Source organism: Heptranchias perlo, chromosome 25 (assembly GCF_035084215.1).
Source record: "Heptranchias perlo isolate sHepPer1 chromosome 25, sHepPer1.hap1, whole genome shotgun sequence".
NCBI classification, from domain to species: domain Eukaryota; kingdom Metazoa; phylum Chordata; class Chondrichthyes; order Hexanchiformes; family Hexanchidae; genus Heptranchias; species Heptranchias perlo.
Window position 1 is genome coordinate 16,552,797 of NC_090349.1, and position 72,089 is coordinate 16,624,885.

Sequence of the window (72,089 nt, forward strand, 5' to 3'; positions counted from 1 at the left end):
TTAATCCCTTAATTTAAGAAACAGTTTTTTCCCCTCTACCTCCCCCTGAAAAAAATCAAACAATGTCAATTATTATCTTTATAACCACAATCCATCTTCTCCAGTTCATTTCTAAAACTCCCAATTGGTCCCAAATTAATTATCCTCCCTGGGAGTCTGTTCCATGTGGACAGTACCCCATGGGAAGAAAAAATATTTTTCTCCTCTAACCTTGCATGAGGCTGGTGAATTTTGTACTTGTGTTCCCCAGTTATATACTCATTGTTCAAGATAGATAACTTGCTCACATTAACCTTGTCTATGCTTTTAACTAAAAAGACCAGTATGATGCTTTCCTTTAGTCTTATTTTCAGTTGAGATGTTTGAGCTTTTCTTGATATCTTTGTCCTTAAGGTTTTGAATCATCTTGGCCACTCTTCTCTCAAATCTTTATAATGCATCTATTTTCAGCCACCGGTGAACAAGCAGAGTTCTCCTGGCCAACCATCAAAAACAGAATCATCTCGTTGCTGTTTGTAGAACCTTGCTGTCCAAGAACATTTGAGGTTTGGATGGACCAGCCCTTTCTTGAATTTTTAGTGGTACTCTCATTGATAAGGGAGACACCTGATTACTTATTCCTGTGGGATTGGGCTTCATCCAATTTCACAATCCACTAGCCGTTGCAAAATAGAATCCTTTCATGCTAGGCACATTTACTGTTCCCTATTCTTATAAGCATTACCCTATTATCGATATTAAAATCCATTTGCTATATCTCAAATCATCTACATAATTAGTTCAAGTCTACCTGAAGATGATAAATAATTTTTCTGTAAGTTATCTGCCTGCATAGCTTTGTGTCAACAATAAATTTAATACTACTACAAAGACATTTACAAAAATTGTGAATAGAAGGCGTCTCAGAACAAATGTGTAACATCACTGATAGTTGTGGGGCTAGCACCAGAAAAAGGTGTTGGATTGTCATAAAAACTCAACTGGTTCACTAATGTCTTTCAGGGATGGGAACCCAGCAAGGCCTACATGTGATTCCAGTCCCACACTATGTAGTTGACTCTTAATGCCCTCTTAGCCAACCAAGTCACTCGGTTGTAAACACAATCGCTGAAGGAGGCAGCCCACCATCACCCTCTCAGGGCAACAAGGAACGTGCAATAAATGTGGCCTTGCCGGCATCACCCATTACTGAGAGCTGGGATTTGTGTGAAAATGTGAACTAGGCTTGTACTTCCCATTCCACACAAGTGCATTTTCTGCTATGTAGAAGGTAGGTAGAACTCAGAGAATGGCTCTGTTGCAGAATCATGGAATGGTTACAGCACGGAAGGAGGACATTCTGCCCGTCGAGTTCATGCCAATTCTCTGCAAGAGCAATCCAGCTAGTCCCGCTCCCCCGCCCTTTCCCCGTACCTCTGCAAAATTTTTCCTTTCAAGTACTTATCCAATTTCCTTTTGAAAGCCACGATTGGATCTGTCTCCACCACCCATTCGGGTTATTTATTCTCTCTGCCTTATTCAGGGAATATTTCTCAGTATGTAGATCTTGTCCCTTTTGTGTTATAAAAACCGAACTACATTCTAGCAGTTGAATTAATCTCAAATAAGTCCATTATATAGGGCTGTATCTCAATATAAACTTCAAGATTTGTGTTGTTGAGCTTCTGTGCTAGTAATGCTTCATTTTGAAAATCTAAATGGTTTGCTCACCTTTACCCTATAACCTCTGCTTTTTGTCACCAATCCCTTTCTGATGAGATGTATGTAACATGTTCATTAAATCTGGTTCATGGTAACTGTATACACTAGCCATGAATTGCTTCTGTTTTGTTCTCATGACTACTCTGTAAATAGCTTAGTGGGATATGTATTCAAAAGATTGAAAAGTATTTAAGAAGAGTTACATAGAATTACATAGAATGTACAACACAGAAACAGGCCATTCAGCCCAACAGGTCCGTGCTGTGTTTATGCTCCATACGAGCCTCCTTCCTCCCTACTTCATCTAACCCTATCAGCATATTTTTCTATTCCTTTCTCCCTCATGCGTTTATCTAGCTTCCACTTAAATACATCAATTCTATTTGCCTCAACTACTCCTTGTGGTAGCGAGTTCCACATTCTTACCACACTCCTGGTAAAGAAGTTTCTCCTGAATTCCCTATTGGATTTATTAGTGACTATCTTTTATTTATGGCCCTTAGTTCTGGTCTCTCCTGCAAGTGGAAACATCTTCTTTATGTCTACCCTATCAAACCCTTTCATAATCTTAAAGACCTCTATCAGGTCACCCCTCAGTCTTCTCTTTCTGGAGAAAACAGCTCCAGCCTGCTCAATCTTTCCTGATAGGTATAAGCTCTCAGTTCTGGTATCATCCTAGTAAATCTTCTTTGCACCTTCTCCAGTGCCTCTATATCCTTTTTATAATATGGAGATCAGAACTGTTCACAGTACTCCAAGTGTGGTCTAACCAAGGTTCTGTGCAAGTTTAACATAACTTCTCTGCTTTTCAATTCTATCCTTCTAGAAATGAGCCCCAGTGCTTGGTTTGCTTTTTTTATAGCCTTATTAATCTGCGTCGCTACTTTTGATGATTTGTGAATCTGTACCCCTGGATCCCTCTACTCCCCTACCCCATTTAGACTTATTATCCAAGCAGTATGTGGCCCCCTTATTCTTCCTACCAAAATGTAATACCTCACACTTATCTATATTGAAATTAATTTGCCAATTACACACCAATTCAGCAAGTTTATTAACGTCTTCCTGTATTTTGTCGCAGTCCTCCTCAGTATTAACAATAACCTCCAATTTGGAGTCGTCCTCAAATTTTGAAATTGTACTTCTGATTTCTGAGTCCAAATCGTTTATGTAAATGGTGACAACAGTGGTCCCAGCACCAATCCTTGTGGAACACCACCTCCTGCCTTTTGCCAGTCCGAGTAACTACCTTTAACCCCTACTCTCCATTTTCTGTTTTGTAGCCAGCTTCCTTGTTCTATGATGAAGTCTATCACATAAAATACTGTACTGTTAATTATGTAAAGCACAGAAAATTTGGAGGTATGCACATATAAAACATTTCTGCTTGGTTAAATGGTTGAATAGTTAAGAATAGGGAACGGCTGTGAAGTGTCAATGATGTGATGAAGGCTGGCTTATCACACATGGACATGAAGGCTCTGTATTTGAACAGATGGTTTTTCATTATGTATAAGAGAATATCTGTATCATAAAGTGACCAGCCTGGTGGTGACTTTGACAGTACAACTAGGTATATAGCGTATGTATTAGTGTTTCATTAGTTACCGAGATATAAAAATGTTTAAAACCCGAGGGTTTCGTAAATGTACATTTAATTAATATTTATGAAACCCTTGGGAAAGGAGTACGAACTCCTAACTGGAAAGGCTGTTAAGAAGAATTGAGTGAAATCATGAAGATTTTGGCAACTTTGGAGAAAAGACCTGCAGGCCAATCTATAGCATAGCAGTCAGGAATAAAGAAAATACTTGCATTCATATAGCACCTTATCACATCCTCAGGGAGTCACATCCAATTAATTATTTTTTGAATTGTAGTCATTGCAGGCAAACACCGCAGCCAATTTTGTACACAGCTAGATACCACAAACAAGAATTGAGAAGAATAAACAATTAAACTATTTTTGGTGATGTTGGCCAGGAGAACTGGGAGAACTCAATGCTCTTCACAAAGTGCTGTGGGATTATTTGCATCCACTTGAACAGGCAGGTGAGGCCTCAATTTCACATTGAGATGTCTAAAGATGGCAACGTAACACTTCCTCAGTGGAAGAAAGAAAAGTTCTTATTCAGATAGTTCTTTTCACCATCCTGAACAAGTAAATGCAAGAAGAAAAAAGAGCTTTAATTATAAGGCACCAGATAACTCCTCATCAAAGAGTCATCTAGAGGTTTACATGCCTAGGGAATATCGGATGCCTTAATCACCCGAACCACCTTATGTCATAGCAGTCTAGATTACACCAACTGTTATACAAGCCATCTCCCTTTTTGTATACTAAGTACATTATTGAGTGAATGGGCTAAACATTTCTTACTAAATCAAAGAAGAAGCTAGACAATGGAATCATAAACTAACATTTTTATTAACACTTATGTTAACATGGCCTTAATACCAGTACTTGAGGGTATGTAAGGTACTTAAACAGACAGAATTGTATAGCTGACAAGTTAACATCTTTAAATACAACTTCAAATATCTGTGCACTAACATAGGCCTGGAATTTCCTTGGAGCTGCCACTCCCACCGTAACTTCGCCAGAAGTGCAGCAGAAACTCCAAGGAAACTTAAAGTTATAGTGTAGTCTACGTCAAGTGCAAAACATTTAATCTTGTCAAGGGGAAGACTTTTGTTATGAATACTCTGGTAGAAAGCCATGGGGCAAATTACCAAACATTTGTATTAAATACTATTGTGTCCTCTGGTTCAGTTACATCTCTCGAACTTCTTGTGCACAGCTGCTTCTAAAATGTCTTTAGTTTCATCATGAATTTCTGAATGTTTTTCTTTCCAAACAGCGCTTCAGTAGGGTCAAAATTGCTTCAGTCATTAACATTTTTGAGACAGAAATGGTTAACAAAGAGCTGACTCCAAATCCTGTACAAGACTGGTTAACTCTTTATCTAGTGGATAAATTGTTTTGCAGGTATATAGAGCAATATTCTATTTAAAACATTTTAAAATCTTATATATTGTACTTTAAATGGCAGATGATTATAGGCAATTTTTTGTAATACTTGCTTGGGGCTTTTTTTTTGGAGCTGCTCAAATACTGGTTAGATTGCTACAAAAGGGAGATTACCTGAAAATGTACTCGTATTTCTCAATCCATACTTGTTCAACATTTAATCATTTTAAGCAATGCTGCCTCACACTAGCAATTCTAAAAATCTGAACAGCAATTAGGATCAAATGAGAGCTATTAATTTACAAAGATTTAGGATGCATAAATCCAGTGGAAGGCATTATCCCGCAGTTGCCTGCTTTGTATACAGCAAGAGCTAGATAAAACCAATTTTTTAATGAATGTACATTAAGTCCAAAAAGTGGCTTGTCTGACTTGATAAAGAAAAATGCATGATACCAAAACCCAACATATTTCCTGCCACACACTTGATAATACAATTACTTGAGAGAATTCACATTTTAAGTTTAAGACTGCAGAGTAATTTTGTATTCAAACTAGTCCTCATCATTAAAAAAAACATTTAATAGGGCTTTAATCCTTGGATCATAAGAACTGAAACCATGCAGAACAATTTAATGATCAGAAGAAATTTGAATATGAAAACAACTTTCATAGCCACATATTTAAATTTTTCCATGATCTGTAATGCAAAAACAATTCAACATGTGACTATTTTCATATTATAATTAGTTCAATCAGTAATGTGGCATCTTTTCAAACACTCCAAAATGAATACCATTAATAATCAGGGCCAATTTGATTATGAAAATGGGTGGTATTATGGAACAGTGATAGTTGCAGATTCTCTGCAAAGTTAGTTGAGGATTTTTGGCTGAGGCCATCTCCTGAGAAAATGCATAATGACTCAATACATCTTCGTTCGACTGCATCATTGCCACTCCTCCTCCACAAACCAGCTGAGAGCAGCACAGGTTCAGAAACAGATCATGTATCTGTGCACCCTTCTGGCAGAGGAGTGATGGATGCGCATATTTTGGGTAAGAGGAGGAAATAATAAAGCTCAGATGAAATAAATAATTGAAATAGAAGGGAAGGACGGGAGAAGTCCAACTTAAGACGTTAGCCAAAAATATTTTTAAAGTAGCTTTGCAATTTCATACCACACATTATGTGGCTGAAGAATTTACTTCATTTGGATGTCACATGGCCCTAAACCAGACAGATTCATATGCATTTTAACAAAAGATATATCTCTCTATAATAACAAATTTACATCTGCCCATGCAAACTTGTCAAGCTGTAATTACACCCTGCCACCAGTGGTTTTGCACCTCCCACTCCTTTGCCTGAACTGCAGACTCCTAAAGCTCCAGCCAACTCTCCTCTGCTTTCCAAATTGCCTTAAGTTTTGATGTTTAGCTGTTAAATAATAATACAAAATCAAAGCATTATATGAAAATAAGGCCAGAATGTATGATTTTAAAATGCAGACTGAATTACGTCTAGTCCAATTATCCCCACCTTCTACCCTGCTTCACCTGAATTCTACACTTGGATTTGATTCCTCATGTGCAACACCACAGAAGACTGACTAGTGATGCATTAAAAATCCTTTTGCGCATAGCTTGCACTTCCTGTAACACCCCTATTATCTTGACTCATCAGGAGAAACACCATGGGACAGCTGCTAGTCCTTACAAAAATATATATAAACTACTTTTCAACGTGTTCTGATGGTTGGGGAGAGAGCCGGAGGAAGAGACTAATTCTCCTGACTTTAATCCCTTGGTAAACTCCCACTTGCTAGATATTTTACACAATTTACAAGTTCTTACTCCCATCACACTTCACTATGATATAAACTGTACGCATCAACATTCCCTATCCTCCTGAAAGCTTTCGGGAGTTCAAGAATTCTTGCTATATAACAGATTCAACTGAAATTGAAATTTTTCCTCTGAAGATGCAGCAAAGTTTTTTTTTTAAGACAAACCTTTAAATCACGGCTGTGGAAAAAGACTGGACATAACAGGTTCCTTTCTTTCTAAAATGTCACTATGAAGTAGTCCAAAAACATATTAGAACCAATTGACGGGTTGAACAGAAAAACAGACACGAGGTCGTTTTAAGATCTTCTTTGCACAACTTGAGATAAAAGGAATGCTTTTCAGAGGTAATAGTCTACATTTCCTGATGGATCAATAATATACTGTCTTTGCAGAATTTATAATTATATACTTAGAATTGCATTTCACCTTCACATTCCACAGCCAGACGAAACCATGTGGCAGCTACTTTAAACACATGGGAACTCGTATACTCACAAAACACCTCGAAGAACAGTCTGAAAGACAGTTAATCAGCAGGCACATTGATAATCTATAAACATAAAGGAAAGACAATTATGGTCTGTCTGTGTTTGGGCTGTTTCAAACATCCCAGTGACGTCTGGTTCAAAGCGTCATTAATTCTAATTACTTATTTTGAATTAGGACAAAAGCAATCTCTATGATTGGATTAGTGAGTTTTATTGTCATTTAAAATATTTGCATATTAACGATATTCTTGTTCCTTCAAAGGTTTACAGTTGACCTTTTTTCTATAGTCAATATGCTGGCTTTCGAATTAATTCAGAATTTTTATTTTGGGCATGATGTTTTAGAATAAAAGACACAATTAAGTAAAAAAAACACATCATGGACAAAATATTTTTGGTCACATTCCAACTGATTAAAAGTAATGTCTACTCTTATTTTCTGCAATCTTTCAAAATTATGAATAAGTTGTCAGCAAATTAGAATAATTACATAGTGGAAATGTTATGGTCAACCTCACTAGTGGATAATATTCATCAAAATCATTGCTGATTATGACATCAATGGTATCCCATTGAATGTGGAATTTTATTGAATCGTACAGCAGGGTGGCCATTTGGCCCAACACGTCTATGCTAGCCCTCTGAAAGCAGTATCCATTTTGTCTCATTCCCCTGCCCTTTTAAATGTTTCTTTTTCAAATATTTATCCATTTCCCTTTTAAAAGCTATTATGGATTCTGCTTCCATCATTGTTTCTGGTAGGGCATTCCACATCCTAACAACCCTTTGTGTAGAAATACTCCTAACCTTTTTATTCTTTTGGTGATCTTAAATGTATGCCCTCTAGTTAGAGTTTCACCAATCAGAAGAAATAGTTTTTCCCTATTTGCTTTATCAAAACCCTTCATAATTTTGAACACCTCTATTAGGTCTCCTTTTAATCTTCTCTGCTCTAATGAAAAGAACCCATTTCTCTAGTATCCAAAATTACCCTCCCATTGGATTGGAAGAGTTTCTGAATAACTCCTGAGCACTGTAGATGCAAAGGAATTGTATAGATACTGATCATGTTGGGGATAAATTCTGAATTCAAACTGTCTAACCTCCTATATACCATTAATAACCAGGAGGCATAGATTTAAAATCATTGTTGGGAGGATTAGAGGGGAGCGGAAGAAATTTTTTTTCACCCAGAGGGTGGTAGAGGTCTGGAACTCACTGCCTGAAAGGGTGGTAGAGGCAGAAACCCTCATCGCATTTAAAAGATGCTTGGATGTGCACTTGAAGTGCCGTGACCTACAAGGCTATGGTTCAAGAGCTGGAAAGTGGTAATAGGCTGGATAGCTCTTTTTTGGCCAGCACTGGCACAATGGGCCGAATGGCCTCTTTCTGTGCCGTAAATTTCTATGATTCTATTTATATATTTGTGCAATAGCAGACAGTATTCACCTTTCCTGAACTATAATTATACTCATGTAAATGAAACATCAACTTGACTTTATATAGCGTCTTTAATGTAGGAAAATTTGTGCTTCACAGGAGCATAATCAGACAAAAATTGATTCGAAGCCAAAGGAGGCGATATTAGGACAAGTGGCTAAAAGCTTGGTCAAAGAGGTAAGTTTTAAGGAGGGTCTGAAAGGAGGAGGGAGAGACGGAAAGGTTTAGGGAGGGAAGCTTAGGGCCTAAACAGCTGAAGGCACAGCCACAATGGTGGGGGATGCACCAGAGCTCAGAGATGGGCGAATGCACAGTTCTTGGTGGGTTTAAGGGCTGGAGGAGGTTCGGGAGATAGGCCATTCAGTTATTTAGGTGAGAATTTTAAAATTAATCAAAATGCAATTAGGAGTTAAAATTAGGAAGAGGTACAACCCACCTACCTTGTATCTATTGACTTGCCACAGAACTACTTTAAATTTCAGTTTCCTTTATGTTTCATTACTCCAGTAATTACAACATAAAAACATTTTCATTGGTACTGACTGCTGGTACCAGGAACACCCACACACCTTACCAGTTCTAGTAAATTACAAACACAAATCTAGACCAGCAGTACAATTAATATTTGGGGCATTTAATGATGTTGTTCTGGGGACTGATCGGGAGTGTAAAAAAATAAGCCTTAGAATCCACATCGGAACAAATTATGCTACGAGATCACAGCCAAAATTTATTAAATGGCATGTACAATAGTACAAGTGGTCTAATGAAAAGCGTGTGAAAGTTTAATGGCATCACAACTGCAGAGATAATAAAAATATCCCCATAACCACTAAACCAGGACAAGCAGTACATTATAGTTGACCATCATTACAATTGTGAGCTTGGCTCAGGGGTAACTCTTGTCTCTGTGTCAGAAGGCTGTGAGTTCAAGCTCCACTCCAGGATTTGAGCACATAATTTAAGCTGACCCTTCAGTACCATCCTGAGGAAATGCTGCATTGACAGAGGTGCATCTTTCAGATGAGATGTTAAACTGAGGCTCAGCCAACCTGTTCAGGTGGCACTATTCAACAAAGAGCAGAGAGTTCTAGTGGAAGTTCTGACGATAGGTCTTTGACCTGAATCATTAACTCTGTTGCTCTCTTCACGGATGCTGCCTGACCTGAGTGTTTTCAGCATTTTCTGTTTTTATTTCAGTTTTCCAGCATCTACAATATTTTGGGGAGTTCTATTGTCCTGGTTAACAATTATCCCTGAACCAACACCATCAAATGGATTAAATGATCATTTATTTCACTTGCTGTCCGTGGAACTTTGCTGTGCACAAATTGGCTGCCACATTTGCCTGTGTAACAGTGATTATACTTCAAAAGTAACTCATTGGCTGTGAAGCACTTTCGAATGTCCTACGGTCATGAAAGGTGCTATATAAATGTAAGCTTTCTCTTTCTTAGTTTGTCATGGTCATTTCAAAGCATAAACTTGCTGTGCAAGAATACAGCCCAACACTGTCAATAATCCAGCCAATGTTCCCGCATGGTTGAATACTGTATTTAAATTTAAGTGTAAGGACAGAAATTTAAATGACAACTTTTCATACTTATTGGGTGATATTTTTGAACAAGTAGTTATTGTTAACCTTCTCCATCCAGATAACCTGCATTATTCCTCAATCACCTACAGTAGGGCCCTATAGATAGTATTAACATTTGTATTGTAAATCCCAAACAATTTCTTACAATATCTTTGTGACAAACCATTCAATTAGGTTTTCAAACCAACAAGAACATCTCCAAAGCTAACTGGTATCATGTTTAATATACCATTTCAAAAATAAAAAGACAGATTTCCTTTATTTGTAATCAAAAATAGACTGTAAAGAATAACACAATCAGTGCAAAAACTTTTTATTTCAATTGAGAAAGATGAAAAAAAGGCAGTTGCAGTCCTGATTGTATTATTCATTATATTGATGTATCATGATATGCCTCAATTATTAATGGTAAGCAATTGCATTTGCAATTGAAAGACCACAAAGGGATATGTACCTACAGCAATTCACTTCTCCAACATTGTATAAAAGCAAAAGTCTAAATGTACATTTGTAAAAATGGTGCCATCACATAACAAACAAAACAATTTGAACACAACCACCACTAACCTGTGGGGTTTTAGGGTACTGACATAGCAAACTGGAACAAATTTTCTTGGGCATGTAATCAATTGAAATGTCCATATCTTGCTGCATGAGGAATTCAAATAATGTCAGATAATGATATAGTTTTTTTTTTAGAAATGAGACTTAGCAGCAATACCACCAAGTAATATGCTCTCAAGTTCAATGACTTTCTATAGAAGGTTGAATCTAAACAGAAACTAAGTTTACCATGGCTTTTTTAAAAATAAGGTCCCTACTACAAATCTCAAAACCTTTTCTGAAGACCACAATTCAATTTTCTGACTGAAAAATGCTTCCACTCAATTGTGGAATTTAAATGGTAGCAAGGAAGGTGGAAGCCACAGCAAAAACCTTCATCAGCCCCATTGTGGCATATCAATTGTATGAGTCGTCATTATACAGTGTCACCGGGGTCTAAATTACAAAAGGAATACATTTGATTTAATCACACCTCTCAAACTTTGTTTCTGTAGGAGCCAAATGCTTCAAACAGATCAAAGGTTTCCTGAGAACCAAGCCAAATGGAAACGCCTCCAAGCTTATTGAATTAAAGAGTCACTGACCATGAGCATTTTAGGTGGCAACTTCAAAATATAGTTGTACACTGGCAATCAAGTTGATAGCACAAAATTAGAGCAGAATGATTTAATTTTATTCTGCTCCAATACCACAGGTTGCAAAACACTTTTTTTTAAAAAGAAAAACAGTAGCACTATGTAATGTAGATCATAGCACAATGTTAACCATAATCACAGGCTGCCGCCACTTTTGGCTTTATTAAAGGATGCAGAATACTATAAAACATGAACTCGAGTTGATTTGTTCAAAGAAACAAGGTTATTTAATACACTTATAAAAACGAAAAATACATGTTTTTGGCCTGTGCCCAATAGTGACTACAGTAAAGCATTATATATATTATAAAATAAACAGCATGTACAAAACAAATTTCTCAAAAGAAAAAAAAACAGGTGACTGAATTGTTCAGGTAAAAATGTTCCAGATTGTCCATCAATGAAGCAAAACTAGTTTTCATTTCGTTGTCTGGAATAAATGAAACAATCCACAAATTGGCAGTTTCCAGCCATAAAGAATGGTCAACTTCATCTTGGAGGAAGATGAAAGTAAAGAAAAACCCTCAAAAGGTGAATTTTATTCTTAAAAATATACACCAGTCATTAGAACTGAGTTGGTATTGGAAAGAGTCTTCAAATTATATGTTCTCCAGTCTGTCACTAAGCTCGCTTGTATTAATACAGATTTCCATACAAAAACCAGGGAAGAGTCACCCTCTGAGCAGAGAGATAAAATATGACGGTCTCAGTCTCAAACATGTTTTGGCAAGGGTGCTAGGCAGCAGATCGCCTGCGTATAATGAACACTCCTCTATGTAGCTGTCCTAGATATATACGCATCTTGGTGCTGTCACTTGTCTTCCTCACCCATATCTGCAAGAAACAAAAAGTACAATTGAATCAATACTATAAAAAGAAGCTTAATACATTCTTTTCATCCAAATCACAATGGGGGTAAAATTCAGCTTCTGCAGAGGTGCAAAACAGGCAGGTAGTGGATTGGCTGCCCGCTATACCCCCCACCGATTTTCCTTTTGATTGAAGTCAATGGAAAGGAAAATTGGGCAGGGGTTACAACGGGTGGCCGATCCACTACCACCCATTTTGCGCCCCAAAATTGAATTTTACCCCCAATGTCTGACATTCTAAAAGTTAAAGAGCTAAAAATACTTAACAGTTACTACCATATAACAGCACTTAAGCATATTTGCTTAGTTCAAAAGGTATTTTTTTGGCAGTACAGAGCTGGAGCCCATTAGCCAGGTAGTTTTACAACATATAGGAAAAAGGATCAAGAGATATTACAGCCAGGGATAAAATAACTCCAGAACACACAAATAAAACCTAATACGTTAAAAAATAAAACTAAACTTTGGCTTTCAGCCCAAGGCATCATTTAATTACCAATAGATAAATAATGCTATCACTCACAGGTTCATGCTGCTCCCAATGATTTAACACTGCAAGCCCCAGCCCTTCATATTTAATTGCTATTTTTTAATCTGTGGTGGTTCTGCACATTTTAAATTGGCTCCATTTTAATTATCAGACTTCAGATTTGCATCTGTGGAATGTCTGGTCTACTCATGAAAATTGTCATTTTTTCCCCTAAAAATTCTGAATTAGGAGTAGACTATTCGGGCACAAGCATCTTTTCCTCCAGTGGCTGGGAGTTATGAGATTTATAATTTAGACACCAGAATTTCAATTTGCCAACTAGTGCTTCACTCAAGTACAATGGAAGTTTTCCCTCATTCACAATTAACCACTTTTCAGTACATTTGCTGCAAAGTTAGCATTTTCTGCAATGACCGCAACTGAACATTCAGAGATAGATCATTTAGTCAAGAACCTGTGTTGGTGAAAGTTTTGGTGTTTCAACTCACCAAGTAACTGCATGGAGTAAAGAACAAATGTTGTTTAGAATGAAATCAGCTGTTCCTAAAGAGTTCAAATTTCAGCACTGCTCTTACACTGTCTGGTACTGTAGAGAACAATGGAAAACCATACTTCCAATAAAGCATTTAATTCTGGTGTGGGCTGCTCTAACCTTATAGTGAATGCATTGTTAAAGCATTAATTCCAGTTCAGCTACATGAAGACAGTCTCAGGAATTCAACTTTTTTTTGGTCTGCAAAGTATGCAGTTAGTTTGAGAGTGGACTGACAATGCAAAGCAGATAATGTAGCAAATTCTTTGGATTAGTTTTAGATAGAAGGAGAGAGAGAGAGAGAGAGAGAGAGAGAAATTGCATTTATATAGCGCCTTTCACGACCTCAGGACAAGGATGTCCCAAAACACTTCACAGCCAACAAAGTACTTTTGAAGTGCAGTCACTGTTGTGATGTAGTGAAACGTGGCAGCCAATTTGCACACAGCTAGGTTCCATAAACAGCGGTGAGATAATGACCAGTTAATCTGTTTTTAGTGATATTGGTTGAAGAATAAATATTGGCTAGGGCAGCAGGCCGAACTCCCCTGCTCTTCTTCGAATAGTACCATGGGATCTTTCATGTTCACCTGAGAGGGCAGACGTGGCCTCAGTTTATGTCTCATCCGAAAGAAGGCACGTCCAGCAGTGCAGCACTCCCTAGGTACTGCACTGAAGTGTCAGCCTGGATTGTGTGCTCAAGTCTCTGGAGTGGGGCTTGAACCCAGAAGGCACTCAGAGGAAAGAGTGCTTCTTATATGCTCTCCTCAGGGATTGGTGCATCACACAGGAAAAAATATTAGCCAAGGATTTTCATATCTGCGCTCACTGGCTCGCAGTTTTCGGCCCATTCACTTTAATGGGCTGGCAAGCACAGAAGCAGTAAACTCTGGCCATTATATTTAAAAATTCTCCACAAGCTTACATATATATATATATTCAAATTGCCATTCTAAGCTATTTCTAAATCTCTTGATATGAAATGAAAAAAAAAGCCATGCCCCTTTCCAAGTATCACTAGATGGAAATGGTCAATAAAAAGATCAAAAGTCAATAAATAAATAAGATCTACTGATAAAAATTTGGACTTTAAAAATGTGACACCTACATAACTACATGGATTTTGCTACATTAAAACTGACACAAATATTTATCTTCCAAATGAATTAAAGATACATAACTAGATTAAGATCTATTGTTTTGCCACTGAAAATTGCTTTGACCTTTACCATGTCAGGTTTTAAATAGAAGATACCTTAGTCAAAATATCTGTCAGAATCCAAAAGCATAGAGGCACACTGGCCAGAAGAAAAAAAAAGTACCTCATTTGTTCCAACTGAGCTAATTACACAGCTGATCTTCGTATTCTCCTTGGATTCCAGGTAGATAGCCTGACTTTTGTGATACCTATAGAAGAAATGGCAACATTTGTAAGCATATCTCAAATTATTGCTTTTAACTAAAACATTCCTTTTCAAGCCCCACTCCCAGACCCGAGCTCATTATCTCGGCTGGCACTCCGCAGTACTGAGGAAGCGCTGCATAGTCACAGGTACTGAGATGTTAAATCAAAGTTTTGTTTTTCTATTCTGTTGGTTCAGGTGGGTGTTAAAGGTTGAAGATCTTTATTCAAAGAAGATCAGAGAGTTTTACGATATCCGGTCAACATTCCTCCCTCAACTACCATCAAAAACAGATTAACTAGTTATTCATCTCCTTGCAGTTTGTATGCCTGCATGACAACAGTTACTGGCACTTCAAGACAATTCATTATCTGTGAAGCATTTTAGGGCATTCCTGAGACGTGATGAGAGGATATATAAATATAAGTCTCCTGTCTTTCTTTTATGAGTTTGGTTACAGAAGCAGATGCCACTCCTACATTATCTAGTTTAACAAAAGTAATAAACAAAATTTCTCCAAAGACCCCCTTACTGGAACAGCTGGTGAGTTAAACTGTAGAATCGTCCTTCTGACAAATGGTACTATTGTTTGGAGGAACAAGTTTAAAAGTATGTATAAGTACGGGAAGAACCTGCCCCACCCAGTCATCAATGCAAGTATGCAGAGTTTTGAATAAGCAATGTAATGGCAAGTACTTAGTCTCTTTACCACTAATAGAAACAGTGCTTCTCCTTTTTGGCAGCCAAACTGAGCTAATCTGAATTGGCTACCCTTAAGGTCCTTCTCCACTCAATCTCCATCATACATCCTCAAAAGTAGACAGGTGAGTAATCCACTGTTTAATTTAAGCCATTACCAGCCTTGGGTTAGGTGCTACAAAACATGCAAGTGCAAGCCAGAGTGACTCACCAACTTTTTTCCTTTCCTTGTGTCCACTTGGTACCTCTCCCCACCGACATAAGTGAAATTAAGAACTTATGGATATTCTACCCTTATGTGGTACAGTTTATTGGAACACTAGCAACACTGAAACAGAAATGCACTTGTGGATCCTTCTCTCCTCCCCCACCGATATAGTACAGTTTATTTTTGTGAAACTATAATACTACTTCTGATTAAGGCTTAAAAATCATTCAATCCAAGTACATGTTTCACACAATGATACAGGGATACCAAGGTCTTGAGACCCTCTTACATTCCACTCTACATCTTTCATTAGTGGAAATTCAATGGAAAATGATTAACAGTGGCCTTGTACTTCACAAAATGCTTCAAGACCTTTGACTTTGTTTTCATGCTGTGCAATGGCTTGCTGGTAACAATACCACTATTAACAAAAAGGAGCTATGACATTAGTCTGACTCATAGCAGGCATTGGAAAAAATTCCTATTAGTTTGATGCTCTTGAAATTTGGAACTGTCATTTCTTAATTCTCAACCAATGTCTTAAAGCAGGGTACATCTATGGAACTTCAGGTGATTTGAAAACCAGAACACATTTCAAGGAATTTTGAAGTTAAACCCAAAATTAAATCTGTATATCCTTGCCATTTTTTCAAGAATTATCATTTTAAAATGCTTAACTTGCAGATATTCATTAAAAAATTTGGAACGATTTAACATGGTTTGTTGAAGCTGTTTCTATGCAGTTGGATAAGTGTTTGAGGGTTGGAATATAAAGGGGAGGAAGTTATGATACAGGTGCACAGAGCCTTGGTCAGACTTCATCTGGAGTATTGCGTTCAATTTGGGTGCCGCACCTCAGGAAGTGTATATTGACCTAAGAGTGGGTAGAAGGCAGATTTACCAGAAAGATAGAGAGGCTTAAAGGGTTAAATTATGAGGACAGGCTGCATAACCTTGGGTTGTATTGTCTTGAGTTTAGATGGTTTTGAGGTGACCTAATAGAGGTTTTTAAAATGATTCGATAGAGAAGCTATTTCCTCTAGTGGGAGAATCCAGAACAAGGGGACACAATTTTAAATTAGAGCTAGGCCTTTCAGGAGTGAACACAGAAAGCACTTTGTCACACAAAATGTGGAATTCTCTCACCCAAAAAGTTGTGAATGCTGGGTCAATTGAAAGTTTCAAGACTGAGATTGTTAGATTTTTATTAGGTAAGGTTTTCAAGGGATACAGATTAAAGGCGGGTAAATGGAGTTGAGGTGCAGATCAGCCACGATCTTAATGAATGGCGGAACAGGCTTGAGGGGCTGAATGGCCTACTCCCGTTCCTGTTTTACCACCAACAGATGAGTCTTTACCTCAACATACAGAACATTAATCAGCCTTTGGACTGCCTGTATATCCAGGAAAATTACTGTCTCCTTAGGTCAGCCACCTTTGTAAATTTTCAGCTCATTCACCATGATGCTGAAAAAAAAGACAGTAATAAAGCTACTTCAACACGGGAGCTGTTTTATACCTGTAATACTATTCTAATTGCATCTTCTTCTGATTTGCATTCTGTTTCGGCTACATAGTTCAACATTCAGTTGGCTTTGTTGACCGCATGTCTGCATTGGTTGGACATGTTGAGTGTCCAGTCTAAGACTATTAAGCTCCTTTCAACTTCATCCTTACCTACTTCAACACCATTCATTAAGTATATGTGTTTTGAAAGGTTAATTTTCACATTCAATGCTCAAGAGTAATGAAGATAAGATGACATGGCCAGATAAGGAATGTCACAATGCTGCAGAAGGTGGGGAGTAGTCAGCAACATCAAAGAAAAACAGCTTAGATATCCAGCCACAATACAAGGAAGCTATTCACGAGGGCTCCAACCCGGGTGTGGACTTGAGGCCAGAAGCCCAGAGCCAGAAATGCAAACAAAAGCAAAGTTGATGAAGGAATACAGTGAAAGATGCAGAGCTGATGGTTACTACCTGGAAAGAGCTTACATGCCTCAACAGGAAAAAGGATATCTGGCATGAGTGGGTTACCTCTAGTGTTGTTTTTGACACAGAGATCGAAGTTAAAGTAAATCAGTATCTTCACATATTATTAGAGGTCTGTTTATGAAAACTGCCATTTTGCTGCAAACACAACTTGAAAATGTTGCGAGCAAGTCTGAATCTTAAACAGCCATCTGATTCAAAGCCAGGAAATTGAGGAATACAGATTAAGAAAGTAAAAGCCATCTGCTGCCCTCAACTGGAAAAGGAGTAGAGTTACTACTTGAAGATTACTAAAGCACCGAGAGAGGTAAAGTGTGATCTAGAACAAAAGGTTGCTAATCAGCTGTATATGTGGAAGAATGGCTCAGTGTACAAGCCACATCTGTCTATGGTATCTAATGGTTAACTAAGTTAGTGCTAGAACTATTATTTTGGAGCATTTAAAAGTTGTTTAGCTTTAATTGTGAAGACAACATTAGGATATTATGTCAACAGGATGATTATACAGGTCTGGACTTTATGGGGTTGTTGGGCACTTGGATCAATTGAGGAACTTGCCTGACAAGCAGGATGGTTCTCTTCATCTGCAAGGCTGCTCTCTCCTGTAACAGGAATTCAAGGAAAGTTTTGCACTCTGAAATAGTCCATTTCCTACAACGCTAATATACTAAGTTCTGATAGCCCCCAACTCACAGCATTGCTGTTTGAACGTCATGCAATCTCTGAGAAAACAGCCTTATTTATGGAAGTATATCAGCCAGCTGCAACGTGATGGGAATAAAATTTAAGAGTAGCAATTTAGAGATGGAGAATCAAAAGCATGGAGTAATCGAGATGGGAAACTAAGTCAAGCGTATTGTATATGTTTTTGTCAATGAGTTAAGCCCTCAAACTAAGCCTCCTATTACTGTGTCACTGAAGTTATGCACAGTCACAGCCCATAATGGCAATATAGCAGGATGCTGAATTTGAGCCAAGTAATTAAATATTTTGGGAAAATTTAAAATAGACAGTGGTATCCACTCATAGAATTTGGACAGAAAAACTTTGAGTACTTGTTTAAAAAGTAGGTAACATTGAGTTATGGGTACAGGCATATTTTTATTTTTGGGAAGGGGAAGAGAAGAATGAAATGCAGTAGGGTAACACACAGTATTCCTAATATTCTATTTGGAAAAAGAATGATGGCAGAGGGAACAGAAAACATTTTCATTTCTTTTGAGGCAAGTAGTAAGACTGTTGATGTTTCCTCTCCACACCGTCTGCAGGACAACTCCCAGTTCAGTGACCCAGAGAAGCAATTAAATGGGCCCCATATCAAGAATCTCTTAGAATTTTTTTTTAAAAACTATGTTGATGCATTAATATATTTCCGATTAACCTTTTTCTTTCATATCAATCTGGAACAGACAACTTAAACATTTGATCACTGTGGCATGCATTTGTAGAATGTTGTATACATCATTAATATTCCTAGAAAAAACAACGAGTAATCAGGTGATTGTTTTGATGAATTTTAACCATGGACAGCAGCTAAAGATGCTGAGGTGACGATCTGGAAATAGTGGGTTTACATCACCATCTAGTGGCATTTTTAGTTTACATGCAGAAAGCAGCAGATGCATACAAAAAAGGAAACAAAAAAGTCATAGATTTAAAAGAACAATTACAAGTTTTTAGAGGAATTTGCAGCCACACTGGAATACTGGCATTACCTTTCACTGTTTTGAAAATAGTCACATTACTGGACTATAACAATATAACAATGAGAATTCAAAAATATTTGTTTGACCATTTATTTTACAAATGCAAAAAAATCATGACTAAAGTAAGTTAGGTTTCTGTCATGATATGGTTAAAGCTGTAACATGTCAAGAATGGTACATGTTAATCATGTGGCCAATTCTTATGCTGAATTACAGCCAAAGCAGTAAATGGAAGCTCAAAGAAATGCAAAGTTCTAACAGTTGACTCACCATCTCTTATCATAATACAACTTTCCGTCTTCTATTCTTGCTTCATATCTCTGTGCTGGCGATTCAGCAGGAGTGCTGGGAAGATGCTCAGGGGAAGACGGAGATGCTAACCCAAAAAAAAGCGGCAAGAATGTAGGTAAGATATAACAAAAACCTCTTTGTTTTCTCCTGGAAAAATTATTTATAAAAAGTTTTGTAATCACGTGGGAAATGGATATAAAAAGCATAAATACCTGGTCTTTTTGGAGATTTCAACTATAGGGAATTAAATGAAAAATAAAATTACTCTTCTTGAGAATGTAACTTTTCATACCCGTCACGTTCATCCATTAATTAAATGGTGGATAAACGCTGATAAAATGTAAGTCACTGCTTCAGGGATGGTTGGCTTATATGTCAGTCATTGCTTACCAGTGCAAAAAGCTGTTAACAAGTTAAAATATTTAAAATATGTTACTGATCCAACTTTGATTTCAGGCAAAACCTGGCCCAACTCAAGTCAGGCTAAAATGCTATCAAAATAAACTGTTCCTCCAACAGCCCACCTTGCCAACAGCAGTTTACCCCCACTGCAACAGGGAGAATTGCAACTTTCAATGGGACAAATACCTGCCAGCAATTTCAGCTGGTTCTGAAACAGCTGATCTTCCAGTGGGGTTGGGTGCTGCCTGAGAGTGGGATCAAGTGGAGTCTTGCTCAAGAACAGGGTCTGGATAGGTCCTGCTTCATACACTAAAAACTAGTTTAAAAAATGATCAATCGCCAGTAAATAGTGAATTGTGTGTAAATTTGGCCAGTAACTGATACCTAGAAGGTTGGCCCTTGTCTTCTTTGCAGGATTTTTTATTGGCTGGAAAGTAAAAAGATTGTCTTATACATGGGTCACCTTGTATACAAGTATCTACAGCAATAAGCATACAATAAAGCTTTTGTGGTAAAATTATTACTTTATAGACAGTCTTTTGCTGTATATTTTCTACTTTGCAGTGTTATATGTAAACGTAATATGCGCAACTCTACTCGTTCAGGATTTACTCAGATTGTATTATCCATATAGTGCCAACAAGGCCCGTCAATTAGCACCTTAGGGCATGAGATGTCTTGTACACATAGCAGCCTGTTGTTAGTAAAAAGTGAAACAATCACTTAGTTATTTTATCTCCAAAGTACCCAAGTGAATCACCTTATTAAGAGTTCGCAGATCCTCCATAATCTGTTCATCTGTTAGCAAGTAATTTAACTGCGGTATTGATGGTTAAGGAGAATACAATAAAAAATGCTTCCTCTGCCTTAGATTAATATTTGTAAACAATTTTACAACACCAAGTTATAGTCCAGCAATTTTATTTTAAATTCACAAGCTTTCGGAGGCTTCCTCCTTCGTCAGGTGAACGATGTGAAAATGAATTTAAAATAAAATTGCTGGACTGTAACTTGGTGTTGTAAAATTGTTTACAATTGTCAACCCCAGTCCATCACCGGCATCTCAACATTTAGATTAATATGACAATGAGAAAATTAAAGATGGTCCCTTGAAGTAATCTAACTTGTTCAGTGTTCTCTCCCACTTGTCTGGTCACCACATATCAGTCCCAGACCAAGGAGCCTCCCAACCATCTTATTATAGTCAGTCATAAGGTGTATTAGGCCAACTTGCAATCTAATGGCATCAAATCCCCAGGAAACACTTAACTCAGGCTTTGCATCTCTCCCAATCTCCTGCCCAAAATAAGAAATCCACCTTGTGGGAAATTACTCAAATCTTGTTTCAGCAATTTCGCACTGAGACCCTCTTATCCACACTACCTCTACAATGGGTTTTAGGGACAGGTGCTTTTGCCCCAAAACATGTTTTTAAATTGTAAAAAACTATCCCAGTGCAAACAGAATGGATCTATTTATCATAAAAGGTGCAATTGACTTTTTAAAAATTATTTTATCAAAAGCCAATAGGTTGCACACTTAAGGGAGGGGAATTAAGCAGCATGGCCCTGCTAACATTGTTGTGACAGAATCTTTTCCATTATTTCATGAGATAATCTTCATTCTAAGAAGTCTATGCTTAAAATGAGAAACCACAAGGGATATTGAGGTTGGGGCTAAGGCATCTAGAAGTATGTCCCAGATTTAACAGGCTAAATCTAGGATGCTTTCATTTTCTACCACTTTATAGATCATGATTTTTTTTTTAAAAGTATAGGTTACTGTGATGCGATAGCAAATGCACAATTGAGTACTTTAAGTTTTCAACCTATCTCAGACACCAGTTCTCCAGTACAATGTCAAATGATTGACACTGATGTTGCAGTGGATTGACCCTTCCATAATCAGCAAAGCAACCATAGTTTAAATTCTTTTTTGCTTTTCATTTGACAGAGGAAATCCAACATTGGCAAATATGTCAACTATGAAGGTACTGGAACACAGTATTATACAAGAAACTGTTTTTCCAAGAACATTTGATGTAGAAAAATTATCTAAAAAGTAGAAGCTATGCCATTCTTCTCCATTTTGATAAGGATATATATTCTAAATAAACAAGCTTCAAAAACTGAAACAATGAAGCCTTGAATTTTTGATATTGCAACAAATACTTTTGTAATAATTAAAACATACCAAATAATCATTAATTTCATAAGAGAACAATAGAGATTGGACCATCCCAAAAGTAGATACTTGATTTCATAAAAGGATATCAGGTGCAGGTTTTCGTCTTTTGTCTGGAATTGGAACAGGATCATTAGGTCTCCTCCGCAACTTCCTAGTCATAATTGGTTTCACCTCCATGGAATCTGCAATAATAAACAGATGCATTGTGGTTAGCAGTGTTGAGGGCTAGCCACCAACAGAGGATAAATCTATAGTGCAATATGTTCTTCTAATTTCACTTTATTCAAAGCAATCCAATTTGCACAGCATACGGTTTGAGAACATTGCAACAAAATGCTAAACGATTTATGGAGAATTTAATAAAATGTATTTTTATTTGTCTATGTGAAACATTCCCATGCTGCTCACTACAAGTAGATTCTATGATAAATAAAGCTCATTTTCCAACCAAAACATTGTTTTTCAGAGTTATTTGTTACTAAAGGGGTACAATTCAATCTGGTCAAAATCTAAGGCAACTTGTTAACAGTTCACTTTTCCTTGGAACATTGCAAGGGATGTTAAATCTTTCTGCTACACACCTCCAGTGAGTTCCATTGTTAATCTCTCATTCTCAATCATCTTTTTCTTTTCTTCTAATTCGGCAATCAGGTTCTCTTTCAACTCAATCTTTTTATCCTCAAATTCCTTCACTGCTGCCTTTTTCTCTTTAATATAATTCCTTTCCACTTGCTCTGTCTGGAACAAGAAAAACAAGTTTGATGACTCGTAGTAATGGCTTTAAAAGAAAAAAAATCAGTAAGGACAGAATCAGAGACAATCAAAACCTTTAGAGTGTCTTTCTACAGGCTTTGTGTGTGCAATCAAAAGAGAAAATAGTAAAATATTTGGGTTGTAAGTTCTTAGAATCTGATAGAGGAAAAAAAACCCACTAAACTTGCTGATAAATGCAATGCATCATGAAATTGTAGGTCAGCAAAAAAGGAGACAACCAAGCTAAAGCTAAGCTCCTCTTGCTGAATCAACTCCAGATTATATTTTTTGAATAGATTTATGAACTAAAAGTTCACATTTATTGTGCCAAAAAGTACAATAGTGCTATAGTAAAGAGCCATCACATAGCCTGGAACATTGCAATAGTTCACCAATTCAAAACGTGTTAGAATTTGCAAATAAGCAACCTGAAATGAAGTGCATTGTAAAATAAAAATCAGCCACAGATATCACTCAAATGCACCCCGATACTTCAAGTATGAGAAACTGAAAAACACAATTCATTGTACGATTCTGTGTTTTACTAACTTCACTGTTGATAAATATTTGCAGCTGTTGCATTTCCTTTCTCAAATCCAAAAACAAATATCAATTTGAGCTATGATGTGCTTTACTGATTGGGGAAGGGTCAAGACATTGCAACATCAGCGTCGGTCATTTTATCATCGTCATGGGATAGAATTAAAAACTTTGAGTTAATATAAATATAGACCGCGCCTTAATTTTAAAAAAATCTACCGAATTGTGCCTTTAGTATAGCATCACCGTAACCTGTATTTTCTTTTGTTAAAAAAAATTATTTATGAAAGTGGCAGAAAATAAATGGATCTTAACCCTTTAAAATAACAAGTATTTCAGCAATATCTTAAGCTATAAAGATCCATGTTAGGTTACATTTCATCAATATCTGGAAGGTTCGAATGATGGGAAGTGCTACATTGCAACTAATTGTTACCAACACTGGCAAAGATATGGGAGTAGACCACCAGCCCCTCAGTCACAGATTTACATGTGGCATAGGTTTAAAATATGTTACTTTAAAAACGAAATGAATTTTAAAAAAAAATTTGTTCATGGGATGTGGGCATCGCTGGCGAGGCCAGCATTTATTGCCCATCCCGAATTGCCATTGAGAAGGTGGTGGTGAGCCACCTTCTTGAACCGCTGCACTCCTTGTGGTGAAGGTTCTCCCACAGTGCTGTTAGGGAGTGCCAGGATTTTGACCCAGCGACGATGAAGGAACGGCGATATATTTCCAAGTCGGGATGGTGTGTGACTTGGAGGGGAACGTGCAGGTGGTGTTGTTCCCTTGTGCCTGCTGCTCATCCTTTTGGTGGTAGAGGTCACGGGTTTGGGAGGTGCTGTCGAAGAAGCCTTGGCGAGTTGCTGCAGTGCATCCTGTGGATGGTACACACTGCAGCCACAGTGCGCCGGTGGTGAAGGGAGTGAATGTTTAGGGTGGTGGATGGGGTGCCAATCAAGCAGGCTGCTTCGTCCTGGATGTGTCGAGCTTCTTGAGTGTTGTTGGAGCTGCACTCATCCGAGCAAGTGAAGAGTACTCCAACACACTCCTGACTTGTAGATGGTGGAAACGCGTTGGGGAGTCAGGAGGCAAGTCACTCGCCACAGAATACCCAGTCTCTGGCCTGCTCTTGTAACCACAGTATTTATATAGAATCATAGAAGTTTACAACATGGAAACAGGCCCTTCGGCCCAACATGTCCATGTCGCCCAGTTTATACCACTAAGCTAGTCCCAATTGCCTGCACTTGGCCCATATCCCTCTATACCCATCTTACCCATGTAACTGTCCAATGCTTTTTAAAAGACAAAATTGTACCCGCCTCTACTACTGCCTCTGGCAGCTCGTTCCAGACACTCACCACCCTTTGAGTGAGTGTCTGGAACGAGCTGCCAGAGGCAGTAGTAGAGGCGGGTACAATTTTGTCTTTTAAAAAGCATTTGGACAGTTACATGGGTAAGATGGGTATAGAGGGATATGGGCCAAGTGCAGGCAATTGGGACTAGCTTAGTGGTATAAACTGGCTGGTCCAGTTAAGTTTCTGGTCAACAGTGACCCCCAGGATGTTGATGGTGGGGGATTCGGTGATGGTAATGCCGTTAAATGTCAAGGGGAGGTGATTAGACTCTCTCTTGTTGGAGATGGTCATTGCCTGGCACTTGTCTGGCGCGAATGTTACTTGCCACTTATCAGTCTACGCCTGGATGTTGTTCAGGTCTTGCTGTATGCGGGCACGGACTGCTTCATTATCTGAGGGGTTGGGAATGGAACTGAACACTGCAATCAATAGCGAACATCCCCATTTCTGACCTTATAATGGAGGGAAGGTCATTGATGAAGCAGCTGAAAATGGTTGGGCCCAGGACACTGCCCTGAGGAACTCCTGCAGCAATGTCCTGGGGCTGAGATGATTGGCCTCCAACAACCACTACTATCTTCCTTTGTGCCAGGTATGACTCCAGCCACTGGAGAGTTTTCCCCGTGATGCCCATTGACTTCAATTTTACTAGGGCTCCTTGGTGCCACACTCGGTCAAATGCTGCCTTGATGTCAAGGGCAGTCACTCTCACCTCACCTCTGGAATTCAGCTCTTTTGTCCATGTTTGGACCAAGGCTGTAATGAGGTCTGGAGCAAAGTAGTCCTGGCGGAACCCAAACTGAGCATCGGTGAGCAGGTTATTGGTAAGTGCCGCTTGACAGCACTGTCAACGACACCTTCCATCACTTTGCTGATGATTGAGAGTAGACTGATGGGGCGGTAATTGGCCGGATTGGATTTGTCCTGCTTTTTGTGGACAGAACATACCTGGGCAATTTTCCACGTTGTTGGGTAGATGCCAGAGTTGTAGCTGTACTGGAACAGTTTGGCTAGAGGCGCAGCTAATTCTAGAGCACAAGTCTTCAGCACTACAGCCAGGATGTTGTCGGGGCCCATAGTCTCTGCTGTATCACTCAGCCGTTTCTTAATATCACATGGAGTGAATCGAATTGGCTGAAGACTGGCTTCTGTGATGGTGGGGATATCGGGAGGAGGCCAAGATGGATCATCCACTCGGCACTTCTGGCTGAAGATGGTTGCAAACGCTTCAGCCTTGTCTTTTGCACTCATGTGCTGGACTCTGCCATCATTGAGGATGGGGATGTTTACAGAGCCTCCTCCTCCCGTTAGTTGTTTAATTGTCCACCACCATTCACGACTGGATGTGACAGGACTGCAGAGCTTTGATCTGATCCGTTGGTTGTGGAATCGCTTAGCTCTGTCTCTACCATGTTGCTTCCGCTGTTTAGCATGCATGTAGTCCTGAGTTGTAGCTTCACCAGGTTTGCACCTCATTTTTAGGTATGCCTGGTGCTGCTCCTGGCATTCTCTTCTACACTCCTCATTGAACCAGGGTTGATCCCCTGGCTTCTTGGTAATGGTAGAGTGAGGAATATGCCAGGCCTTGAGGTTACAGATTGTGCTGGAATACAATTCTGCAGCTGCTGATGGCCCACAGCGCCTCATGGATGCCCAGTTTTGAGCTGATAGATTCAGAACAGATCTATCCCATTTAGCACAGTGGTAGTACCACACAACACTTTGGATGGTGTCCTCAGTGCGAAGATGGGACTTAGTCTCCACGAGGACTGTGCGGTGGTCACTCCTACTGTCATGGACAGATGCGTCTGCGACAGGTAGATTGGTGAGGACGAAGTCAAGTAGGTTTTTCCCTCGTGTTGGTTCGCTCACCACCTGCTGCAGGCCCAGTCTGGCAGCTATGTCCTTCAGGACTCGGCCAGTAGCGGTGCTACCGAGCCACTCTTGGTGATGAACATTGAAGTCCCCCACCCAGAGTACATTTTGTGCCCTTGCTACCCACAGTGCTTCCTCCACATGGTGCTCAACATGGAGGAGGACTGATTCATCAGCTGAGGGAGGGCGGTAGGTGGTAATCAGGAGGTTTCCTTGCCCATGTTTGACCTGATGCCATGAGATTTCATAGGGTCCGGAGTCAATGTTGAGGACTCCCAGGGCCACTCCCTCCTGACTATATCACTGTACCGCCACCTCTAGTTGGTCTATCCTGCCGGTGGGACAGGACATACCCAGGGATGGTGATGGAAGAGTCTGGGATGTTGGCTGAAAGGTATGATTCTGTGAGTATGGCTGTGTCAGGCTGTTGCTTGACTAGTCTGTGGGACAGCTCTCCCAATTTTGGCACAAGTCCCCAGATGTTAGTCAGGGTGACTTTGCAGAGTCAACTAGGCTCGGTTTGCCTTTGTTGTGTCCGGTGCCTAGTGGTCCGATGCCAGGTGGTCCTTCCGGTTGGGAGAATAGGCAAATAAAATTCTGCTTCTAAAAATATTTTAATCTTTTGTCCTTTTCCTTGCTTCAATGATGTGCGCTATTCATCAGTCAACAGAGACAAAGATCTATTTCCCAGCCACTTGCCAATGCCATTCTGGATCCACCAGATTTGACTCCATCTGGAAAAGTTTCTATCCTTCACAATGAATCATGTGATTGGAATTGTAGCAATCAGGAACTTACCCTTTTGCAAGTTGTAAGAAGAGCCCCATACATACCTGTTGCATTAGATAACCTGTAGGACTTTTTGGACAGCATTTACCACAAAAAAGGCACACATCCCCAATTCCACCTGCCCTGTTATCATCAAGTCCTGCCAGGCCAAGTCTCGTTGCCACTAAGGGCATAAGTAGTTTGTTGCCAGACCTCTGCCGATGCTCTTTGGCTGGCTAGCAGGAAATGAACAACAAAGACTCAATAAATGTTCTTTTTCTCCCCGCAGAGACCTAAAACCTTCATGCAGAAGAGCTGAGAATAGGAACGGAGCAGCCTAATGAAAATCAAACTTACATCCCACCAGTGCAGGGCACTATACTTGGATGCTTCCAAATACACCACCAGTATGGTGCCATTGGAAAGCATTATCTTAATGCACTAATTTTTGTTCAGCTACAGTTATGTTTTAAGTGAATTTAGTGGGGGAAATAAAAGAAAGGAAGAACACTCACCTCCAGTTGCAGAAAAAGCTCTGGAGAAAAAAAAGAGGGGGGAAAAAATTAGTATTAATGATACTGCATTTAAGTAGTCAGTTGGTATCTCTAAATCCAGCAATGTGAAATTCTATTGTTTTGTAATTTCACTTAAAAATTCATCATGAAGAAAAGATCCAAAATAAATTATGTTTTTCTCTTTATTGATAAGGTTTTATTAAAATCAAGTTAAGTATGCACAACACATCTGGTCTCTGAGCTGATGCCTTTTCTTTGAGAAATACTGTGTGATCGTGGGTATTAATATCTTGTATGCTGTTTCTGGCAATATAAAGTACAAATTAAAACGTCAAGACAGACAGAAATACATTTTTGTAACAGTGGACATTGAGCTATGACAAGATCAAGCTCAGCTGTGATATCCTGATGACCACTTGGATGAGGGCTGTTAGTATTGTGGAACCATACCCACAGCAATAATTAGTGTCTGCAGGAGAGAAAATTGTAGAAACAAACAAAAAATTACTGTCACCTTATTAAGGTAAATGCAATCCAAGGTAAAAGAACTAACCTGCATTTCTTATCCTTTCCTTGTATTGCTGATCTAGTTTCTTCATCCTTTTCTGATATTCCTGCAATGTACCTATATTACCAAAACATATTACCACGTGATAGAAATAGCTACAAACAAGGGTTAATTTATATCTTAATATATTATAATGATGTTGAATTTCTTTGCAATCATCTGAACTAACTCATTGCTCCATGATGTCACCTGCCATTTTGCATCATCACCCAATGGTTGCAACAGAAAAGCAGTTACCTGGGGTGGAAAAAACTCAAATCTAAAAATACAGGATGGGTAATAAAAGGATTGAAATTGTGGGAGTCATATAACTTACAAATCACTCTGGCATAACCCTTAAATGGAGTATTTCATTGCAACCCAATTCAACCCATCCTATATTCTGTGGATACCAGACCTTTGGGGCTCGATATTGCCAGGCCTGCGGGTTCGCGGCGGGGGGGGGGGGGGGGCAGCAATTGGACGCGTGGGTAACGCGCCGGCGAAATCAGTCTGCCCCGCGCGCGATCGCAGCCTAATTGGATCCACTTACCTGGTCTTCCGGGTTCCCCGCTGCTGAGCTGCGCGTCGGGCGGACTGCGCATGCACAGTAAGGTCTGTCAGCTGGAGGAGCTCTATTTAAAGAGGCAGTCCTCCACTGACTGATGCTGCAACAAATAGGAAAAAATACAGCCTGGATCAGCCCAGGGGGAAGGCTGCTCCCAGTTTAATGATGCCTCACTCCAGGTATCATTAGATCGGGTGAGGAGGAGGGGGAGGACAGAGATCTTCCCCCCGGCAGGCGGGAGGAAGCGGCCTGCCTCTGCCACCAGGAAGGCCTGGCTCGAGGTGGCAGAGGAGGTCACCTGCACCACCAACATATCGCCCACCTGCATACAGTGCAGGAGGCGCTCCAATGACCTAAGTAGGTCAGCCAAAGTGAGTACACTTACTCATTCCCCTACACTCCGTCTGCCACATCACTGCCCCCACCCCACACCTCCTTCTGCACTGCCAACACTACTCTGTCACATCACCCCTCACACCCACTCAAACCTCATCCTCATCTTACCTGCACTTACTCATCTCACCAGTACTCATCCCGCCACTACCACTCAACCCAATCCTCATACAATCTCATGGCTCTATCTCATACTCACCCTCTCGTGCATCTCTTTCACGGTCAGCCGCACTCAACCTGCCACTACCTGTGCTGCAGCCACAGGGTATGCATCACATATGTGCAGTAGGAAGCGTAAGGCAAACGTGTTGTGAGCATGAAGGGGATGCACAAGGGTGTTTGAGGGTTTGTCATGGTTTTTACTTCTATTGATTTCTGACCAACTCACATCACATATTATATTGGCACCATTACTGCCACGTCTTTGCGAATCTTGTCTGGTTTGTGCAATAATGCCCTTTCCTGAGGATCACAATGAAGACCCACAACTGATGCCACCCATTGTGTCACTGCAAAGTGGGTGTAGGTGTATTTGTAGGGCTCTTTTGTGCGGAGGAGAAGTTGTTGAGGGCAGTGGTGACTGACAGCAACAGGTAAGAAGATGGTGCTCGGGCCAGCCGGGAGCAGCTCAGCATGAAAGAGGCTGCAGATGTCCACGACTACATGTCGAGTGACTCTGAGCCTCCGTGTGCACTGCTGCTCAGAGAGGTCCAGGAAGCTGAGCCTCGGTCTGTGGACCCTGTGGCGAGGGTAGTGCCCCCTGCGACGCATCTCTCTCTGCGGTTGCCCTCCCTCCTGCTGTGCAGGTGGATGTGTCACAGCACTGTGTTGTGGAGCTCCACGTGTCAGAGGTGGACGGCTTGGCCGGCGAGGCTGGTGATGCTGTTCGCCCTCCGAGGAGGTCATGACTGCAGCTACGGCGGCCCCCATCCGGAAGATTTACATCTGAGGGGGTCCGCAAGGTAGGTACATGTCTCTGGACCCCGGGGTAAGTGTGCAAGTTGGTGAATTTGATTGTCAGGAGGAGGGTGGTGGAGGCCAAACTTTGTCCCAAGTGACAGAGTGGCCTCCTGCAATGAGTGAGGGTCTCCCCCCTACACCTGTCAAATGGACCTTTGCAGCTGCCACAGGCTGATAGCTGCAACACGCCCATTTCAACTGGGAGTGTTTCCCCCAGTACGGGAAACAGTCCCAGTTGTTTCTAAAATCCCACCCCTCCTGACATATTCCCTTAATCAGGTCTGTTAATGACCTAAAATAGCTAGATAAATATTGTTAAGTGGCACCCCGCCGGCTTTAATTGCCTGTGGGAGTCCCACATGCGGGGGCTGTGCGCGCACGTCGGCACGTCTGTGGGGAACCCGGAAGTGGGTGGGTTGGAGCCGGGCTCCCGACTCGCTCTGGGATTCCTCGATTTTCGGAGCCCCTCCCCCCGCCAGGAATGCACCTGAAAGCGGGTGCTAAAATGGAGCCCTTGCTGTCTACGAATGATTTGAATTATGAATCTCAAAAAAGTTTTGATTTTTCTACTACTCAACATAAATTTAAACATATATTGGAGTCACCAAACTACTTGAATTTTAGACAGAAATTTGAATAAAATATCCCACTGTGGAAATGCAGCGAGTTTTACAACTCATATTTGCTTAAATTAAAAGACTCAATCGTTTTACAATCCTATGAATGAGTATTCACAGTGTTACACTGTGAATGTTGGAAGGCTCTGAGTAGAACTCATCTTTCTTGGTACTTATCAGATTTGATGCATTTCAGATTCTAGGTGATGCAAATCACATTTCTTGCATGCAAGAATGAATGAATTTGCATTTATATAATGCTTTACCATGTTTCTCATACCACCTCAGAGCACTTCACATACAATTAATTACTTTTGAAGTTCAGTCACTATTGTGTAAGCAAATATGCCAGCCACTTTGTACACAGCAAGTTCCCAAAAACTGCAGAGACCCCCCAACGACAGTCAGATAGATACTCCCCAGGTTTTTTTTTCCTGAATTGGCCTACGGTTTTTCTCTGGCTAATTTTGCTTTTTCTGAGAGATTACGTGGTTGCAGGTGGTGGGGGATTTTGGGGATTATGATACTCAGCTGCGCCATGACAGAGTTGGACAGGCTCAATGGACTAGATGGTCTTTTCCTGTCCGTCATTTTCGGATGTTTGTATATAAGGGACTTGGAATCCACTCATAGGACTGACTGACACCACTGAACCCAAGTAGGTATTTACAAAAGACCCAAATTTGTAACAATTAAGTGTGGGCTTAGGCGGTTGAAGGCATGGTGAGGGGGAATGCACAAGAGGCCAGAGTCAAAAGATTACAAACTTCGGTGGGGGATGTAGCACGGGAGAAAGTTGTAGAGATAGGGAAGGATGAGGTCGTGGAGGGACTTAAATACAAGGGTGAGAATTCTAAATTTGAGGCATAGGAGAACTGGAAGCCAATGCAGGTCAGCAAGAACATTGATGAGGTATAGAATATGGCAGCAGAGCTTTTCATGAGTTGATTTTTGCAGAGGATGGAGGACAGGAGACTGGATAGGAGAACATTGGAATAGCCAAGACTGAACGTGAGAAAAGCATGGATGAAGGTTTCAGCAGCAGATTGGCTGAGGTAAAGGCAGAGATAGGCTATGATAAAGGAGGGGTGGGGGGGGGGGGGTGCAGTATTGATTATGGAGAACATTGCAGTGCTGGAGAGAGGGGATGTCCTTGAGGGGTCAAGGACAGAATCTATTTGGTTACAGTTAAGAAACAATAGAGGTGCCATTACATTACTGGGTATATTCTATAGGCCACCAACTAGTGGGAAGGATATAGAGGAGTAAATTTGAAGTGAAATTAGAGAGGGGTGCAAGAACTGTAGAGTTGTGATAATGGGAGACTTCAACTATCCTGGTGTACAAGGACACCCAGGTCTCATTTTTCCCCTTTTCCCAATCTATCACCATTCAGATAATAATCTGCCTTTCTGTTTTTACAACCAAAGTGGATAACCTCACATTTATCCACGTTGTATTGCATCTGCCATGTTCTTGCCCACTCACCCAACTTGTCTAAATCACATTGGAGCCTCTTTGCATCCTCCTCACAGCTCACATTCCACCCCAGCTTTGTGTCGTCTGCAAACTTGGAATGTTACATTTAGTTCCCTCATCCAAATCATTGATATATATTGTGAATAGCTGGGGCCAAGCACTGATCCCTGCGGTACCCCACTAGTCACTGCCTGCCACCCGGAAAAAGACCCGTTTATTCCTACTCTGTTTCCTGTCTGTCAACCAATTCTCAATCCATGCCAGTATATTCCCCCCAATCCCATGTGCTTTAATTTTGCACACTAACCTCTTGCGTGGGACCTTATCAAAAGCTTTCTGAAAATCCAAATACACCACATCCACTGGTTCTCCCCTATCTATTCTACTAGTCACAGCCTCAAAAAATTCCAGTAGATTTGTTAAGCATGATTTCCCTTTCATAAACCCATGCTGACTTTCTCCAATCCCATTAATGCCCTCCAAGTGTTCTGTTATCACATCTTTTATAATAGACTCCAGCATTTTCCCCACTACTGATGTTAGGCTAACTGGTCTGTAACTCTGTTTTTTCTCTCCCTCCTTTTTTAAATAGTGGGGTTACATTTGCCACCCTCCAATCTGTAGGAACTGTTCCAGAGTCTATAGAATTTTGGAAGATGATCATCCACTATTTCCAGGGCCACTTCCTTTAGTGCGCTGGGATGTAGATCATCAGGCCCTGGGGATTTGTCAGCCTTTAGCTCCATTAATTTCTCTAGCACTATTTTTTTTTTACTTCTACTGGTTTCCTTCAGTTCCTCCCTCTCACTAGACCCTTGGTTCCCTAACATTTCTGGCAGGTTATTTGTGTCCTCCTTTATGAAGACAGAACCGAAGTATGTGTTTAATTGTTCTGCCATTGTTTTGTTCCCCATTATAATTTCCCCCATTTCTGACTGTAAGGGGCCTACAAAAGGAAGAGGAGCAGGGGCCCATGGATGGATCCTTAGGGGATTCCCAAAGTTGATACTGCAGGGATGAGAAGAGAAGCCATTGGTAGAGTTGCTCTGACTACAACTGGATGGGTAAGAGTGGAAGCAAACAAGAGCAGTTCCATCGAACACGAGAACAGAGTATAGCAGTTAGAGAATTATATGGTCAAACATGTCAAAGGCTACAGAGAAATAGAGTGGAACAAGGAGGGATAATACAGCATAGTCATTAGTGAGTTTGATTAGGGCTGTTCCAGTGTGATGGGAGAGCCAAAAACTCGATTGAAGGGATTCAAACAGGGAGTTGTAGAAGTGATGAAAATTGATTGAGAAGGTGACAACATATTCATTAACTGGACAGTAAACGAATTTGGAGATGGGGGTGACAATTTGCAAGGACAGAGGGATTATGTGTGAGTATTTTGAGTGGGGGGGGGGGGGGGGTTGATGATGGCAGTTTTAAAAGGGAGCGGGCAGTATCCAAGAGGAAACCAATGCAACATCAGCCAGCATGGGGGCCAAGATGGGAAGTTGGGTGGTTAGCAATTTAGTGGGAATGGGGTCAAGGAAGCAGGAGGTGGATTTCATGGATGAGATGAACTCAGAGAGCATGGGGTACATGGGAGGATAACTAGAGAGACAGGGGTTCAAGGCTAGGGTTCTGGGAGGTTTGACTTGCTGGTCAAGGGGAATCAGCAGAGGCAGCAGAATGGCCTCTATCTTGGTAACAAAGAAATATCCTTTGTCACTGTGCAACTGTATCTACCTCGTCAACAGCATGATTAATAGAAGGAACCTGTGGGGAAAACTACAGGATCACTGAGTTAAATTAAATATAAATCATCTACGTACAATAGGGATAGGTGATTAAAATTCACTCCAAACAAAAAATTCTAATACTACATCTGGGAACATAACCTATTTTATATCAAACATAGGGTTTAAAAGTCTTGCATGTAATTGCGGTAACTATTTTTCAGCTAAAAGCTACTTCCCAATCATTCTCTGCCTCCTCCCCCAGGCTAAATTATTTTCCTCTTATGCATCCAGCTTTCTTCTGTTCTATCCATTCACCTTTTACCCTATTAACATCCATTCCAATTTCAAGTTAGTGATTTTTGACAAGCATAGGTGCCAAATTATAAAAGAAAACTTGCATTTACACAGCGCTTTTCACAACCTCAGGACATCCCAAAGCGCTTTTCAGCCAATACTTTTGAAGCATGTTGTAATGTAGGGAAGCGCGGCAGCCAATTTACAGACAGCAATTCCCACAAACAGCAATGAGATAATGATCAGATAATCTGTTTTTCGGTGTTGGTTAAGGGATAAATATTGGCCACTGGGGAGAACTCCCCTGCTCTTCCTCAAATAGTGCCATGGGATCTTTTACATGCACCTGAGAATGCAGACTGGTTCTTGGTTTAACATCTCATCTGAAAGACGGCCCCTCCAACAGTACAGCACTCCATCAGTACTGCATTAAAGTGTCTCAAGTCTCTGGAGTGGGACTTAAAGTCATAACCTTCTGACAGAGACAAGTTACCATTGAGCCAATGCTGGAACATTATGGAAAATAAACCACTGATATAGCTGCCAGCATAATACACTTTCACAACTCCTGGTTACCAAATTGCTTATTTTCCATAATCCACTATTACCCAGTGTATGGAATCCATTTACCCAATATAAGAACATGAAAACAAGGTACCCACCTTCCTGTAACTGCTGGAGCTGCCTCTTAAGAGATGTTAGTTTCTCCTGGTACATCCTATGAACAAGAGAAAAAAGCTAGAATTTAGATATACCTAAAGCCACCAATATAACCTCATGAACAGCTAAACTTGCACACAGAAATACATTACCATACTTCAGATTTTTCTTATTTAGAACTTATTACTAGATTACAATGCCATTATATCTGGCACTTACCGTATTTGGTAAGCATATTCCTTTCCAACTCCATGTAGCCAATGCTCTAACCTCAGTGTAATTTTTTTTCTATTCATTCTCAGGATATAGGTGTTGCTGACAAGGCCGGCATTTATTGCCCATCCTGTTGTCCTGATACAAGAGTGGCTTGCAAGGCTACTTCAGAAGGCAGTTAAGAGTCAACCATGTTGATGTGGACTGGAGTCACCAGTTAGTGAACCAGTTGGGTTTTTATGACAATCAAACATGATTTTTTAAAACTGAATTCAAATTCTCAAACTGCCATGATGGGATTTGAACTCACATTCTCTGGATTATTAGTCCAGGCCACTGGATTACTAATCCAGCATCATAACCACTTACGCATGTAGAAGCTTTTGTTTTAGTATTACACTAGTGGTACTACAGTTACAACATCTGATGGCCAGGTGATCCAACACAATCACATACAGCTCCAGACTGAGGGAGTTTGGCTTGAGTCAACACTTCTATGACATCCACAGCCCTTGCATTAACATTTATAATGGATAGCACAGATTCTGTGATGTCCATCTCATTACAGGATTCATATCCCAAGCTCATAATTTATATCCTTTTTAATCCAATGGTTTTAAATATATAATGCACAAACCTTCAGGTTTGCTTTTTTGTGCATTACAAACTATTTTAGAGGCAGAAGTCAGAAACTTGTAAGCCAACTCACACTGGCTTGCAATTTTCTCTTTGGGGTTGAAAACTCATGATAAAATTTCTCACTCCAATTAAAATCAGGCTGGAAAGTTCAGTGAGTCAAACAAAGCACTTATGTTTAAATCCAGTACAGAATTATGGAAAAGTCTCCTCTTTTAACTGGGTGGATGAGCCCTGAATGAAATGGTATGAATCCATGTCCACAGCACAAAAATGTCTATAACTTGACAATATATTGGCAGTTGCCATGGAAAGTGAAAAAAAAAATCATATGGAAGAGAACGTGAGAGGGTCGCTCTTTCAAGGTTGAAAGTCAGATACACGACTGAAGTAGAGTAAAATTTACTCTACGTCCAAATCTTGCTGTACTTTCCCTGGAAGTGATCATTGACACTTGGTACCAGAAATCGAGATGCAATTCGCATACCTCATTATTATAATTGCCATTTTTAAGTCCACATAAATAAGGCCTCTTTAAAAATACATAACAAAGTTAGCAATCAACATACAGTAACATAGTATCACACCAGCGGATTTGCAGGAACAAGACATTAATAAACTTGCACAATTGGCATGTAATTGGCATGTAATTGGCAAATGAACTTCAATATAGTTAAGTGTGAGGTGGTGCATTTTGGTAGGAAGAATAAAGAAGCCACATACTGCTTGGATAATAAGAATTTAAATGGGGTCGAGGAACAAGTGGATCTAGGGGTACAGATACACAAATCATTAAAAGTAGCGACGCAGGTTTATAAGCCATAAAAAAGCAAACCAAACAGTGGGGTTCATTTCTGGAGGGATAGAATTGAAAAGCAGAGGAGTTATGTTAACTTATATAGAACCTAGGTTAGACCACACTTGGAGTACTGTGAACAGTTCTGGTCTCCATATTATAAAGGATAGATTTATTCATGACCTCTAGTTTTGGACTCCCCACAAGTGGAAACACTTTCTCTATGTCTACCCTATCAAACCCTTTCATTATCTTAAAGACCTCTATCAGGTCACCCCTCAGTTTTCTCTTTTTTTCTAGAGAAAAGAGCCCCAACCTGTTTAGCCTTTCCTGATCAGGATATCCTCTCGAGAAGGTATAATAAAGATTCACAAGGATGATACCAGAACTGAGAGGATATCCTGATCAGGAAAGGCTAAACAGATTGGGGCTCTTTTCTCTAGAAAAAAAGAGAAAACTGAGGGGTGACCTGATAGAGGTCTTTAAGATAATGAAAGGGTTTGATAGGGTAGACATAGAGAAAGTGTTTCCACTTGTGGGGAGTCCAAAACTAGAGGTCATGAATAAATCCAATAGGGAATTCAGAAGAAACGTCTTTAACCAAAAAGAGTGGATAGAATGTGGAACGCGCTACCACAGGGAGTCGTTGAGGCAAATAGCATAGATGGATTTAAGGGAAAGCTAGATAAGCACATGAGGGAAGAGGGGAATAGAAGGGTATGCTGATATGGTTAGATGAAGAGGGGTGGGAGGAGGCTCACGTAGAGTATAAATGCCGGCATAGACCAGTTGGGCTGAATGACCTGTTTGTGTGCTGAAGACTCATTGTAACTCATGAGATCAGAAAAACACAGGAGCAATTAGAAACAAAAGCAGAAGTCACCAACTCAAAGCATTTAGCACCAAATAATGCAATTTAGAAAAAGAGTTTAAAGGGAGTTTTATTTCTATCATTTGGAAGAGACTCCAATATGGTAGATAAATCAGGTAACTGGCCTAGAGTTTGCAGCACACCAATGTAGCAATTCAGATGCCAGTGAAAATTTGCCACAGTGGGACTTTTTCACAAATTTACAAAAAGATACATCATTAATACATATTTACTACCTCACATCTCTATTTTGTAGACATAGGTTTTATATATACCTTTGCAAGTCAATCCTCCTTGGCCAAAGTGAGTCTTGTTAACCAAATACCACCTAAAAGCCTTAAAAGAAGCTACAGAACTCAGTATTAAACACTAAAAAAATCTATTTCCTCGCAGGGTGTTTTCACTTCAGAACTAGTTTTAACAGCCTTTCAACTGTTCGCTAACAACCTTTCAACACAGTGACCTTTTCAATACAAAAAAAACTTTCAAAATACGTAACATTTTTTCAAACCATCAAATAAAATGTTCCTTATTAATATCTACTGATCAGTAGGTTACATTCCATAGTGTAGCTATGGTCTTCCTCATTCTCTAAATACTGTTCAACCCCCACATACCAATGAATAGGGAGTCACATAAACAAGGCACTCCATTTGAGAGTTTTTCACAGTAAATGTCTAATTGGTTACGTAATCTTTAACCTCTTAACCTCCCGAATCCCCAACTGTATACAGTGCCTTATTCTGTAAGTACTCTTCAGTTGTTTCACATTACACTCTACAGAGCATAAAGGCCTCATCGATTCAATGGAAAATGAACAGAAATTCCAAATGAATTAGGCTAAGGCACAGTAAATGGCGGTGAAAAGACCAATGACTAAAGCTAGCAATTGGTCACAAGAAATTTTTCCAAAAATCACAGGATAGTTGGAGGCATAGATGGAAGATGCTTTGTTGGGAACAGTTTTTTAAAGCTGGCCGCTAATTATTTATTCAGTAGCTGGCCTGTCAGATAAATAGCAGTGCAGATTGATGACAACTTGGACTAATTAACAGCACTCCAACTCTGATTGATTTTCACAGTCTAAATGCATAAAAACTGAGTAAAATTTTGCAAATATTGACATTTGTAAAAGTCAAAGTAATCATCACGCTGGTGACAGCATGTTGTATTAAAAAAAAATCACAAAACTTGTCAAGCAAAGAAGAATCATTAGCTGTAACTATGACTTGGCATCAAAGCCAATTTGAAGCTCCACTGTTTCAAAGCTCTTGACATCTTGAATTGTTAAATCAAGACAGCAATGCTTCATTAAAGCATGCAAATTACTCACATTAGCTCCCAAAATACAACTATTTGCTACAATAGGGATTTTTACTACAGCAACTTTTTTTAAGATGTGGTCTGTATTGCGCAAGGCAATTGCATCACATTGTAACAATACTCACTGCTCTTTCACCTCCACGTAGTCTTCATCATCTTGCTTATTAGCAATGTCTGTCTCACTTGCATCCTCTGTATCTGTCAAATATAAATGAAACAGAATCCCAGTAAATCATTTTGGAGAAAAACAGAGCCAACACTTGGTTAACATGATAATATCAAAATAGAGTAGTACTTATATTTTTCAAAATGCTCTCCCCTCTTTTCCTGTTTCCAGTAGGGGGCAGCAGATAGTAATGAGCAAGAATTCAAGGCTTGGCGTTTCCTCCACATTTGCACCCAGATACACACATAATGTGGGCACGAACCAATTACGTGGCTTAAAAGATCGTGGAATTTTGAGCCTAAGTAAGCTACTTGCGTATAGGTCCAAGTCTCCTCTATCCTTTGTCTGTCCATCAAACCCTCCATCCAAACGAATCTCCGCCCACAAAACTGGCCACGCTCCCGACTCTCAAACGAGAGTATCCTCCAATTGGGCTTTCTCGTGGATGTCTCAAGGTTGCATCCAGATTTTCAAGCACAGCAGGAAAGAGTCATTTTTCTGGTCTTTTAACTGCAATTTTTTGAGCCTTTGTTAAACATTTATCCCCATTGAGACTTGCACTGTATTATCTGTTTCTTTGAATGCATTTTTATGGCAAAGTGTAAGTTACGTTAAAAATTGAAAAGCTGAACAGCTTCCCTGCTTACAGGTTCTTAAAAATCTGTGTCTGATGTGCATGTATGATGGTGAAATGAGTTGAAATTTTTAATGATGGTGAAATGAGTTGAAATTTTTAATTTTAAGACTCAAAAAAGAAATATACTGGTGTGGGTTCTGCATTTCCTTAGGCCCCAAATGTTTATGCTGAATTATTCCCATTTTGAGTTTGGGCATATTTTAATGAGATTGGGGGGGGGGGGGGGGTACTTAGGTGTAACTTGAGATCAGCAAAATTGGCAGAACTTAAGGTGCAATTTCAGCTATAACTTCTGGATTGCACCTATAAGGAAAGGGTTAATCAGCCTGTCCTAAAGTCTCCTAATGTTTTACTGCTATTGATTTTCTTTACATTGTAGTAATATTAACTTTTAGCCATTACCTGTTAAACGGGGAAGCATAAGTCACTCAAGATACAGCGACCACTGTGCGGCTGAACTAAGACTGACCTTCAAGCAATGGTCAGTTTAGTCACTTCAGTAAACCCAATCAAAAGACATGCCAATGAGTACTGGTTCATATATTTCAGAGAATTTTAATCAGTTGATAACAAGTGCGTGAAAAAGTTAGTTCTGCAAAGGAAAATATCAGGGTATACCCCATTTGGGGTTTCTGTAGAAGCAGGAGACTCTATACTGAGCTCAAAACTGTGGCATGGAGTCCCCCAACTAAACTAGCAAGTTTCAGTTATAAGTATTGTCTTTCAAGTGTCTGTTTAAGTACTATTACTGGATGTATTGTATGCTTAATAATTCTGAAATATCTGATAGTCAATGTTTAAGAACATTATTGATTTGAGGAATAAATTATAAATAAGAATACCTATCCTCTAAAAGTACCCAAGGAGAAAACTCCAGGCCACAATTTTCTCCCACTCACCTCCCAACTCTTAGTCAGGAAAAGCAAGGCCAAATGTAATGGCTCAGATGAGGTCAAATAACCCAGTACAATACATTTTAAAACTTAAACTATTTGCTGTATACGCACTGAAATTTGAGAAGTTTTTAAAAAGTCTATCCACTTGCATTCCCTGAAATTTAGTTTTGCACAAATTGTCTGTAAGAAACAATTTCTCCCCTTTTTAAGATGTGGAGATGCCGGTGATGGACTGGGGTTGACAATTGTAAACAATTTTACAACACCAAGTTATAGTCCAGCAATTTTATTTTAAATTCACAAGCTTTCGGAGGCTTCCTCCTTCGTCAGGTGAACGATGTGAAAATGAAATCCTCGAAATGAAATCGCATTTATAATTCACAGAACAATGCTTGGTGATTACAGACAGTTTTTTCAACTGCCCGTTGCCAAGGCAATCAGTGTGCAGACAGACAGGTGTTACCTGCCAGGTCTCAGAATATACAAATCACCAAAAAAAAACAACAAACAAAAAAAAAAGAGATAGAGAGGTAGAAACATAGAAAAGACAGCAACTGACCAGTTATATTAAAAACAGATAACATTTGTTCGCTGGTGGGGTAACGTGTAGCGTGACATGAACCCAAGATCCCGGTTGAGGCCGTCCTCATGGGTGCGGAACTTGGTTATCAATTTCTGCTCAACGATTTTGCGTTGTCGTGTGTCTCAAAGGCCGCCTTGGAGTACGCTTACCCGAAGGTCGGTGGATGAATGTCCATGACTGCTGAAGTGTTCCCCGACTGGGAGGGAACCCTCCTGTTTGGCGATTGTTGCGCGGTGTCCGTTCATCCGTTGTCGCAGCGTCTGCATGGTCTCGCCAATGTACCATGCTCTGGGGCATCCTTTCCTGCAACGTATGAGGTAGACAACGTTGGCCGAGTCACAGGAGTATGAACCATGCACCTGGTGGGTGGTGTCCTCTCGTGTGATGGTGGTATCTGTGTCGATGATCTGGCATGTCTTGCAGAGGTTACCGTGGCAGGGTTGTGTGGGGTCGTGGACGCTGTTCTCTTGAAAGCTAGGTAATTTGCTGCGAACGATGGTCTGTTTGAGGTTGGGTGGCTGTTTAAAGGCGAGTAGTGGAGGTGTGGGGATGGCCATAGCGAGGTGTTTGTCCTCATTGATGACATGTTGAAGGCTGCGGAGAACATGGCGTAGTTTCTCCGCTCCGGGGAAGTACTGGACGACAAAGGGTACCCCTTTTTAAAGTTTACTTTCTTGAAAAAGAAACCAATCATTATGCCCTAGCTGAGGAAAAAGGAAGAGTGTGAATTTGCTCCCAAGTCTCTGTGAACGCTGGCCCTAAAGACGTGCATAAGTTCAGCTCAGGTATTTCATTTTATCGCTTTCTTCCTTTGTGGACAAAAGCACCTCTCCCTGAAAGAGGTGTGATGAAGAACTGAAAGCATTAGGGACTCAACCACAGCATACTTCGGCAGCACCTCCCAAACATGCCATCTTCGCCACCTAGAAGGACATGTGTAGCAGGTGTATGGGAACACCATCACCTCCAACTTTCCCTCCAAGTCACACACCATCCTGACTTGGACATATATCGCCATTCCTTCATCATCGCTAGGTCAAAATCCTGGAAGTCACTACATAACAGCACATCTTCAACACATGGGCTACAATCAGCTCAGGGGTTAACCCACCTTTTGTTTGTAGGCATTATAAATAAAATGGTAAATATGCTGATGAAAGTTGCCACATTTCCTACATTCAAGATAAAAACTTTCACTGAAAAATATTCCAGGATGCTCATATGTAGCTGATATAACATGGCATTCACATTGAAGGAGCAATGATTAATGTTGCAAGTTTATCAAGTGACAAAGTGTATAACGTCAGCAGTTTATTTTTAATACACACTATATCTCCCACTATGTTACTCACATTAAGTCAGATGATGGATGAATGCACCATTTACTAAGGACTATACAATCCAATACACGAAGTATTATCTGCTGCGTATGTGGATCGTTGTCCCATTAAGGCCAAAAAGTTTAATTGTTGTTTAGTAAACACAGCAGTTAATTATTGTTTGGTAATGGAATTGTACAGATTGGAAAATGTTTGCAAATTTCAGGCCCCTGCTCAATAACCAGTTGTCTTGCAGCTTGTTTTGCATTTGTAACAAAACGAGATGACTGGTGCGTGACAGGCACTCACTGGGCGATACATATTTAATGTTAGTTGGGTCAGGCTGGGTCTGACAAGCACAAATTTCTCTGGTCAGAACAATTAAATTCTGAATGACCCCAAACTTGAGGCAGTGTTTACGTAACGATTAGAATTTGTGATCTTAGAAGGGACCCTGTTCCACCTCACCAGCAGGGATAGGCCAAATTAGCGGCTAAACTCCTGACTCCAGATTATTCTTGAGCTGTTGCACACTTCTTTACCAGATGATCACATATACCTCCAGATCGTGTGGGGTTAAAGACTTACAACCAGCTACTGTACTTTGTGAAATGTCAGGTTGTAGGAGGAGAGAGGGAGAGAGAAATACAAGAATATTTAAAAGACCAACAATGGTAAGGCAATAAAAATGTTTTTGTGCTCAAAATAAATGCTGCAAAATACATCATGGGCCAGATTTTCCTGTGAGCAGTGAACAAACAGTGCCTGCCATTTGTTAGACTTGCACTTGCCCATTGACCTTTCATGGACTTATGCACAGTAAGTTCCTCTCATGGGGTGCTCAATCCAGTGCGGCGCCCTCTCCCGGGCATCTGGGACCTGTGTGAACGGGACAAGCAACTTGTATCCCCTTAACCAATCAGTTGAAGCATTTTAATAAGCAGCACAAAGTCAGAACCAGGAAGTATAAGTTAGATTAGTGAATTCAATGTCAAATGAGGTACAGAAAACGAAATAAAAAGGGTAAGAAATATTGAATTAAGAGACAGAGATAAAAGAGACCGAAAGAAAAAGTAAAAAGTGTTTTAATTATTTTTTTTTAAATGTCCAACAACAATTAAAATCTGAACGAATGAGACATCACACATAAACTAAATGGTACAATTCTAAAGAGGGTGCAGGATCAGAAAGACCTGGGAGTATGTATGCACAAATCTTTGAAGGTAGCAGGACAGGTTGAGAAAGCGGTTCAAAAAGCATATGGGATCCTGGGCTTTATAAATAGAGGCACAGAGTACAAAAGCAAGAAAGTTATGTTGAACCTTTAAAAAACACTGGTTCAGCTACAACTGGAGTATTGTGTCCAATTCTGGGCATCGCACTTTAGGAAGGATGTGAAGGCCTTAGAGAGGGTGCAGAAAAGATCTATTAGAATGGTTCCAGGGTTGAGGGACTTCAGTTACGTGGATAGACTGGAGAAGCTGGGGTTGTTCTCCATACAGCAGAGAGGTTGAGAGGAGATTTGATAGAAGTGTTCAAAATCATGAAGGGTTTAGATAAAGTAAATAAAGAGAAACTGTTCCCATTGACAGAAGGGTAAAGAACTAGAGGACACAGATTTAAGATGATTGGCAAAAGAACCAAAAGTGACGTGAGGAAAAACTTTTTTTTTTAAACGCAGCGAGTAATTATGATCTGGAATGCATTGCCTGAAAGCGTGGTGGATGCAGATTCAATCATGGCTTTCAAAAAGGAATTGAATAAATATTTGAAGGGAAAAAATTGCAGGGCTATGGGGAAAGAGCGGGGGAACAGGACTAACTGGATTGCTCTTACAAAGAGTCGGCACAGGTGCGATGGGCCGAATGGCCTTCTTCTGTGCGGTTAACAATTCTATGACTTGTAAAAGTTAATTTTCCGTGCCAGAGAGGTTAGTTGTTTGTCAGTAATTAAGACTTGCCATGTTGTTAAAAGTGTGCTTAGACTTAAAATGATTTGATGTACCTTTTTATGGCAAGATTAGTTTGTAGCCATCAAGTCAGTGTAGGAACTTCAGGCCGTTCCATTCATTTGAATAAGAACATAAGAAGCATTCGACCGAGTGTGGCACCATGGAGCCCTTGTAAAACAGAAGTGAATGGGAATAAGGGGGAAAACTCTCCAGTGGCTGGAGTCATACCTAGCACAAAGGAAGATGGTAGTGGTTGTTGGAGGCCAATCATCTCAGCAACAGGACATTGCTGTAGGAGTTCCTCAGGTGCTTCAGCTGCTTCATCAATGACCTTCCCTCCATCATAAGGTCAGAAATGGGGATGTTCGCTGATGATTGCACAGTGTTCTGTTCCATTTGCAACCCCTCAGATAATGAAGCAGTCCATGTCCACAAGTAGCATGACCTGGACAACATCCAGGCTTGGGCTGTTAAGTGGCAAGTAACATTTGCGCCAGACAAGTGTCAGGCAATGACCATCTCCAACAAGAGAGAGTCTAACCACCTCCCCATGACATTCAACAGCATTACCATCGCCGAATCCCCCACTATCAACATCCCGAGGGTCGCCATTGACCAGAAACTTAACTGGACCAGCCACATAAATACTGTGGCTACAAGAGCAGGTCAGAGACTGGGTATTCTGCGGTGAGTGACTCACCTCCTGACTCCCCAAAGCCTTTCCACCATCTACAAGGCACAAGTCAGGAGTGTGATTGAATACTCTCCACTTGTCTGGATGAGTGCAGCTCCAACAACACTCAAGAAGCTCGACACCATCCAGGACAAAGCAGCCCGCTTGATTGGCACCACATCCACCACCTTTAACATTCACTCCGTCCACCACTGGCGCACCTTGGCTGCAATGTGTACCATCCACAGGATGCACTGCAGCAACTCGCCAATACTTCTTCGACAGCACCTCCCAAACCCACGACCTCTACCACCTAGAAGAACAAGGACAGCAGGCACATTCCCCTCCAAGTCACACACCATCCTGAATAGGAAATATATTGCCATCCCTTTATCGTCACTGGGTCAAAATCCTGGAACTCCCTACCTAACATTACTGTGGGAGTACGTTCACCACATGGACTGCAGCGGTTCAAGGCGGCGGCTCACCACCACGTTCAAGGGCAATTAGGGATGAACAATAAACGCCGACCTTGCCAGCGACGCCCACATCCTATTAATGAATTTTTTTAAAATAGGAGCTGTAGTAGGCCATACAGCCATTCAAGCCTGCTCCGCTATTCAGTAAGATCATTGCTGATCTTCTACTTCAACTCCACTTTCCTGCCCGTTCCCCATATCCCTTGATTCCCTTAGTGTCCAAAAATCTATCAATCTCAGTTTTGAATATACTAACCCTCTGGGTTAGAGATTTCCAAGGATTCACAACCATGAGTGAAGAAACTTTTCCTCATCTCAGTCCTAAATGGCCGACCCCTTATTTTGAGACTATGACCCCTAGTCCTAGACTCTCCAGCCAGTGTGAACAGCTTCTCAGCATCTACCCTGTCAAGCCCTCTTAGAATTTTATACATTTCAATGAGATCACCTCTTATTCTTCTAAACCCCAGAGAATATAGGCCCATTCTACTCAATCTCGCCTCATAGGACAATCCTCTCATTCCAGATTTCAACCCAGTGAACCTTCTTTGCACCCCCTCTAAGGCAAGTCTATCCTTCCTCAATAAGGAGACCAAAACTGTACACAGTACTTCAGGTGTGGTCTCACCAGAGCCCTACATAATTGCAGCAAGACCTCTTTGCTCTTAGACTCCAACCCCCTTGCAACAAAGACTCACATACCATTTGCCATCCTAACTGCTTGCTGTACCTGCATGTTAACTTTCTGTGACTCGCGTACAAGAATACCCAAATCCCTGACTACCAACATTTCTTAGACTCTCACCTTTTAAAAAATATTCTGCTTTTCTATTCTTCCTACCAAAGTGGATAATTTCACATTTCCCCACATTACACGCCATCAGCCACCTTCTCGCCCACTCACTTAACTTGTCTATCCTTTTTCAGCCTCTGTGTCCACCTCACAGCTTATTTTCCCATCTAGCTTTATATCGTCAGCAAACTTGGATATATTACACTTGGTCCCCTCATCTAAGTCATTGATATATATTGTAAACAAGGCCCAAGCACTGATCCTTGCGGCACCCCAGAGAGCCAGACGGCGAGATGTCGTTCTCGCGAATTACAGAGGCTGGTCTCATCTGGTACAGCAACTTCTGGATTTCCGCATTTGACTGCGTATATGCGGTCGCCGGAAGTTGCTGCACCAGATGCACAGAAATAACAGTGAGAATTGTAAGTCAGCAAAATATAAAACAGCATTTCACCTCCCAGTGCTCAGTCACCTTTGAGCATCCTCATACTGTGAGCATCTTGCCAGTAAACAGCGTCCTTTACAGTAAGTTTTATATTACTTAAAATCCACCCGTGTGCATCAACATGATAATTTGTTTGTTATCCCAAGTTATTCTTCTAGCAATGCTAATCAAGTGATTCTAATACCAACCTTCCGTCAATTAAAATTATATTGGGCTGGATTTTCCTGTGAATACATCGACGAGGCTAACAGAAAATTAGGCACTGGCATCAAGAGGCGATGGAGATGCATGTGGATTTAAGCAGAGAACCTCACAAAGAATCTTAAAAGCATTCCCTTCCTCCTGGTTTGTACAATGCTCAGAAGTAAACTCACGTGTGTACCATGGCTGCTGCTCCATACCAAAACTTGTCTAGTTTTCTGTCCCAATTCACCTCCCTAACTCAACTCCTGCCACTCTTTTTCCTAGTCTCTGCCGCTCCTACTCCACCTCCTTACTACACCATCCCCTTGTCAATCTCCTAACATATCCATTTCATTGCTGAACTCCAATCATGCTGCCATCCTAGGCTTTCATCTCTCCTGGACAGGTCTAATCTGGCCATCCTCCATAACACCTACACTACGCTGAGTCTCTCCAAGCAGCTATCAGGGCACCTCATTCACTATGCTTCCTGATGAGGCAATTACTCCAACAACTTCTTTATCCCCGTGCCCTCTCCAACGAATATTCTCATGCCCCCTTTAATGTCCTCCCAGCTCCTCGACATCATTCAATTTTGTCATGAATAAGGCATTTTCCATCCTGTATGATCACATCGACATGCATGTTCTGACCAAAACTTAATTTTGTAACAGTGACCCCTTCCTTCCCACTGAAGCCACCTGTCCAGGCTGCATGTTTCACTACATGCCCTGCCCAAACCAATGTGAAGGCAATGTAGCATTCATTTCGGCCTACTGCCTTTCTCCCCAAGCACATCACTCTCCAGCATCCTTCCCACCTCATCATTAAGGTGTCACTGCATACTGCCCCCGAGGGCCTCAACACTTTCTTTACTGAAATCTCCAACCGGATGTCCTCTCAATATCAGTATAGTTCAACTCCTCACCCTTGGTAATTTTAATCTGCATCTAAACTCACCCTGCCCTGCCTCTTCTGATTTCTCCATCCTCCTTGCTTCCATGAAAGTCCCCAACACTCATGTATCATAATAGGTACAGCACAGGAGGAGGCCATTCGGCCCATCGTGCCAGTGCCACTCTTTGAAAGAGCTATCCAATTAGTGCCATTCCCCTGCTCTTTCCCCATAGCCCTATAAATTTTTTCCCTTCGAGTATTTATTCAATTCCCTTTTGAAAGTTACTATTGAATCTGCTTCCACAACCCTTTCAGGCAGTGCAATCCAGATCATTACAACTCACTATGTAAAAAAAATGTTTCCTCATGTCACCATTGGCTTTTTTGCTGATCACCTTAAATCTGTGGCCCCTGGTTATCAACCCATCTGCCACTGGAAACAATTTCTCCCTATTTACTCTGTCAAAACTATTCATGATTTTGGACACCTCTATCAAATCTCCCCTAACCTTCTCTGTTCCAAGGAAAACAAACCAGTCTCCCCGCATTACTGAAGTCCCTGATCCCATTCTAGTAAATCTTTTCTGCATCCTCTCCAAGGCCTGACATTCTTCCTAAAGTGCGGTGCCCAGAATTGAACACAATACTCCAGCTGAGGCCTAACTAGTGTTTTATAAAGGTTTAGCAGATCTTCCTTACTTTTGTACTCCATGCCTCTATTAATATAGCCCAGGATCCCATATGCTTTTCTGTTTAAAACAGCCTTGTCAACTTGTCCTGCCACCTTCAAAGATTTGTTTATGTGCACCCCTAGGTGTGTCTGTTCCTGCACCCTCTTTAAAATTGTACCATTTAGTTTATATTGCCTCTCCTCATTCTTCCTAACAAAATGCATCACATCACACTTTAAATTTCATTGCATATAATTTCATCTTCCATGTGTCTGCCCATTTCAACAGTGTGTCTATGTCCTCCTGAAGTCTGTTACTATCCTTCACATTGTTCGCTACATTTCCGAGTTTCATGTCATCTGCAAACTTTGAAATTATAGCCTCTATACCGAGGTCTGGGTCATTAATATATATCAAAAAGAATAGTGGTCCTATACTGACCCCTGGAGAACATCACTGTATACTTCCCTCCAATGTGAAAAACTGTTCACCACTACTCTCTGCTTTCTATCCCATAGCCAATTTTGGATCCATGGTGCCACAGTCCCTTTAATCCCATGGGCTTTAATTTTGCTAACAAGTCTATTATGTGATATTTTATCAAACGCCTTTTGAAAGTCCATACATAACATCAACCGCACTACCCTCATCAACCCTCCGTTACTTCATCAAAGAACTCAATCAAGTTAGTCAAACACAATTTTCCTTTAACAAATCCGTGCTGACTTTCATTTATTAGCCCATACTTTTCCAAGTGCCAATTAATTTTGTCCCAGATTATTGTCTCTAAAAGTTTCCCCACCACTGACGTTAGGCCTGACCGGCCTGTTCATCCCTCTCTCCTTTTTTTTTTAAATGAACAGGGGTGTAAAATTTGTAATCCTCCAGTTCTCCAGCACCATCCACATATCTAAAGGAGGATTAGAAGCTTGTGGCCACAGCCTTCGCAATTTCCACCCTTACTTCCCTCAGTAACCTAGAATGCCTCCCAATCTTTGAAGTATCTCCTCTTTATCTTATCCAATATCACTACTACCTCCTCCTTTACTGCTAAAATGTCAGCATCCTCTTCTCTAGTCAAGACGGATGTAAAGTATTAATTTAGTGCCTCAGCCATGCCTTCTGCCTCCATAAGATGATCTTTTTTGTCCCTAATTGGTTCCATACTTCCTTTTTACTATTTATAGGTTTCCAAAAGACTTTTGGGTTCCATTTTATGTTAGCCTATAATCTATTCTCATATTCTCTCTTTGCCCTTCTTATTCTTTTTTTAGATCTCCTCTGTACTTTCTGTATTCAGCCTGTTCTCTACTGTATTATGAACCCTACATTCCTCATCCACCTCCTTTTCTGTTTCATTTTAATCTCTACATATTTAGTTATCCAGAGAGCTCAAGCTTTGGATGCACTTCCTTTCCTCCTCGTAGGGAGCCATCTCTTCCATTGTTCAATTACTGTTTTGCCTACTAATTTTTGATTCCAATCCACTGGGGCAAGATCCCTTTTCAACTCACTGAAATCTGCCGACCTCCAGTTAAGCATTTTCACATTTTATTGTCCCTTGTCCTTTTCCACAGCTATTCTAGACCTAATGATATTATGATCACTGTTCCCCAAATGCTCCCCCGCTGAAACATGCTCCACTCACCCCACTTCATTCCCCAGAATTAGATCCAGCACTGTTTCCTTCCTGGTTGGGCTGGAAACACACTGTTCCAGAAAGTTCTCGAACACATTTCAGGAATTCCTCCCCCTCTTTGCCCTTTACACTGTTATACCCAGTATATATTGGGATAATTGAAGTCCCCCATTATCACTACTCTATAGTTCTTGCATCCTTCTGTAATTTGCTCCTCTATCTCCTTCCCACTATTTGATGGCCTATAGTATTCACCCAGTAGCGTAACAGATCCTTAATTCTAACCAAATAGATTCTGTCTTTAACCCCTCAACCACATCATCCCTTTCCAGTGCTATAATAGTTTATTTGATTAATACTCTCACCTCCTGTCTTTCCTTCCCTACCTTTCCTGAATACCTTGTAGCCAGGAATATTAAGTACCCAATCCTCCCCTTCTTTGAGCCAGGTCTCATATTTCCACTATATCACAGTCCCATTTGGCAACTTGAGCCTGCAGCTCACCAACCTTATTTACCACATTACGTGCATTTACACACATGCACTCCAAGCTCATCTACATTAATGCAAGGGAGGAGGGGTTAGAGATTGAGAAATTCAGCCTCAATTTTAAAATTCTCATCCTTGCTTTCAAATCCCTCCATGGCCTCACCCCTCCCTATCTCTGTAACCTCCTTCAGCCCTACAACCCGCCAAGATCTCTGCGCTCCTCCAATTCTTGTTTCTTGCGCATCCCCGATTTTAATCGCTCCACCATGGGCGGCCTTGCCTTCAGCTGCCTAGGCCCTAAGCTCTGAAATTCCCTCCCTAAACCCCTCTCTCCTCCTTTAAGACACTCCTTAAAATCCACCTCTTGGACCAAGCTTTTGATCACCTATCCTAATATCTCCTTATGTGGCTCAGTGTCAAATTTTGTTTGATAACACTCCTGTGAAGCACCTTGGGACATTTTACTACATTAAAGGCACTATATAAATACAAGTTGTTGTTGTTGTTCTTGTCGAATCCATCCAGTAAACTTTGCTGCACAGCACTTGAGTGTGGAAACCAACTGAGGGCAGAATTGGGCTGAGCTATAATTTCTTTCAATGTCAAACATCCTACCAACACTCACTATCTAGACTCACATGTTAATAACAGCTACTTGCACAAGGTCCTGGAGGAGAACTGATGCCCAAATAATTCTACACGAACTTTTGGGTGGAGTGGGAAGGAGAGAAGGGAAAATACCCAGGTCACTTCAATTTCTCAACAGTTCTGTGATGTGACCAAAGCTAACCTGGTTCCAACTATCCCACATCTAGAACTGACTGAAGCCTGCAAATATAAAAAATGCACACCCAAGTTAAAAGGAAAATATTCCCAATGGGATTGAAATGTTCATGATTATATATGGAATTTGAAAGTATGTGGAGCATTTAATGAAAGAGCAAGGAGTATAGCTGGCAGTGTGTGCCTATTGGAGTTGTGAAAGTTTGTCCAGGCTCTCCCCTCTTCACCCCCAGCCTCTGTCCTTCTTACCCCCTCCCAAAGCAAGATGTAAACATGTCATCCATTTTATAACCAGCGTCCGCAGGTCTCCCTCATATCGGCCTCCTGTTACCAGTCTCTCTCCCTCAGCCGGTCGCAGCCTCCTGTACATGAGGCCCACCGTCAACCGCCCGCCTTCCATTTTAGACCCACAACTCCGGTTTATCTAATTTCACCTTCATCCGAGTCGCGGACCCGGAAACTGCGGTCGTCCTCGTCGTCGACGCTATCCAGCTCCTCCTCGTCGTTGTAATAGTCCACAATGGGCGAGAGGAGAGTGGCGGACATCTTCCCCGCGGAGCCGTCCGCCCCCCCTCCCACAGCAACCGCAGGACCGGGCGCGCTACCGCCTGCCTGAAGGGCGTGGGGGGGGGGGAACCTCACACAACAAACGCGGCGGCAGCGGCCACCGACACCGGGTACAACAATAACACCACCACCGCAGCCACTCACGACCTCCGACCGGCGACAAGAGGGAGCCCCGCCGCCCAAGCAGGGTTATTGCTGTCAGGCAGTGGCAGAGACACCTCACCAAAGGGGCCATGAACATGTGGGGGCACTCGGACTGCAACAAACCCTCTGAGCCCCGGGAGGGAGCGCGCGGCCGCTCTGCAAGAAAATTTAATTTTTTTGTTGCATTTTATACATTGTTTGCAATTATTTTAATCACTATGCTTTGTACATTGTTTACGACGATTTCAAATGCTGCAATTTAATTCTGCATATTAACAGTTTAATTGCTGCAGCTCACTTTTGCCCGACTTATTTGCTATATAACTTTTTCTTTCACGTAAATGGGTTTTATGGCAGCCAACACGAATAAAAGATTTCTGTTCCGATGAAAGAAAGAACCTGAAACGTTAACTCTGTTTCTCTCTCTCTCCATGGATGCTGCCTGACCTGCTGAGTGTTTGCCAGCATTTTCTGTTTTCATTTCTGATTTCCAGCATCCGCAGTATTTTGCTTTTGTAAAAACAATTCAGGTCGTTTTGGAGCGAATTGTGAGTAAGACGTCGCCACAGTTTATTGGAGTTTATAATCTTACTGGTGGCTCAAGGCTAACTGCTTTCTTTTATTCGTTCACGGGATGTGGGCGTCGCTGGCGAGGCCAGCATTTATTGCCCATCCCTAATTGCCCTTGAGAAGGTGGTGGTGAGCCGCCTTCTTGAACCGATGCAGTCCGTGTGGTGAAGGTTCTCCCACAGTGCTGTTAGGAAGGGAGTTCCAGGATTTTGACCCAGCGACAATGAAGGAACGGCGATATATTTCCAAGTCGGGATGGTGTGTGACTTGGAGGGGAATGTGCAGGTGCTGTCGTTCCCATGTGCCTGCTGCTCTTGTCCTTCTAGGTGGTAGAGGTCATGGGTTTGGGAGGTGCTGTCGAAGAAGCCTTGGCGAGTTGCTGCAGTGCATCCTGTGGATGGTACACACTGCAGCCACAGTGCGCCAGTGGTGAAGGGAGTGAATGTTTAGGGTGGTGGATGGGGTGCCAATCAAGCGGGCTGCTTTATCTTGGATGGTGTCGAGCTTCTTGAGTGTTGTTGCAGCTGCACTCATCCAAGCAAGTGGAGAGTATTCCATCACACTCCTGACTTGTGCCTTGTAGATGGTGGAAAGGCTTTGGGGAGTCAGGAGGTGAGTCACTCGCCGCAGAATACCCAGCCTCTGACCTGCTCTCGTAGCCACAGTATTTATATGGCTGGTCCAGTTAAGTTTCTGGTCAATGGTGACCCCCAGGATGTTGATGGTGGGGGATTTGGCGATGGTAATGCCGTTGAATGTCAAGGGGAGGTGGTTAGACTCTCTTGTTGGAGATGGTCATTGCCTGGCACTTATCTAGCGCGAATGTTACTTGCCACTTATGAGCCCAAGCCTGGATGTTGTCCAGGTCTTGCTGCATGCGGGCTCGGACTGCTTCATTATTTGAGGGGTTGCGAATGGAACTGAACACTGTGCAGTCATCAGCGAACATCCCCATTTCTGACCTTATGATGGAGGGAAGGTCATTGATGAAGCAGCTGAAGATGGTTGGGCCTAGGACACTGCCTTGAGGAACTCCTGCAGCAATGTCCTGGGGCTGAGATGATTGGTCTCCAACAACCATTACCATCTTCCTTTGTGCTAGGTATGACTCCAGCCACTGGAGAGTTTTCCCCCTGATTCGCATTGACTTCAATTTTACTAGGGCTCCTTGGTGCCACACTCGGTCAAATGCTGTCTTGATGTCAAGGGCAGTCACTTTCACCTCACCTCTGGAATTCAGCTCTTTTGTCCATGTTTGGACCAAGGCTGTAATGAGGTCTGGAGCCGAGTGGTCCTGGCGGAACCCAAACTGAGCATCGGTGAGCAGGTTATTGTTGAGTAAGTGCCGCTTGATAGCCCTGTTGACGACACCTTCCATCACTTTGCTGATAATTGAGAGTAGACTGATGGGGCGGTAATTGGCCGGATTGGATTTGTCCTGCTTTTTGTGGACAGGACATACCTGGGCAATTTTCCACATTGTCGGGTAGATGCCAGTGTTGTAGCTGTACTGGAACAGATTGGCTAGAGGCGCAGCTAGTTCTGGAGCTTATTGGTACTATCTCTATCAACCCTGTCCCGTGCTGCTTAAATCAAACTGTATTTTTAAAAATAAAATTGTATTCCGTCAAAGAAAGTTAACTAGTTTACTTAATCTAAAATGCTTTCGGAATAATGTGGCATTATTCGAATTTAAAAGACCACCTCCGTTCTTTGGTCAGTGAGCAGGATTTATCAGCGACTGAAGCACGTTAATACTGAGGACGATAATAATAATGACCCCGCCGCCGAGTTGTGGAATGGGTGATCACTCGGTTAAAACAAATTTATGGAATTATTCTGCTTTCATATTCTGTAACACGTGAGCGCCTTAAAAATTATAGGGTTTAAAATTGAATGTTTTAAATAGGCACTTATATCTTGAAAAGACAGCAACATATGATTTTAGTCATAATGCCGATTCAAGTAAAGCTATGCATGTCTGCGGTTTGATGTGGAATCGCATTCTTGTCTCCAGGAAACAAGCGAGTGTGCCAAACACCTTTTTTCGTGTCCTTATAAATTGTTGAGTTTCCCAGGCGGCAGCAGAGAATCACTGAGGGAACTATTTGCTTAGGTAGCCCTCCTATTACATAAATCAGATGTGTTAAATTAGTTCAGAAACTCATTCTTCTGACTTTTTTGTATGTCCCTCTCCATGTGGTTCCCTTGTTTCTACCCCTGCAATCACATTTCTTGACTGGAGCCAATCTAAGCATATTTTGTTTGACATCAATAAAATTCAAAAAGTATTTATTTTCACTGCCATTTTCTACCCATGTTCCTCCCTGAAAACATTGGGGATAATTTTGACTTTGGGCAATCGTGTCAAACGGCCGATATCAGATCAGCCACCTGTTGTACATCTCTCCCAAAGTCAATGGAATGAAAATCAGGAGAGATGTATAATGGGCGGTTGATTTGATATCGCCTGTTTTACACTATTGCCAAAAGTTAAAATTACCCCCGTTGACTTCTTACTGGCACTTAGTTCTGAGGGCTCTGGACACTGTTCAATATCTTGCTTAAGTGCCCATTACTCATATGTGAGCCTTGACAATAAGTATCAGCAAAGACCGATCCTATCCTCACCCATGAACCACCCACTTGCACTTCAAACATGGATCACTGAATAGCAATTAGGATTGGGCACCTGGGCCAATTTTTCCCTAACCCAGCCACTGAACCCAATCATAATATCTGTACTGGGATCAGCTAATTCAGCACAGGCCAAGGATGAAACATATGGCCTTCCTAGTCAGTGGATAAAGCCACTTAGCCATTGGGGGATCCTGCTGGCTCTACCCTATGGCTACCTTGATGGTGATTTATCATTCTCACCAGATGACTCCCTTAGCTACTAAGATGGAGCTACTTGAATAAATGTTCCCTGTAGTGAAATGGTCTAAATAGGCTCATTCTGCAACCCTCCGAGATCGCTGCGCTCATCCAATTCTGGCCTCTTGTGCATCCCTGATTTCCATCACTCCATCATTGGCGACCATGCCTTCAGCTGCCTGGGTCAGAAGCTCTGAAATTCCCTCCCTAAACCTCTCCGCCTCTCAATCTTTCCTCCTTTAAGTCGCTCCTTAAAACCTACCTCTTTGACCAAGCTTTTGTTCACCTGTCCTAATATCTCTGTGGCCCGGTAACAAATTTTGTCTGATAATGCTCCTGTGAGGCACTTTGGGACGTTTTACTACATGAAAGACACTGTGTAGATGCAAGTTGTTGTTGAATAGATTGGCAGCTGCCTATGAATTCCTGGCTCACCCGCAGGGAGGGTCACTGAGTTACATTGAATCTACAGCACAGAAACAGGCCATTCGGCCCAACTGGTCTATGCCGGTGTTTATGCTCCACAAGTCGCGACAACTGCCTGCCTTTCCTGTCTGCAGCAGGTTGGCACTGAAGAGGGAACATGGGGTGACTGCCGCTACACTGAAGGCTTTCTGCAACCAGTGGGCACTGCAGGATGTTCATTGCATAATCAGTCAAAATAATGAAATACTGATCTAGTTCATGTTAAGACTCCATTTGGACCCGGTTAGATTATTTTTAGTAGTGCCCTCTTAAAGGGGGCACTTGCAGTACTGACTTTTGTCCGGTGACACTGGGGAAACCCAGTGCCGCCTTTACCAGTTTAATTAAAATACTCAAATCCCTGGTCTTGGCCATGGGGAAAAGGTCAAGTTATCAAAAGTAAAAAAAAGGGGAAAATAACTGGGTTTCCTTTCTATGTATACTTTTGACATTGCCGTCTGAAATGTGACCGACATGCGCTAGGCCGAAAACTAAGTTATGCAACATTGTGTACTTCCTGTCCACATGCCTTTCTTCCTGTTGTCACGATTTGAGTATAATTATACTGAATTCAAAGCTGCTTAATTTGAATAACCTGATAATTCAACTTTAGCAGTAAATTCCCACTTGTCTATTCTATTTACATTGCCTAATTCACATTTTTGGATAATTCAAATTTTATAGTACAAAAGTGACTTTGAATTATCAGAAATAGACTAATGCTTTTTACGTCATTTATAATGAAAATTGCTATGTAATTATTCCCAATGGGCAAAGCTATGTAAAGTAAGTTAACATTTTATATAATAGGAAAAGCCTATCTGCCGGTCACACTGTCATTTCAGAGCTCCCACCAATGATGATTCCATTGCATGAATCACCTATCTCCGCCCACCATTCTGTTTTTTTTACTACATTTTCAGGATTTTCACCGTTTATCAGATGCTTTAAAGCCAATGAATTAATGGAGCAGTTGTCACAAGTATATATGCAGGTGTCCTATAGCATTGCTCATGTAAGTCAAGTATTATGCTGTTTTACACCATGATATTCACAATGTTTTACTGGTAAGGTGGAGATGGCTTTAAATAGCACAAAGTCTAGTTAGAAGGTTACAATAGTGTAGTGATTATATTATTGGACCAGTAATCCGCAGGCCTGAACTAATAATCCTGAGAACGTGAGTTCAAATCCCACCATGCCAGTTTGAGAATTTGAGTTTAGTCTTGAAAATAAAAGGCTGGTTTCAGTAAAAGTGACCATGAAGCTGTCAGACTGTCATAAAAACCCAATTGCTTTTATTGTCCTTTAGGGAAGGAAAACTGCTGTCCATCCCAGTCTGGACTTTATGTGACTCCAGTCCCACACCAATGTGGTTGGCTCATAACTGCCCTCTCAAGTAGCCCAACAAGCCACTCAGTCAGGGTGACTAGGGATGACCAATGCCTGCCTTGCCAGTGACATCCACATAAGAAATAGGAGCAGGAGTAGGGCATACGGCCACTCGAGCCTGCTCCGCCATTCAATAAGATCATGGCTGATCTTCGACCTCAACTCCACTTTCCCACCTGATCTCCATATCACTTGATTTCCTTAGAGTCCAAAAATCTATCAATCTCAATCTTGAATATATTCAACAACTGAGCATCCACAGCCCTCTGGGATAGAGAATTCCAAAGATTCACAACCTTCTGAACATAAGAACATAAGAAATAGGAACAGGAGTAGGCCATATGGCCCCTCAAGCCTGCTCCGCCATTCAATCAGATCATGGCTGATCTTCAACCTCAACTCTACTTTCCTGCCTAATCCCCTTATCCCTTGATTCCCCTAAAGTTTGAGTGAAGAAATTTCTCCTCATCTCAGTCCTAAATGGTCAACACCTTATCCTGAGGCTATGCCCCCTAGTTCTAGACTCTCCAGGCAGAGGAAACAGCCTCTCAGCATCTACCCTGCCAAGCCCTCTCAGAATCTTGTTTCAATTAGATTACCTCTCATTCTTCTAAATTCCAGAGAATATATGTAATAAATTGGATAGCCAGCTGGTGAAGGATAGAGTACTAGAGCCTGATCTTCAGTTGCTTCCAAGCCTTTATTCACAGAGATCCTCATCACCCAATCCACACTCTTGATAAGCTCTCATATAAATGGATATGAGAGTCCCCAATTGATATGCACCACCTGAATACAATTAACACCAATTGATATAAATCATATGGATACAATTAACAGATTCCCTTCTCTCTCTTTAAATAAAAAAAATAAACTTTATACATTACAATACAAACAAAAATTTCAAAAATCAAAAACTTCCATACTCTGCACAACTTGTACTATTCAAAACATTACATTGTGAGGCGACCTTTCTCCAGGAGCCCTAATAATTTCTTTGTACATGTATTTCTTTTAGTAAAACAATCCAACAGTTGATGGCTTGAATCCACACATTTAATTTTAGAGATTTCCTTTCTCTCCAGCATTTGCTTCAAGCCAGCAAGGTCAATCCGTAATCTTTTCTCACTCACATTTTTCGTAGAGTGTACATTATCCCACAATGAACGAGTGTCTACATGACATTCAATGGGTATACTATCTTCAGTACTCCCATTGTACAGGATGTCACTCAAAATATTTGCCAAATAGAATCCATATCCAGTGCATCGACAAGAGCCAGTGTTTCAGCAGCTTGAGTACTTTTAAAAACCCTTTTTATTTTCTTAGCTTCCCAAGCTAAAGGACAACGTTTCCCATTCTCACCCATAAGAAACACTATGAAACCAGCTGCACTAGAATACCCATCCAAAAGATTAGCATGTGAAGCATCACTAAAGATAACTAGCTTCATTTTCTTTGGATCACCGAAAGATGGAACTTAAATACACATTTATCTCTATTTAATTTTTGTAATGTTTTATTTGCCCGTAAAACATTCCCTACTTTTTTTTTATTCGTCCATGGGATGTGGGCGTTGCTGGCGAGGCCAGCATTTATTGCCCATTCCTAATTGCCCTTGAGAAGGTGGTGGTGAGCAGCCTTCTTAAACTGCTGCAGTCTGCGTGGTGAAGGTTCTCCCACAGTGCTGTTAGGAAGGGAGTTCCAGGATTTTGACCCAGCGACGATGAAGGAACGGCAATATATTTCCAAGTCGGGATGGTGTGTGACTTGGAGGGGAACGTGCAGGTGGTATTGTTCCCATGTACCTGCTGCTTTTGTCCTTCTAGGTGGTAGAGGTTGCAGGTTTGGGAGGTGCTGTCGAAGAAGCCTTGGCGGGTTGCTGCAGTGCATCCTGTGGATGGTACACACTGCAGCCACTGTGCACCGGTGGTGAAGGAAGTGAATATTTAGGGTGGTGGATGGGGTGCCAATCAAGCGGGCTGCTTTGTCCTGGATCGTGTCGAGCTTCTTGAATGTTGTTGGAGCTGCACTCAACCAGGCAAGTGGAGAGTATTCCATCACACTCCTGACTTGTGCCTTGTAGATGGTGGAAAGGCTTTGGGGAGTCAGGAGGTGAGTCACTCGCCACAGAATACCCAGCCTCTGACCTGCTCTTGTAGCCACAGTATTTATATGGCTGGTCCAGTTAAGTTTCTGGTCAATGGTGACCCCCAGGATGTTGATGGTGGGGGATTTGGTGATGGTAATGCCGAATGGGGTGTTTCTTGAAGTGCTTAACTCCAACACACCAAAACTAGCATCTGGTCTCGTCTAAGTGCACAACCAGTTCAACTGACCAATCAAGCTTCGTAATTGCTCTGTCCCTTCTTTAGATATAACATCACCTTTCTGTGATGACCTAGTACGATTCAATGGGATGGGAGTAACACTGTCCAAATAGGACTGTTGATTTAAAGTTATACCAGACCCACACTGCTTAATATCTAATCCAATATATTTAAAAGCCCCACAGGCCTGACTCCCAATTTTAAATTCTACTCTAATCTTATTAATGATGAATGTCTCAAATTCCACAATACCACCCCATAAGAAATCATCAACGTGCGTCATGAAGATTCCTGAAAGTTTTCCGTTATGGTACCAATAAAACATTGCGGGATCTGATTTTAGTTGAACACAATGTATTTTCAGCAAAACAGGTCTCACCGAAAAATACTATACTCTGAAAGCATCATTCAGGCCATAGATGCAATTGTCTAGTTTCCATAGTTTTCCTTCCACATCTGCTGCTTCTTTAGGTGGTTTCAGAAACACTTCTCTCTGAAAAGTATCGCCCTGCAGAAATGCGGCTTTTATGTCCAGAGTCGTACAACACCAGGTTATAGTCCAACAGCTTTATTTTAAATCACAAGCTTTCGGAGCTTAGCTTTAAATCACAAGCTCTGAAAGCTTGTGATTTAAAATAAAGCTGTTGGACTATAACCTGGTGTTGTACGACTCTGGACATTTGTCCACCCCAGTCCATCACCGGCATCTCCACATCATGGCTTTTATGTCAATTGACCTACATGCCCATGAATATGTTGCCAAAAGAGCCAACAAGATTTTTAAGATTACCTTTCCAGCAGTGGGAGAATCCACTCTAACATCTGTATCACCCAGTTTCTCTTCAAAACCCCTAGTTATCAACCTTGCTTTAGCCTTATAAATCACATCTGCAAGGACTTTTTCAGTACATCTATGCGACAAAGATGGTTGACCCTCAGAATAAACTCCAGATTCTTTCCAACTTCCTTTGTTTTGCCTCTCATACTCATTTATCCTTAAGTTTATTGGCAGCCATCAAAACTTCACGATCAAGAGGACTTCTGCTTCTAGTTTTGTTATGTGACTGTTCTGTGGTCTTTGTTTCACTGTCTGACCCTAGTCAAGCTATGTCTTCTACTTCCTCTTCTATGTCTGTAGGGACTACTACAGCGAGATCTCCCTCTTTCATCTCTAGTTCGTGATCGTTTCCTGACATGAGATTCATTTCCGGACTCCCTATCACTACTTGTACTCCGCTTTTGTACTCTCCACACTTTTACCCCATTCTGCCTGTCCATGGACCTCACTGCATGGCCATTATCCTGAAGATTCAACCAAAATTTAAACCTACCAGTAGCTTTACTTGCACGTCACAAAATCATTGCATCCCTCCATTCATTACTCCCTTCTGGAATATATATCACTCGTGTACCCACTTTGGGTAATTGTTCTGTGGATGTGATGTCTCTGTGACGTGTTTCTTAATCACTGACATTACCCACTGTCCAGCCCTTGATCTACCTCAGTCTGTACCTCAGGAACCTCATCAAAAAAATCATGAACATCTGAAGCACAAGGTGCCTCATTTACTTCTATCAACTGCTCAGAGTCCAAGATTTTATAATTAATTCCAATCAATCATGAGGAATGAACCTTAACGGTTTGATTGCCATGTTGGACAAGTACTATCACGACCTATTACCTTACCAGGGCCTTTCCAATCCCTATGACCCTCTCTTTTATAGTATACCAAATCTCCTGAATTGAACTCTGTCTCAGATGGTCCAATATGATGCCTCAGTGCTCTACAAATTTTCTCTGATACCTCAGCCTTGATAAAAGCCTGTCTCCCTGCTTGCACAGCATTTAAATGCTCAGAAAAAATGGCACTAATTGTAGTACCTTCTAGATCAGGAAGATTATCACAAAGAACAGAAGTTAATTTGGGATTGTGCCCATAGACTAGTTGGTAAGAACTATATCCTGCAACCATCTGAAGAGAAATCTTTGCATGAACTGCCCATGCTAGGGCAGTTGACAATTTACACTCTGTTCGATCAGCCAAAATTTTATACACCGTTCTGTCAATCACAGCATGATTCCTTTCACAAAGACCATTGCTAAAAGGGCTCTCAGCTGCTGTATTCATGACAATTATATTCACATATCTCTGAACTCCAAATTAGCGAATTCACCTCCATTATTTGTCAAAAACTTTGCTGGTGCCCCAAGTCCAGTCCCTATCCATTTTTCCATAATTTTATCTAGAATAACCTTCTTCTCCTTACTATATATTAGTGTAGAAATACTAAATCTTGTAGCCAGGTCAATAAAATGTAAGACGAAAACATTTCTATCTTTGTCCCATACATTTAGATCCATGGCAACTACCTCGTTAAATTCACGTGCTTATGGAACACTTAAAATAGGACATCGGGATATCTATCTATACTTGTTGCAGATGTCTCGGTTCTCACTAATCTCTTCTATTAGCCTTGTATACTCCTCATCAACCACAGCTGTATCTTTTAGCAGGATTTTTAAACATTAACAAGTCGAGTGGGCAAATTGTCTATGTAACTTTAAGACAATTTGTTTTTTTTCTCTCTTATCCTTATCTCCTGATGTCATTAATACTTGTCTAACATGCTGAAGAGAAGCATTAGGTTTTATTAAGGGGATACAATAATGCCCTGACAGAGTAAACTGCAGATCAAAATGATTGCCGCATCATGTTCCGTGTCAATTTCATTTTTGCCTTTTTCATGGAAGGTTTACCCAAAAGCATAGGTATCTCACTGGAGACTACATCCATACTTATAAAATGGCTTCCTCCAGCTATCTTACATGGAATTACTACTCTCTTGAGTGACCTCAAGGTTTTGTCATCTCCAAACCTAAAACATGTAGAACTTTTATATTCCTTAACCTTGCGTCGATCCTCACTACTTAGTGAATCAAGATAACATTTTAACCAATCTACTCCCCAGTTGAAGTACATGCACTGTCTAACACCACACAACTAAAGGAACCCATGACTAATACATTCATTATAGGATTAAAACTCCTTGTGGCCAGTATAAACTGTTCATATTCATCATTATCTTCATCAGAAGTACTTTCTCCATGCTTCATTTCAAAGACCCTGCATCTTCGTTCTGGACAATTCACCACATAATGATACTTGGAGTCACATCTAAAGCATCTACTGATTTTTCCTTGGACATTCCTGGAATTCAGTCGCCCATTATTACTGTCCCAATTTTGTCTACTGTTGATATAACTGGATTTGCTGTACCTGCTTTCATCAACAATCTGGCTATTTTTGATCCTTCCGTCATATTGGCGCCTGCGTCCAATCTCTTGAAAATTTTGAAACCTGATTTGGCACCTGCGTTTAGTATCTGGATCATTTTGAAACCTGGTGACCATCAAATCTTGTTCTCCTTGTGTCAAAGCAGAAGGCCTCATTTGTTCCATGAAGGAATGACTGTTTCCCCAGGAATTTTTTTAAGGCAGCAGACATTTGATCCAATAGAGTTTCCTTTTCCAAGAGCTGGATACCAGTTAGGACAGTTGCCTGTTCATATGTGACAACGTAACACAATCTAGTAATTTAAACGCTAATACCGATCCAGGGATTCCCAATTTGAGCTTCTTCAATTTTTTGAACAATTTGTTAAAGTCCATGATATATTATTCCATTGAATGACCGTCCATTTTCCAAAATCTATCAAATGCTGACCAGGTCTCAGAGACACTTAACAGGTCATTTTTCTTGTAGATCTGATCCAGAAATTCTATTAGAAAGGTAAAACCTTCATCATTATCCAAAAGATCTGCATCCATCTCAGAAAATACCTTACTTCTGATTTTATTTTGTTCAGGAAGCGACAATGCCAAGGCCATACCTTGTTTTGTCATTGGCAGAGTGGTAACCCATGTCCACATGTCAACCTCATTGTTCCACTGGTCATACGGTTCGAACTCCAAGAATATCAGAGGGTAATCGTACCCTGACGATTTAAACTTGTTTTCTGCCATTTTCTACAATGGCCACTAGGCTTTTAAGTTTTTTATAACATCCAAAAAAAATCGTAGTTTCCAACCTTCACCTTTACGTAACCATCCTCTGCTACCATGTAATAAATTGGATAGCCAGCTAAATTGGTGAAGGATAAAATACTAGAGCCTGATCTTTCGTTGCTTCCAAGCCTTTATTCACAGAGATCCACATTACCCATACCACACCCTGGATAAGCTCTCATATAAATGGATACATGAGAGTCTTCAATTGATACACACCACCTGAATACAATTAACACTAATTTATATAAATCATATGGATACAATTAACAATTTAGACCCCTTTTACCCAACCTCTCCTCATAGGACAACTTTCTCATCCCAGGAATCAATCTAGTGAACCTTCCTGGCAGCGCCTCTAAGGCAAGTATATCCTTCCTTAGGTAAGGAGACCAAAACTTCACACAGTACTCCAAGTGTGGTCTCACCAGAGCCCTGTACAATTGCAGCAAGACTTCCTTACTCTTATACTCAAACTCCCTTGCAATAAAGGACAGCATGCCATTTGCTTTCCTAATTGCTTTCTGTGTTTCGTATACAAGGGCACCCAAATCCCTCTGAACACCAACATTTAATAATTTCTCGCCATTTAAAAAATATTCTGCCTTTCTATTCCTCCTACCAAAGTGAATAACCTCATATTTCCCTACATTATACTCCATCTGCCACCTTCTTGCCCACTCACTTAACCTGTCCATATCCCTTTGCAGACTCTTTATGTCCTCCTCACAGCTTACTTTCCCACCTAGCTTTGTATCATCAGCAAACTTGGATACATTACATTTGGTCCCTTCATCTAAGTCATTAATATAGATTGTAAGTAGCTGAGCCCAAGCACCGATCCTTGCGGCACCCCACTAGTTACAGCCTGCCAACCTGAAAATGATCCCGTTTATTCCTACTCTCTGTTTTCTGTCCATTAACTAATCCTCTATCCATGCTAATATATTACCCCCAACTCCATGAGCCCTTATCCTGCATTACACCCTTTTATGTGGCACCTTATCGAATGCCTTTTGAAAATCCAAATATACTACATCCACAGGTTCCCCTTTATCTACCCTGCTAGTTACATCCTCAAAAAACTCTAATAGATTTGTCAAACATGATTTCCCTTTCATAAAACCGTGTTGACTCTGCCTAATCATATTATGATTTTCTAAGTGCCCCGTTACCACATTCTTAATAATAGATTCCAGCATTTTCCCAATGACTGATGTCAGGCTAATTGGCCTGTAGTTCCCTGTTTTCTCTCTCCCTTCTTTCTTGAATAGCGGTGTTACATTTGCTACCTTCCAATCCACTGGGACCATTCTAGAATCTAGGAAATTTTGGAAGATCATCACCAATGCATCCACTATCTCTGCAGCCTCCTCTTTTAGAACCCGAGCATGTAGGCCATCAGGTCCAGGGGATTTGTCGGCTTTTAGTCCCATTAATTTCTCCAGTACTTTTTCTTTACTAATATTAATTACTTCAAGTTCCTCACTCTCGTTAGACCCTTGGTTCCCCATTATTTCTGGTATACTTTATGTTTTCTTCTACTTTGAAGACAGATACAAAATACTTGTTTAACATCTCTGCCATTTCCTTATTCCCCATTATAATTTCTCCTGCCTCAGCCTCTAAGGGACCCACGTTTACTTTCCCTACTCTCTTCCTTTTTACATACTTGTAGAAGTACTTACAATCTGTTTTATATTTCTTGCTAGTTTACTCTCATATTTTATTTTCTCCATCTTTATCAATTTTTTGGTCATCCTTTCCTGGTTTCTAAAACTCTCCCAATCCTCAGGCTTACTACACTTCTTGGCAACCTTATAAGCCTTTTCTTTTACTCTAATACTATCCTTAACTTTTTTAGTTAGTCACGGATGGATCAATTTTCCCATAGAGTTTTTAATTCCTCAATGGAATGTATATTCGTTGAGAATTTTGAAATATTTCTTTAAATGTTTGCCATTGCTTATCTACTGTCAGATCTTTTAATCTAATTTCCCAATCAACCTTAGCCAACTCGCCCTTCATACCTATCTAATTGGTTTTGTTTACATATAAGACTCTAGTTTTGGACTTAAATACATCACTCACGCACTCTATGTGAAATTCTATCATATTATGATCACTCTACCCCAGAGGATCCCTTACTATGAGATTACAAATTAGCCCTGCCTCATTACACAAGACAAGATTTAAAATAGCCTGTCCCTGGTAGGTTCCATGATGAATTGTTCTAGGAAACTGTCTCAAGTGTATTCCATGAACTCATCCTCCAAACTACTTTTGCCAATTTGATTTAGAAACATAGAAAACATAGAAAATAGGAGCAGGAGTAGGCCATTCGGCCCTTCCAGCCTGCTCCACCATTCAATATGATCATGGCTGATCCTCTATCTCAATACCATATTCCTGCTCTCTTCCCAAACCTCTTGATGCCTTTTGTGTCTAGAAACCTATCTAGCTCCTTCTTAAGTATATTCAGTGACTTGGCCTCCACAGCCTTCTGGGGTAGAGAATTCCACAGGTTCACACCCTCTAAGTGAAGAAATTTCTCCTCATCTCAGTTCTACATGTCCTACACCATATCCTGAGACTGTGACCCCTCGTTCTGGACCCCCCAACCAGGGGAAATATCCCCCCTGCATCCAGTCTGTCTAGCCCTGTAAGAATTTTATATGTTTCAATGAGATCCCCTATCATCCTTCTAAACTTGAGTGAATACAGGCCGAGTCAACCCAATCTCTCCTCATACAACTGTCCTGCCATCCCAGGAATCAGTCTGGTGAACCTTTGCTCTATGGCAAGTATATCCTTTCTTAGGTAAGGAGACCAAAACTGCACACAATACTCCAGGTGTGGCCTCACCAAGGCCCTGTATAACTGCAATAAGACATCCTTGCTCCTATACTCAAATCCTCTTGCAATGAAGGCCAACATACCATTTGCCTTCCTAACTGCTTGCTGCACCTGTATGTTTGCTTTCAGTGACTGGTGTACAAGGACACCCAGGTCCCTTTGTACATCAACATTCCCCAATCTATCACCATTTAAATAATACTCTGCCTTTCTGTTTTTCCTTCCGAAGTGGATAACTTCACATTTATCCACATTATACTGTATCTGCCATGTATTTGCCCACTCACTCAACTTGTCTAAATCGCCTTAAAGCCTCTTTGCATCCTCCTCACAACTCACGATCCCACCTAGTTTTGTGTCATCAGCAAACTTGGAAATATTACATTTGGTTCCCTCGTCTAAATTATTGATATATACTGTGAATAGCTGGGGCCCAAGCACTAATCCCTGCGGTACCCCACTAGTCACTGCCTGCCACCCCGAAAAAGACCCATTTATTCCTACTCTCTGTTTCCTGTCTGTTAACCTATTTTCAATCCATGCCAGTATATTATCACCAATCCCATGTTCTTTAATTTTGCCTCTTATGTGGGACTTTATCAAAGGCCTTCTGAAAATCCAAATACACCACATTCACTGGTTCTCCCTTATCTATTCTACCAGTTACATCCTCAGAAAACTCTAGTAGGTTTGTCAAACATGATTTCCCTTTATAAATCCATGTTGACTTTGTCTAATCCTGTTGATATTTTCTAAGTGTCCTGTTATCACATCCTTTATAATAGACTCCAGCATTTTCCCTACTACTGATGTTAGGCTAACCAGTCTGTAGCTCCCTGTTTTCTCTCTCCCTCCTTTTTTAAAATGTGGCAAATAGTGGGGTCACATTTGCCACCCTCCAATCTGCAGGAACTGTTCCATAATCTATAGAATTTTGGAAGATGACAACTAATGCATCCACTATTTCCATGGCTATCTCTTTTAGTACTCTGGGATGCAGATTTGCCCCGTCTATATGATGATTAAAGTCCCCCACGATTATTGCATTGCCTTGGCTACAAGCTCCTCTTATTTCTTGATTAATAATCTGTCCAACGGTATAACTACTGCTAGGGGACCTATAAACTACCCCCACCTGTGTTTTCTGCCCCTTGTTATTTCTTATCTCCACCCACACTGATTCTACTTCCTGTTCTTCCGAGCCAACATCCTTTCTCACTACTGTATTTATGTTATCCTTTATTGTCAGGGCTACTCCCCCCCCCCCCTCCACCCCCATCTCCTTTTCCATTTTGTCTGTCATCCCATGAATGAATATATTTTTTAAGAATTGTTAATTAAACAGAGTCTTTTAGAGTTTGATTGTTGGCAACTTTGCAAATGGGAACGTGCTCATCAGTTTTAGGCTCCAGCTCAGAAGCATAGCCCATTTTAAGATTGTTATGCATCTGTAATAAAGTGTGATATCTGCAGTGTGATGCCTGCAGTCTGATATCTCCATACACAGATGTACCATTTTTAATCTAGTACTAGTAGATCTTCCATGGCACTCCTTACAGTAAATTGGATGATATTCTATTTAAATGACGGGAATATTTTAGCAGGTAATTCATAACGTATTGTTCTGCTCCTAAGGTGGAGGTATGTTTAAGATGTACACTATTCCTTTGAAGTCATGCAGTCTGAATTATTGGCCCAGATTTTGCTGCCAAAATGAAGGGGAGTTTAATGGCGCTCACCAGTGCAAATTGTCCAGCAACTTGTGGCGAGGAAGAGAAACCCAGTGAATTGCGAATTGCCACAGGTTTCTGGACGATTTGCGCCGCTCTGATGTTACCCTCGTGAAAATGGCATCTTGCCCTCAACCTCCCCGTGAGTTTTAAGAAATTGATACATTTGCACATTAATTGCCAATTAAACTCACCGCAGAAAGTTAGGGCTAGTACTTTACAGCGTAAGTACCTTTTTAATGATGAGATTTATGTTCCTGCAATGCCACCCACCCTCTCCAGCCCAGAAAGGGAACAATTTGAACAGTGGAGGCTCATTCCTACAGGTAGTAAATTGTTCTTAGAGATTTTTAAAATTTTACATTTTTTAAATTACTTTTCCTTTTTGTCTCTTTTTTCTTTCTTTCCCTCTCTTTATTTCTCTTTCTATACGTGATTTGACTCGAATTCACCCTATTTCCTTCTCCGTCGTTGCTCTGTTTCTTTCTCAATCCTTAAATCTCATTGGTTAAGGAGATAGGTTCTTGGTCCAGTCGTTCACCAATGTCCCAGATGCCCTGTTATCAGCTTGCACTTCCAACAACTTTCAGGGCAAAAAAATTTTCGAGCTGAAGAGTGATGGAAAAAAATCTAACTCATGGGGCACGCTGCGAGATGACCCACTCCAGCAAATTCTGGGCCATTATATATTAAATTTGCTATGTATATCGCACTTGTTTGGGCATCATCCTTCTGTTACACACAGACACACCTGCAACTGCACACTTCGACCAGTAGATTGAGCTTCATGAGATCTATGAGCTGCTGATTCCCATACTTATACCTACATGTTGAGACATGAATGAGGGAAAGAAAAACAGTGAAGACTGATAGGGTTGGAACAGCCACCCAACTAAAGGCATGTTGAGACGTGTCCTTGCCTAGCAATTGACTTCCTAATGTACAGATGCAAGTTGGGTATTACTAAAGCCCAGGAAAAATGTACATAAGATAATTAGCTTTGAACTTACTACTTAGTAAACGACAAACGGAGACAGCCAGTCTAGGAAACAAAGATCAGTCAAATACAGGGAATACACACGTCACTCTAAACAGGACACAGTAATCCGTGCAAGATCAAGTTTGATTGGAGAAAACTCACACCTAATTGAGGTGAACAAAGACAGAGCAATCTTTGTGGGGCTGTTCCAAAGCCAATTGGTTTTAAGTGGTGTTTGAGTGGCAGACAGAGATACGGGCAGTCTACATGTATTAGCTGGGTTTCAGTCGGCGTGTCCAAGGTATGAGCAAAGGTAGCATAAAGGGACCACACCTTGGCTGTTGGGGGGGTGGGGGGGTACTGTCTGAAGTGCTTGACTGTATGCTGCTTATCACTCTGTAACATTGAAATAAAGAATTTTACAACACCAAGTTATAGTCCAGCAATTTTATATGAAATTCACAAGCTTTCGGAGGCTTCCTCCTTCCTCAGGTGAACGATGTCGATGTCATTTTTTTTTTTTTTTCGACATCGTTCACCTGAGGAAGGAGGAAGCCTCCGAAAGCTTATGAATTTAAAATAAAATTGCTGGACTATAACTTGGTGTTGTAAAATTGTTTACAATTGTCAACCCCAGTCCATCACCGGCATCTCCACATCATTGAAATAAAGGCAAGACAAGAAACAAGGACCGAGTCTGCCTATCATTTTACCCGGATTTAACTTCATTTAATTTCACTACAACAGCACTAACTCTGAGGGAAATTCACTTTGTTCTGACTTTTCATGGGCCATGACTTTCCATGGGATATCCATTAGTTGTTATAAAAAAAACACAGATTGTGGTTACTCAGAGATTAATTGGATGTTTGGTCGTGGAACTTTATAGACTGAAATGCGCTTTTCAGTTTTATGTTGCAGCTCAGAACCACTTAGCATTTTAAAATTATTTTGCATCTGTAACAAAGCATGATATCTGGAGTGTTGTGTCTGGAGCATATCATCTGTGCTTGCATGCCATTTTTGATATATTACTGGTTGTGGTAGGTTGATATGCTATTTTATAAGAATAGGACCATTTAGCCATGTAATATATAAAATATTATTTTTCTGTTAAGGTGAGGTTGAATCACTTTAAGGGCACACAAATCTAATTGCAGTTAAGTAAACACTGAGAAAGTTCAATCAAAGTTTGATTGCTGGTCAGACACCAGGCTTTTCCATTTTTTAAAAGGCAATTAAGATGTTGCGGACATTCATAGGCAGAGTTTCATCTTCAAAACCAGGACATAAGAGCTTATCAGACAGAAGCCGTTATCACAAAATCACAAGCTGCTCACAATTTGCTGTCCATTCATTTCAATGAGTGGGAAATTCTGAGCAGTTTTGTCTGATATTGCGATAAAGATTTCTGCCCCACCAACCCATTACACCCTGGTGCTAAAGGGGAAAATCTATCTCTCTGATTCCAATATTTTCTGTTCCTGGAGAGTTTTTCTCTACTTTCCAAATGACTGCCTTTCTTCAGTATTTTTCTAAGTGCAGCACAGAAGTTTAAGTGTGACAAGGTGTGATGGACAGGAAATTAATCATGTACCATTTTTAGTACGCCACTAGTCAATGTGCACAAAGGAATTTATAAAAAATATGAAAACAGGGACAGAATATATGACTTTAAAATGTGGACTGAATTACACCTATGTATCCTGGTCCAATTAACCTCCACCCTCCAATCCTGCTTCATCTGAAGACTACAGACTGAAGTTTTGCATTCCCATGTGCAACACCATGGTATAATGGAAACTGCCTATGTAAACGTGTCACACTGTAATTACACCTTCCCACCAGTGGTGGCACTGAAGTACCTCCACTGGCAGGGAAATGTAATTACATTGTGACAGGTTTACGTAAGCAATTCACGTTATATAATATATTCATAGAAAAAAGTTGACCAAATTGTAACAGGAATTAAGATTTTTCAGACAGAAAGTGTATGCAGACAGCCACATACACACATATTCCGCTGCCTTTCAGTCTTTTTGCCACTTTATCTTTTTATTCTTCATTCCTTTCTGGTGGGAGTTGGTGAATGATATGGCATGGTGTAGTGGGGAAAGGAGCCACCAACGGCTGCAGTTTATATTTAGAGTGGGGGTTGCAGGGAAAATTGTTCTGCTGTGACTCACCTCACTCTTAACTCTCCATCCATTTCTCCCACTCCCACTCACCCTCCCAAGAGCATGGGTTAAGAGGCGAGATGCTGCATTACCATCAACCAGTTTCTCTCCTCTCTCCCCCTACACTTCTTTCCTAGCTGTTTCCATCAAAGAGGCTTTGTTTGCTATCAAACAACTTTTAGTCACCCCTCCTAATACCTCCATCTTTGGCTCGGTGTCCATTGCTGTCTGATTACGCATTTGTGAATTGCCTTGCAATATTTTCCATGTTAAAGGTGCTATATAAATGCAAATTGTTGTTGCTGCTGCTGCTGCCCTTTGCATTAATGAGTTTCCCTGACACCCAAGTGAAGAGACAGTAAGAGTACAATAGGTAAGGAGATGAGTGGAGGCAATATGAGCGGT

The 72,089-nt window shown here is 40.9% G+C and overlaps 1 protein-coding gene across 1 annotated transcript; it reads right to left on the bottom strand.

Moving 5' to 3' along the window:
* Positions 1 to 11,450: 11,450 nt before the first annotated feature.
* suds3 (SDS3 homolog, SIN3A corepressor complex component) lies at positions 11,451 to 52,288 on the bottom strand. The gene is made up of 12 exons (XM_068005687.1): positions 51,966 to 52,288; positions 39,053 to 39,125; positions 35,091 to 35,146; positions 28,394 to 28,465; positions 27,841 to 27,860; positions 22,609 to 22,765; positions 22,114 to 22,209; positions 20,601 to 20,662; positions 19,651 to 19,672; positions 19,418 to 19,523; positions 14,460 to 14,544; positions 11,451 to 12,080 (listed from the first exon to the last, which is right to left on the bottom strand). Exons 1-12 carry the CDS (start codon positions 52,075 to 52,077, stop codon positions 11,982 to 11,984), a joined length of 960 nt encoding a protein of 319 aa, XP_067861788.1. The 5' UTR covers positions 52,078 to 52,288; the 3' UTR covers positions 11,451 to 11,981.
* Positions 52,289 to 72,089: the final 19,801 nt, after the last annotated feature.

What these genes read in the sequence shown, in the direction of transcription:
- suds3 (XM_068005687.1), bottom strand. Translation starts at nt 52,077, where the DNA reads ATGTCCGCCACTCTCCTCTCGCCCATTGTGGACTATTACAACGACGAG. An exon ending in AAGACGAAAACCTGCACCTG is followed by an intron (nt 20,663 to 22,113) that starts ATATCCTTTTAT and finishes AACCATCAATAC; the next exon opens with CGCAGTTAAATTACTTGCTA. An exon ending in GAAATCTCCAAAAAGACCAG is followed by an intron (nt 19,524 to 19,650) that starts GTATTTATGCTT and finishes TTTTTGGGTTAG; the next exon opens with CATCTCCGTCTTCCCCTGAG.